The sequence below is a fragment of the Adiantum capillus-veneris genome, chromosome 9 (assembly GCF_014529385.1).
Source record: "Adiantum capillus-veneris isolate H3 chromosome 9, ASM1452938v2, whole genome shotgun sequence".
NCBI lineage: Eukaryota > Viridiplantae > Streptophyta > Polypodiopsida > Polypodiales > Pteridaceae > Adiantum > Adiantum capillus-veneris.
The window spans coordinates 56,601,252-56,673,340 of record NC_140939.1 but is presented as its reverse complement, the minus strand read 5'-3'; the positions used below and the strand labels follow the sequence as shown (position 1 = coordinate 56,673,340).

General features: G+C 40.3%; 2 pseudogenes; one reads left to right on the top strand and one right to left on the bottom strand.

The window, feature by feature from the left end:
• Window positions 1–55,024: 55,024 nt before the first annotated feature.
• On the bottom strand, window positions 55,025–61,468 carry LOC147450520 (uncharacterized; annotated as a pseudogene).
• On the top strand, window positions 56,288–58,509 carry LOC147450521 (uncharacterized; annotated as a pseudogene).
• Window positions 61,469–72,089: the final 10,621 nt, after the last annotated feature.

Genomic DNA, 72,089 nt, shown 5'->3' with positions numbered 1-72,089 from the left:
CCAGTGATGAGGGTGAAGTGTCATTCTTGTTGTTGGACGAGGAGAAGAGGAAAGTGGGTGAAATGTTCCAAGTGTCAGGGAATATAAATGTTTCAAGCCGTTCAGAGAAACTGAGGAGTTTATGCAGCCTAAACAAGAATTTCCAGTGAAGAAAGAGTTGATTCAAAGTATGTTGAGTGCTGATTTGACACAAGGAGAAAGAAGGGAGTACTTAACAATGTTGGACAGGTTTCCAAATCTTTTCATCGCTTCATATCAGGAAATAAGGGGTTTTGTTGGAGATCATGTGAGGATCAAACTAGTTGAAGGGGAAAATCCTATTCATTATGCTAGCAAAGTGAAGACTCCTCAAGAAAGAGATTACTCTAAAAATTAAACTGGTGATGACCAATATGGTTTGTACTTGCAGACAATTCAGACATTACTTGTTGCAAAAGTCGTTCACTTTTCTCACCATCTATTCATTTCTTCCTAAGCTGTTTAATAATTCAAATATATCAAAGACAGTGATGAAGTGGGTTATTGAACTTCAAGAGTTTCAGTTCACTTTTTTAGTGGAAGAGAGTACTCGAGCTACCCTGGCAGATTTACTCACTTATAAAGACACTCCTGTTTTGGTAAAGGAAGAGGTGGTGCAAAAGAAGAAAGTCGAAACTATTGCCATATATTATGCTTCACTGTTATATTTTGATGGCTCTTATCAAAGAATTCATGATGCTGCTTCGGGAGGCATTGTCATTTATGATGCACAAGGAAAACTTGTAGGAAAACAAGGGTTGAAACTTGATGCAAAAAGTAACAATGAAGTAGGTACATGGCTCTGGAAGGTGGTTTGCACATCTGTTTACAATTGGGAATTAGACGCTTACAGATCAAAGGAGATGCCTTGTTGATTGTGAAGCAAGTATTGGGAGTATACAAGAATAAGAATCTTAAACTGAAGAATTTATGCTTCAAGGTGAAATCCTTGCTCAAAAAGTTTGAAGCATGGAGTTTGCAACATGTTGAGAGGTCTCAAAATGAAGGAGCTTATGGTATTGCCCAAGAAATGATCACTTGTGTGTTTGTGTTGATGGAAAATACCCCTTTATATCATGGGAGGGAAGTGTTATCAAAGGAGATGGATTTCCTATTGACAGGTGTTTTATCTGAAGGTCTACCATCCTCCAAAAAGTATGCTCTTATAAGAAAAGCTAGAAAGTACAAAATGCTTGATGATGTGCTTTACATGAAAGAAAATGATTTAGTTTTGCATCGTGTGTCCTGGAAAACATAAATCTACAAGATTTTGGAAGAAAATCATGAAGGATCTTGTGGAGTCCATTTTGCCATGAAGTTCATGTTGCATAAAATTTTGCAACAAGGCTACATGTGGCCAAGTATTTAGCGAGATGATAACCATTCGTGCAAGTATTATTTGCCTTGCAAAAAAATGGGAAAGAGAATTTTAAAGCCTAAATTACAAAAGACAATTCTAGATTCTGATGTGTTTGAAAAATGGGGTCTTGATGCTATAGGACCCTTACCCATGACTAGTAAAAGGAATGCTTACATCTTATCATCAGCAGTGGATTATCTGTAACGTTGGGCAGAAGCCAAATTTGTCAAGCAGATCACTAGTAAGGAAATGGCAAAGTTTGTATATGAGCATATATGCTACAAATTTGGTGTTCCACTAATACTAATTTCTAATAGAGGACCGGGATTTAGAGGGGAGCTATTTGATTTCTTATGCAAGAAGCTCAATATACAACACAGGTACAATTCTCCTTATTAACTACAATGCAATGGTCTCAATGAGAGGTTCAATGGAGAGTTGGTTAAAAAATTGACAAAGATGACCCAGACACATGTGAAAACTTGGGATTTAGAGTTGCCTTGTGCATTATGGGCCTATAGAACTGTAGCACAAGGTTTTCTCCTTACCACTTGCAAAGAATCATTATTGCCAATTGAAGTGGAGATTCCTGCACTCAAATTGTTGTCATTGAGAGATGAAGAGCAAAGAGATACCTGGCAGAAAAGGCTATTGGATCTACAATGTTTCCAATTGGACACGATTTTGGCTTTGAACTACTATGAAGAAGTGTCAAAGAAAGCTCAAATAAAGGCCATTGAATGTGTGAAAGATAAGTGAATTGAAAAGAGTGATCTTGTGCTGCTCTGATACCTTTTAGAAAAAGTTTCAGATCAAGTGAAAAGGTCCTTTTACTGTTGTGAACAAGTTTGACAATGACACCTATCAATTGGTGGATTTGGGTGGTGCACATCATAAATACCGTGTTAATGGCTATAGATTGAAGAAATATTTGGCAAGTTTGATGACAATTGTAACATATGATATGTTGTCAATGGAGGAAGACAGTGTGAAGATATCTGAGAATGTGAGTGAGGTTTCAGGGAATGAGCTATAGCAGTTGTTTGCCCTAGAAACCTCTTTTTGTCATGAATGATCAAGCAAGCTAGGGGGGGTTGGCAAGCTATGTCAAGAATTTTTTGGATGAGCATAAAGCAATGACATCATGCCAAAAAGCTTGCTAACTAGCCTCATGTATATATGTATACATGGTTCTTCGAGTCTTGGAAGTAACCATGTAAAAATTCATGTACAAAGGTTTGGGATTTTTGGGCTTGGATGTAGGGGTTTTGGGTTGTTTGAGTCCCCAAAACATGGTTTTCAATAAGTATTTTCAGCCGTGCTTTTTAGCTTGTGAATTGGACTTGTACATCATGAGTTACATGCGTCCGAAATGGGCGGTCTCGACTTAGAAAGTGGTTGTAGATACATGCAACAAAGGCAGCTGGGCCAACTTGATGATCTAAAATTATAAATGCTGAGAATTTAAATTTTTGGAGATAGCCAAAGGAATGGGCTTTGAGCCATGCTTTACGACGTCACATTTGATGCCCGGAGCGGTGCACTATGCTCCGGTGAAGTTGGTCCTGAGAAGTGGTCAAGCGGAAATTTTTTGTGGGGAGAAAAGGGATTTGGGAAAGAGTGGGAGGAATGTTCCATGTGGCAATGGGATTATCCCACATGAGAAGAGAAAAGGGGGAAGTGGTAGGTATAAGGGGAGGATGGGGTGCCCATTAGGGTGTAAAACTTGAGAGGAGCTTGGGGAGAAGCTTGGCTATGGAGGGCTCGTGGACTCTTGAGGGAGATGGGGTGCTATTTTGTGTTACTATTCAGCTGGATAGGTGCTTGGCCACCTATTCTGGTCCACTGAACACTTGCCCCCACCTCCTCTCTTGACCAAAGAGTCACCGGCTAGCCATTTCATGCCCAAATTGAGCCCAAAAAAGGACCAATTAAATGGAGACTTGCAAGAAAGCCTTGTCGGCTGGGAAGAGAGAGAAAATATTTGGGGATAAAAGATAAGAAAGGCCCCATTTTAATAGCTGCAACACTTGCACACATTCCAGAAATCTCATTTTTTAGCAAGAGGGAGTACACCTCCAGTTTCAAGTGGCCATAACTCTCTCATTTCTCATCTGTTTTTTGCCTGTGGATACTCTATGGACATCTCCACAAGATGAGTTATTTCCTAATTTCCTTGGTTTCTCCTAATTCCAAGTGTGTTTCATGCTTGAAGGGTTTTTCATAAATCTGGACAGGTGCTTGTCACATATGCTTTCGCCAGTGCAATGGTTCTTCCTTCCGATGGTGTGAGTCATGCAAGGCTATAGAGGCACTCGTTTTACTTGTCGTTTTCACGCTAACACCGTTACAAGTGCAATGGGCATAGAACAAGAGAATCTCTCTCTCTCTCTCTCTCTCTCTCTCTCTCTCTCTCTCTCTCTCTCTCTCTCTCTCTCTCTCTCTCTCTCTCTCTCTCTCTCTCTCTCTCTTTTGCGGCATCGTGCAGCAAGCGTCCATCACCCTTGCTTTGGGAATCATTTAAAAAGTAGGGTGAAAAAAAAAACCCAAGGGAGGGTTTTAAAAAAACCCAAGCTCTATACATGCAAAGATAGTTTACTTATTGATTTTTGACATAATCGATAGATGGTCTATTTTCAACACTACAAGCATCAAAGCGGTGCAATTATGCGGCTAGGACGGGTTTTTATTACTAAGGTATTAAGTTTATAAAGCATCAAGGCACCTTGATGAAGGTTACAACTTTTTGTTTGGCCTCAACATTGTCTACTGGTGATTTATATTTGGCATTGCCAATCGAGGGAATTTCAAATTGCTATCATCCGACCACGTTGAAGATAAGTTATCTTCTATTATCTTCCTAGAACGACACACATTGCCATGGATTCAAACGTTAATATGGCTCATGCATTTGATTTTGAGCATTCTATACCAAATCCACCTAATGTTGCATTACGGTTGGATACTCTCATGGAGGGTACTCACGCGTCACCAGGGTTGGATGATGGCTACAAACTGCTTGATATACAAGAGTTTTGTGCCACGCAAACACGTATGTCTGTGATGCAAAAAAAAATTCTATCTTTGAATGATAATGTAAATAATAAATTATCCAACTTAGTATTACCATATATTCAATAGGAGGCATGCAAAGGGCTCTGTTGATACACATTTGTTAGAGCACAGCTCCAATCAGGAACAGGTCCCCCTCTGGATTCTCTACACTCTCTCACCCAAAAAGAGGTGGACGATCTGTCAAAAAATACAAAGCCTCCAAATTTTAAGGGAGAGGAAAGAGAACGCAATAAAGATGAGGTGAACATCTTTCTTACTAAGTGGGATGGGATTCACGAACTACGATGCACTTTAGAGGCAATCAAGGAACTACAAACAAGTATGACATTAGAAGGCAAGGCCTATAAACTGGTGGATGTTTCTCAAGGAGAAGGGCATCATACCACAGACTTGGGCAGCCTTTGAGGCTGTATTTAGAGAAGATTTTTTGTCACAAATTAAGTGGACAAAAATTGGTCTGCTTTGGATAAGTGTTCCATGCGACATTATAAAACACTATTGGAATATATCTCGTACTATTGGGATTTCATTATCAATCTATAAGTTTTAGATACCTTTCACCACGTGCGTGGGTTTATCCGCGTTCTGACACAAAGCTTAAGAAGCATGTCAAGACTCAGGATCTCAAGACACTTGATGAGGCGATAGTGCAAGCTCATATTCACAATGATCTCAACAAGAGACCACGACATAATACTCATGTGTATGCCACTACACATTGAAATGCATGCACACAACATGGACACAATAATAGAAAGTTTTTAGGAGCTGAATTGGAGGCCTCTAAAGAACCCAAGGGGTCTAGGGGTCCTCTCTCCACTGAAGAGTTTGAGAAGGCTAAAAAATAAAAGCTCTGGTTTAGCCAAAGAAAAAGAGAGAGCAGTGCACATGGTGTAATTGCTGCCTCTTGAGTCCTCCTCTTGTTTCTTCAATGTGGAGGTAACACACACCAAGGTGGTGCATGAATGTTGTGTCACAGCTTCCATGTGGCAGTCAATCTTTGGTCCACATGAGCTTGTGCATATGCATAGGTCCATCCTTGGGGGGTTCACTATTTGTAAAACTATCATATCACATGCATTTAAGACATGTTTGTAAAACATGTCTTAAAAAACCTCTTATTTGTGAATTTTTTAGGAATATAATGTACCCTTTTCTTTTAAAATCTGTAAGTTTTTTTTAAAATGTGAAAAACGCGTATGCTTATGTATATAAATTTATGTAAGTTTCAAGAGCTTTAAATACCCTTTTGTTGAACTCATGTGATAGGTTACATTTTTCTTAGGTGACCTTCTCGAGGCCATCCAAGGGCACAAGGTGCGGATCTTGGTGGACGATGGTGTTTTGCACAATTTCATTAACTATACATTAGTGAAGCGGCTCAAGTTCCCTCAGGCTCTAAGTTCCCACCATTACAAGGTAGGGATGATGAATGGCCATGATGTCAAGATGGGATTTAATATTCACATGATGTCAAGATGGGATTTAATATTCACAATCGAGTTCCTCACCATGGGCTTCTCCAATTTTATTGGTGAAGAAAAAAGATGATAGCATGCGCATGTGCATAGACTATCGAGAATTGAATGCATTAACTATTATAAACAAGTACCCTTTACCAAGACTGGATGAGTTATTTGATAAGCTTACTCACACCCATAACTTTACAAAGATAGACTTACGCGTAAATCAGGGTATCATCAAGTACGCATAAGGCTTGCGGATATACCCAAGAATGCATTCCAAACACGGTTTGGACACTATGAATTTTTTGTTATGCCTTTTGTGAACAATACACCAGCTTCTTTCATGACGGTTATGGATAGCATTTTGACACCATATCCAGACAACAACTTTGTGTATAGTGATTCTTCTAAAGAAGAGCATTTATTACACCTCAAGCAAGTGTTTGAGTTTTTGAGAGAACAAAACTTATATGCCAAGGAATCAAAGCACCATTCTCTTAAGGAGGAGATTCACTATTTAGGGCATGCTATTTCAACTGATGAGTTACACATGGATCGATCCAAAGTGGATGCCATATAGAGGTGGCCCTCTCCCAAAAATCAGAAGGAGCTTTAGATTTTCTTGGGCTTTGCCGGTTTTTATTGAAAGTTCATAAAAAACTATGCTCACATTGCAATTTGATGACAAACCAACTAAATTCCAAGGGAAAAACTTTTGAGTGGGGTCCATCTCAATAGAAAAGTTTTGATTCTCTCAAGGACGCACTAGCTCTACAGCTCCTATTCTAGCTATTGTGGATCCTTTGAAGCCATTTATCTTAGAAAAGGATGCCAATAACCATGCTATTAAAGCAGACCTTCTACAAGAGGGAAGGATAATTGCATTTGAAATCAAGAAAGTTGATTTCAGCCTAGCAAAATTATTATGCTTATGAAAGATAACTCTATGCAATAGTATCAGCCTTGAAGACTTGGTGACATTATTTGTATGGGACACAATTTGAAATTGTGTTTGACCATGAAAGCATTAAATGGTTTACACAACAATCAGATTTGAAGTATTGAAAGGCCACTCTTAGTTGAATACCTGAGATCAACTCCCTTATTTTCACTGAGATACAAAGCAAGGTTTTGGAATCTCTTAAGGGAAAATGTGAGCATGACTAGATATACTCCAAAGTTTGGATCCATGTACAAATGAGGGATCCTTTTCACTCCAATACTGGTAGTGTGTCTTTTAACTCCACACTCTTTTGTCCTCTATCACGTGATGAGCTACAAAGATGGAAGAATTTTTCCATCAATGATGGGTACCTACTCCACAAGGGGAGAGTCTCTGTACCAACGACACCAAATTCTTTATAAATGTTAGGACAATACAAGTGTAGGGCTTCTAGGTATTAAGAAAACTTATACTCTTGTACAACAACAATTTTACTGGAAAGGTTTATATGGTTATGTTCAAGATTATGTCTTGCATTGCCAGAAATGTCAAGTAATAAATCAAAGCGCTTGAAGACATGAGGATTCTTACATATGAAGTTCAAGCGGTGAAGGTGGAGCAAGTTCCCAATTTTGAGACAGAAGAGGTGGAAATGGATGATAACAGTTTTATGGATGCTAATACAACATGGAAAATAGATTCATCCTACTCAAGGTATGCGAAGGTTTATCTTCTACATGTGGATAAAGGTGTGAAAGGTGTGTTAGGGGAGTAAGAGAACATGAAAACCAATGTTCTTGATAAATTCCAAGTGGAGGAATCTAGGCCTACAAGTGGACATATAAATAAATATGTTATGTGGTCCCATGTTGGTGGCTATTCTTGTGAAAGTTGCAATGGAATGTGCTACAGTGGTGCAAGAGTTATGGAGTTTTTCTATGGAAGACAAATGTGAGAATAGAGGGGACTAGATCATGCAACTCTCCACCCAACCGTGCCATATATAGACTACTAGTCTCTAAATATAGCACCCCTTGACTGCATGTCCGTCATCAAGAGGCAGTATCTTAGCACGAGCTAGAATCCTTGCTTCACGTGTAACTAGCAAAGCTCTTTGCTTGCATAACTGACAATCCTTTCCAACGGAAATGCATAAGCATGAAAAATCAAGCAAATCTTAACATAGTCTAACCTAGTCTTCTGATTGTAACCCCCAAAGTTGTGTGCCAATGCCCTTGATGCCCAATCAAAAGGCAGTATCTTAGCACAAGTTAGAAGCCTTGCTTCACATGTAACTTGCAAAGATCTTTGTTTGCATAACTAGCAATCCTTTCCAACGAAAATGCAGAAGCATGAAAAATCAAGCAAATCTTAACATAGTCTAACCTGGTCTTCTGACCGTAAGCAGATGCCCTGAACTTTTGAAGGAGAAACTTGCTCGAATCCGACCTCATAGCCAATTTGAATGAGCAAGAGAGAGTTGTCATGTGTATCATATACACTCTCATATGGCATTCACGCCCATCTGGTACGTAATGAAAGATCCTGCAAGCGTAGTTCCAAATCCCTCTTGAGCTTGTATGCTCATAGCATATGCCAATCTTGGGAAGTCTTAATGCAAAATGCATAAATTGAAGCCGTGCTTCACATAAGTAATGTGTAGCCAACAAATGCTGCTATCGATCCACATGTATCTTGGCAAAATTGAATCGACCATGTCGAATATCTCATCCTTGACAATGTGCAGCTAATGAACAAGTAGATGGCCTTGCCGATCATGTGTGCCGTTGTCGGTTGTCCAAGACATGGGAAAGAGAGCTCTATCGAACAAACAAAGAGTCGGCCATGCCGAACAATTTGGCACTATTTATGAAGTCTAGGTACAGGCCTTGCCAAATGCCATGAGTTTTGGTTAGTCTTACCGTTTAATCTCCGATGAGCGTATGCTTGATACGATTTGGCAATCTAATTTGTGGGCGTTAACCAACAACGTATGCAACTAAGAAGCTGGAAATAAGAAGTTTGTCCCATATGCTAAAGGCATATGCATTGAATTCTATCCATGAATGATTAGTCATGTTAGTCAATTCTTCATGCCAAGCAATGGGAGTGATGAAATTCAATAGAGTCGTGCTGTAATGAAAATCAAGCCTTGCTCGATAAAGTACAACCTACCCCTTGGGCGGAAATCCGTGCACAAGTTGAACTCCTAATCAAAGGCAAATGATTGCAAAACAAACTTTAACAAAAATACCTAATTTTTTGCCAGAGTGTCCAAAATGCCTTGCAATATGCCAAAGGAGTTTCAACAGATACCAACGCGGCTTGAATCCTTGAACACTTTATCCCTTGGATAGCCGATGGTATCGGATACAATCGTCGAATCGATGTCAACTTAGACAGAGCGTTCCTTGATAATGTGTCAATTGTAGCTTGGTACACGAAGGTGATATTGATAATGGATCACACTCCTCACGCCAAATCAGCAATAGACAGGTGCCATCAAGCGGAAAACAGAAGGCTCATAGCCTGAGCATGCTTAAGCTCATATGGATTCACAATGGTGAGCTCGAAATGCCCCTTGGCTGACTGTACATGACTCCCTTTCAAGCCATGCATGCTGGCGGTCGGGCCGACATGTCTCTTGGGGCGAAAATGGCCCGGGGCCACCTGTCCTTCCATGTCCTTAGTCGTGCATGCCGCCTTACCTGTGGCGCTGCAAGGGGACGACCCCTTGGGAGACACCCTTTGTGTGCGGCCCCTTGGACGCCCACCTTGTGACAGAGCAAGAATAAAAGAAAAAAAATGAACCTTACCCTGCACATGGCCATGGTGATCTACGCCGAGTTGAAAACAGCAGGGGGGGATGATCGAGACATCAAGGGCCAAGGCAACAGAGATGAACCCTGCTCCTCTCCCTCCTACAAACTCAACGACACTAAGTAAAGCTAATTTGGTGCAGGTTCGCCACTAGTCCCCTTTATGTGCAGGCAGCCGCTCCCACCGTCCTGCATGCCAAGCTTCAGCCGCTCCCACGGCCCTGCATGCCGAGATTTCCAAGGGGCCTTGCCCACCTTGTGGTATCCTAGCGCCATGCAAAACCGGAGAAGCATAGAAAGCTTCCACAAGCAACATGCAGCCCCTCCATCTGAGAATTGATACACCTGAGAGAAAGAGATTGGAGAGAAACCATGCCAAGCCTTGCTCGCTCCTCCATGCCTCTCCTTATCCCCTGAGCTCTGATACCAATATGAGAATAGAGGGGACTGGATCATGCAACTCTCCACCCAACCATGCCATATATAGACTCCTAGTCTCTAAATATAGCACCCCTTGACCGCATGTCCGTCATGGCCCTTGGCCTGACAACAAAGCAGCTTGGCTTTGGAAGGAAACTAGGGCAATGTAGTGGAGAATGGTTCTCTATCTTCTTTGGCCAAGGATGAAGTGGACGAGCAGGCACATGAATCTGACATGGCAGTGGTGTTGGTCGACGTTGAAGGGCCCATCGATGATGAAGGGCTTGATGATGCTAGCATTGGGTTTGTTGCAAATGTGAAGGAAAGCATGGATCCCATGGTAGAAGATCTTCCAATGCAGGATGCATGTTCTATGGTGCAGAAAAGGAAATTCCAAGGTGGTGTTCAAGATTGCAAAGGAGGTACGTGATTCATGGTTGAAAGGCATGCTTGTAAGTTCAGCAGTGCAATGCATCATCTACCAAATACGGGATTCCTTTGAGGGGGTCTCCACTTTACATGGTTGGGAGAGAGGGTCAAAAGTGTTTATTGGATTAGATGGTGTGCTGGGAGAGCCAGGTATGTTAAAGAGGCAAGCTAATGCTCGAAGAGGTCCAAAGGTGCCATGGGCCTATTGTGTGCATGGATGGCTATGTGCTTGATTAAAGCACTATTGGAGGGTGTTTCTGATGGATGGAAGTAAACACAGCCAGGTGTTTGATCCAGGAGGACAGATTATGTAGGGGATGGGGAAACCCACTTGAGGTTTGGCAGTAGGAAGAGGAATAAGATTGTGTATATGTGGTTTTTTGGTTTGCTCATAGTGTTTGCCAGTGCAGTAGATTAGGGAAATAAAGACGTTTTGTGGTTGAACATGAATTTTCAACAAGGGGGTTAGGCAATGATGGTGCAACTGAAGTGTGTCAACCATAGAAAACGGCACAAGCAGGTATAGATAGGCAAGCAAGTGCAAACATGGGTAGTAAAAGTGGTATGAAGTGCAAGTTTGGAAAGGGAGGTCTTGAAATGTATGGCTGAAGAGTAGATCATGTCGGTATTTTTGGATCAACAAATGGAGTCCCCATTGCCAAGATACAGGGCTTTGAAGTTTCACAAGGAGCCAGTTTTGTGCCACTTTGGTTTCCTTGGTCGGTGTGTCATTTGAGGTTTTCGGAGCCTCACTAGGGTTTGTATGCAAAGTATATGCTATATGAAGACCATAGGAATCAACGGCTTGTCAAATGGAGTTTGGATTGGAAAAATACAAGCAACTGAAGTTGGTGATAGTTGCCAGCCGGCTCGACTTCTTTCACTTTTGATCGCCTTGGTTGACCGGCCCGGAAATGTAGAAATGGGGTGGTGTTTGCACAGACCAAAGTCGAGGAGCCGATTTGCAAGTGGGATTTTACGACTAGGCGATTGGAGTACCATGCAATAGTTGGCAAGCAATGGAAGTCAAGTTTTTTAAAAAAGAACATTTTTAATGTTTTGATGATCAAAATATTGGGGTTTTTTTTAGCTTGAGGGGAAATTGCCTCATGGCGTGCCACATCGCCTGGAGGCTATCCCACATGCCCAGTTGGGCCAAAAGGCCTTGGGATATTTACTATGGAGTTCTACCTCATTTGGGGGCATCGAGGAGAGTGGGGAGCTCTGTGAGCTACAACTATGGCAGGAGCGCGCTGAGGTGGTCCGGGGCGGGCAACAAGAGAAGCGACCTCTAAACACCCCTCAAGGCTCCCGTGCTGCTCAAATGGGGTTGGGGCAACCACAAGCAAGAAAAAACAGCAACAAATCCACAAAAAAACAAGTAAAGGGGCACCATCTAGTTTATGAGATGCAAACTAGGATGCAACAGAGCTTTTATTACAACCAAGAAGAGGTGCAACAAAACACACACAAGAAATCTCACACCAAGACACACACCAAATGGAGCATGAGAGCTATAGAAATGGAAGAGAAAGACGAATGGAACTTGCATAATACCTCGTTTGTGACTTGCAAATGGAGATGGTTCGTTATGATGATATCATAGAGTTTGCATTAAACTAACCCAATGCTTAATGAATGCTAAACATCACCAACACACACACACACACACACACACACACACACACAGAGTCTTAGGGTTGTGGGACACCTCTCACCACCATACCCTCTTGATCAAGAACTTGGCAATGAAAACACGCTAATCACTTTCTCAAACAAGCTCTAATGGCAGAACTTAAACAGTACAAGTCACCGTGCATTCGCCAAAGAACTTTACACAAGTGGAAGGACGAAGATTCTGAAACCAAGCACGCCTTTGAAGCACCAAGCCTCAATTTTTGATGTTGAAAGAGTATGTAGAATAGTGGTTTGCGATATGGCACTCACACTCTCTCACTTTGCAATGTGTAGCATCAAAGCTTCTCTTACACTAAGTGTGAAGCTCACAAGGTGATGACTGTCCCTAAATCTCTCCTCGCGTATAGAGTGTTGGGTTGTTTTGTGAGATATTGGAGATGCTTTACATGAAGGAGAGGGGTCTATTTACAGGTTGGAGACCCCTCATTAAGGTTATTGATACGTTATGGTTAATCGGTGGGGGGGGGGGGGGGGGGGGAAGCTCCAATACCCTCTAGTGACCTGGCCGCTCTCGCCATTGACTTCAACCTTTTCAAACATGGGAGTTGCACCACCGACGAAGTTGTTATAGTCAAAGCTTAGGAGAAGAAGCAGGAAAAATGAAGGCGTTCTCATAGTTTGGACCTTGGGGGATATTCGGTGTGAGGTTCTGTTTCTCCATAGGATTCCCCTATAGTTTGGAGTCCTCCTTGTCGCAAAGCATCGCCTCTTTTTCCTCCCCTTCTCTTGTCTCTTTGCTACACTTAAATTGTGCTTTCTCCCTTTCCCATATGATCCCTTGGAAGGGTTCTGATGTTTGCCTCCTGCACTGGAGTCTTACACTATGGGATCCGTATTTATTTTGATCTTCATGGGGCAAGCCCCAAAGTATGCCCCAAAATTGAGCGGAATGGTTATCAACCCTACTCCAACATTGATCACTATGCTCTTTTGTGGGGTCTTGGATACATTCCACCCTATGCACACTCGGTTAGAGGATCTTCCTAGACCTGTCTTGTTGGGGACAAATAGGGGGGTACCCAATTGATTGGCAAGTAACTTGATATTATCCCAAAGCCAACTAGGTAATCGTGCAAATATGACCTAGACTCGATGGATCCCTTGGAGGGATTCAATCGAATCAAATATTGGTTCCCAAGGTACTACACACACACTTGTCTTGTTAAATAAAAGAGGTCCTTTCTCCAGAATCTTTGAAACGTTGGAGTCCTCCTTGAATCTAAGTGAGTAGAAGCCCTTAGTGAGGTAAGAAGTATTTTCTAGTGCCTCTCCTCAAATATTGGCTCCCAAGGTTCTATACAGACAATTGTCATGTTAAATAAAAGAGGTGTAGAAGCCCCTAGTGAGGTAGGAAGTATTTTCTAGTGCTCCTCCATGGCTAATTATTTGTGGTCCTTGTATGCATTGAATCACATCGTACCTATCCCGAACTCTTTCGTTGCCAAACACAAGCATGAGCTTAGCTTGCAAGGCTAGCTCCATGCAAGCTGCTTTTTAATTAGTGCAGGTAGGATTGCAATAATGACCACCTCTGCCACCTTTACTTATTGCAGCAGCAACTTCTTTAGAGCACTATAGGCTCGATCGACAAACCCATCTTCGAGAAGCCCACTACAATCTGCATGTGAGCTAGTTCTTTTGTTTCCATTGGGGTCGATCTCTAATTGCTTGTTTACTTCTTTAAGTTTTTGTTTGAGCTGAGCCTTAATATTCTTCATCTTTTCTTGGCCTTTATCACTTTTTGCCTTAGTGATTTTGATGAAGTTGTTGTCCAAAGAGTTAGGATCCTTCAAAATAATAGCAAAAGAGATGCGTCGTCTGAGCGATGCAGCAACAGTAACCACCTTGTTACTAATCGTGCAGATCGAGCCCTAAGGCTCCCCTCCCTTGAGTGTCGTCACCTCGAAATTGATTCCTTTTGTTGACTGATCTATCAATGTTTCCTTATCTTTACCTGAGGGAGACTTCTCTACTGACCCTGCCTTATTATTCACTTGGTTCCGGCCTTTTCTCAAGATTTTTCCATGACTTTACATCACCTAGTGATGAGCGCGTTGCCGATCCTTCCCCTTCTTCCATCGGTACAACATCATCTTGAACTGGCAATTTCCTAGCCGAAGCATTTGCGAAAACTTTAGGGTGTCCTAGGTTTAAACATCTTACCTCATGCACATGCACTAAAATCTTGAAAGGCACTAGAAGTTAGAACGTATGCGAGGACTTGGTATAAAAATCAATTTACATCTAGCTATAATTTCATGTAAAAGTATAGTGAGAGGTAAAGTTTTTAGGTAGAAGCATATTTTGAGCCAAACCATACTCAATGTTTTGGATTGACTAACAGGAAACGATTTTGAGATTACCAAGAAAACTCCTCCCTTGGCTTTTGAGAACGTTCTTCGAATCCAAAAAAGAGAGGGCTTTTCCAAAAACTACCTTCTGTGTTTGCAAGAAATTTATAATCTTGAAAGATCTCAAGTCATGTGAAGGCTAACTTTTCAGCAACTAGACATCTTTTTCGACCACATTTTCTTCTCCTGAAAATTTCAGGAGAAAGGTTGTTTGGGGGAAAAAGGTTGTTTAGATGCTTCCATGACAGCTTTCTTCTTTTGCTAGTACAAACTGCAACACATGTGTTTCAGCTTTTCATAATCATTCACCTTTTCATAATAACCACCTTTAGCGTCTCACCCAAAGTTTTGAAGATTGGTTCCATCATACCTTTCTCTTTTTGAAGACTACTATTAGATGGTTCCATCAGACCTTCCTCTTTTTGTGATTTAAAATCACCACCATGTGCTTCAACTTTTCATAGTAACCTTTAGGGTGAAGTGAGACGCGACCGCCGATCACGTCTGAGTTGGCATACCATGGCCTAAGTGTCCATAGAAGAAAACCTGCATGCTTCGACATAGCCTGTCACACAAGGCGGCAGCTGTTGGAAGCTTTGCAATCGTATGCTGAGCCCTGATTGGCTGCTTGAAGCCATGGGCGAGGATGGGCGACGATGACCTCTCGAATGTTTTTCTCCCTCCTTGGCTGTGACTCAGCAGTCCAACATGGACCTTTTTCTCCTTGGCCACCGCTTAGTGTGACTTGCAAAGCTGAAGGCAACCAATTTTATTGGATGCTCTCCCTTTCATGCGATGACCGCCGACCTATTGTGACATGGGCCTTAGATTCTAGAATCTCATCTACGATGGAGGAGCCACGAAAAATCCAGGGGTTCTCTTCAAGGGCCAATCTCCCTCCATTGCTTCAATACAAATAGGCATCTATTGTAGTACACAAGCAACGCAAAATTGGTTGGTTTAATGCGGACACGCTAAAGTTTTATTAGCCATCACAGAGGTTCAATCCATGTTGGTGCTCACAGGCACCCATGTTTTTGTTACACAAGATTTTGAATTTGTTGTCACATTTGAGTTGTGGAGCACTACTACTCGCTCTACAATTGTTTAATGCGGATGCATAAGGTCATGAGAATGGCTATGTACAAATCAAGCTAGAGTGCCAAGGTTTTTGGCACCTCTAAACTTGCTCCTCTACCCTATATCAAGGTTTATGCATATTTACTCTTTCTGGTTTGGAACACCGGTGTTGGAATTAGCAATAATGCTATGATAAAAATGAAGAATGTCACTTTGAAGAGAAGGTAACAAAATATCTAGGAATTTTTGACACTAGCACTCTTTTGTCAATATCACGGTACTCCAATTGTGTTCCTTGAAGCTCGTCTAGAGTGGGCTTATGGAAAAAACTTTGATAGGTGCAAAACGTGAATGAATGTGTGTGTGCGCGAGAGAGAGAGAGAGGGAGAGAGAATTATGTTTTAGAGAGCCATATATAGATGCAATGATATATATGTTTGTGTCATTGGCTCAAAGCATTATTTGATATTATGTAACTAGGCGAAAGATATTGAAAGAGGGTACTTTGTTTTGAACATAGGATTGTGTGTACTACAAAAATGAACAAGGAGCTTTTAAAATGTGTAGAGGATTATACTTTTAGCTAGTTTTCATCTCTAGAGGGGGTCTGGGGAAGACTATGTTGCTACAGTCCAGAGAGTAGAGGTGCACGTATGTGTGTGTGAAGGCCCACGGGCTTGAGTTGAGGGTGTCTCTCCTCAACAAGAGGGCCATGACATGGGTCTGAAACTCGAAAACATTCTCCCCTATTCACATTTGTTGGTGATGAAAGTTGCACAAAGCAAAGCCCTCTTGGAGGTATGTGTGACTCTAGTTAGGTTTATTAGTAAAGGACTTTGTTACACATGTGAGAGAGGATTTCCGCCATCTCTCCGATCTCACTCCAGCTCGCAAGACACTACGCATGAGCTCCAGGGCTACCATCCCGAGGTGTGTACTAGCATGAAGATCAGCGTGCTCGCCTTCTCACCTACACAGCACTTGGCTTCCCTCCCTCCCTCCCCTTGCCACTTGCCTACGCTCGTCAGTACCTTCTTCTGCACACTGCCTAGCAATCGTCCGTCCTCCTTCGCGACTTCTCCCCAACCGTCTCGCGTGGAGTTCCTTCATTCTGTTTGTGCCCTCGTCACGAAGCAATTATTTTCCTGGCAATTAATCCCTAAGGGAATTTTCAAGCCCTCCAAGAGAGAGACTGACCGCCCTTCTTGCACGCGTCAAGAAGAGACAAATAAATTGTATTCCCTTGCAAAGGATTCTTTTTCTTATTTAATTTGGTTTAGCTTGCAAAGGATCTTCTTTGATTCGCCCTAATTCAACCGTTGGCACTACCTATTTTCTCGTATTCTCCATGCTCGTTTTTTCTTTTTCCTGTGATTATTATGATTTTCTCCATGAATCTAGTTTGGAATGGTAGCAGCTATTGAGCCCCACCTTGCTTATTTGAGTGTTACATCCACCTTTCAAATAGTATTGAAGACATTTTTGTAAAAACAAATGAGTAGACAATTTTCTCCAAGACACTCTTGGGATAGGTTTTTCTTAAAAATTCGACTTGCACAATCGGTTAGGTATGTATATATATATTATTCTTATAAGAAACCCTTTTCATTTTTTTGCGTCCCTTATCACTCGAAAAATAACTTACCGAGCCAACCTTGGAATACTCCTGTCATAACAACAGTGGCATCAACATCAATGTCATGGCAAACAAGAAGTACACAATATTCCATCAGATCAACTTAAACGTACACCCCTCACATTGATAACAACGCAGCATGATGGGCTTCATCTAACGTTGACAAGGAGGATTGAAAGTGTTTCACTTCTATAGTATTATAGCTTGCTTGCAGCTTGGAATGGACACTCACACACCCAAATGGGATAGGAAACTCACCAAAAAAGGTCCTTTCTTCACTCGAATCAAGAGGCAGCTCGTGGGGATTACAAGCTCCCACCAACCCAACAAGATGTGTGTAGAGAGCCGGTGCGATGAGGCTTGGGATCACAACAGACACCAACCAAGCTGATGTAAAGGTCCTCCAAAGATGATCAAAAGTTCAGCCAACAAACACACATACTCATATCCTCTCACACTCAGCTTGATTCCGAAATCTCTTTCACTCTTCATTACACACTTCGCCCTAATGGCGCACGCACACACGCAGACTATGTAGAAAACGCCTATATTATCTTCACCAAAACACCATGACCATGGAAATAAGTTGAATCACAGAGTACCCTAGATGCTCCCTAAACATCAAATTGATAAGATAAAGGTGTAATTCACTCTTCAAAGGTGGGGAAGAAGAGAAACAGCGAGACAAACGGTGCGGGACTGCACACACACGTCACCATGAATCCTCTTGGCTCTCTCTCTTAGAGTAATGAATTCTCTATTTTTTAACTTCAGCAAGTAGTCACTCCTTTTTTTTCCATGGCATGTGAGTTGATGTGTCGAAAATTGACCAATTTGGACCAAATTTGACGAGTTTTTGAACATTTTTTACTTATTTTTTGCTGTAATAAGCCATTTTTGATGGGGATTGGGGCAAACGGTTACCAAAAATCACCACGGTGATTCCTCAAAGTAATCCATTTCATAATCCATCACTTTTTATACACGATGCATGTGATCTGGATAAAATCTGCAACAAGGATATAGCTGAGGTGCACGAGCAACTACACAAATCACATTTTTGCGCATGAGAGAGCATTATCTATACTTCCGCTTGTTTTACTGAGACTCAAACTCATATTTACATCATGTACAAGGAATTATAAAAAACGATGATGCCATAAACAAGGGTCCAGTGGATACGTACATAACAGTGATCGTGATTGAGCACGCTTGGAGTATGTACATGGTATAAACATATGCGTCTTCTTCCAACAAGTTGACAAGAATCCATAAAATCCTTAGGTATTTTCTTAGTCACATAAAAAAACTTGTCATAACTTGACAACCTTGTAGTCTGCTAGATCATTCTTTCATGATCAGCAGCAGTAATGTCTAGGGCAAACAAAGAGCGCATATCATCCTCAGAAGTTGCCTCTGTATGTAAAGTGACATTTGACTTGTCATGCTCTTCAATAAGTATATCATCGTTTACGATTGTCATCATTATTGGCCCATATATCTTGAGCCTATATCCGTTAACTCTAGATGAGTGAATGGTTCCATCCAGATCAGTAAGCTGATAAGTGCCATTCTTGTACTTCTTGGCTACCATGAATGGACCTCCCATTTGAGTTGAAACTTTTTTTGAAAGGTGCTATCCAATATTCTATTGCATCTTAGTACTATTTCACCCTCCTCTATCTCTTTGTCCTTCACGGTTTCATTGAACCTTCTTTGTTGATCCTGTTGATTTTTTCATAATGCCCAAATGCAAGAGTATGATCAAGTTGTAAACATTGTAAATGCAAAAGTCTCTCTTTAAGCATGTTCGTTGCCTTTTCATTTAACTTTATGAGCATCTTTATAGATGGAATCTCAACTTCAATGGGCAACAACGCTTCCTTTCCAAACACCAAGTGAAATGGAGAAAATCTTGTTCCCAATTTCACAAATGTTCTATAAGCACGTGAAAGTTCAAGATCCCATGTTTTACTATGACTTTGAGTCATTTTGGTAAGTATCCTCATAAGCTCTCCATTGAATCTTTCATTCATTCCATTGCATTGCGGATATTATGGAGTAGTGTACCTACGTTGTACCTTCAACTTCTCACATAAATAGTCCACAAAAGGCCGGACCAGTATCAAAGAGCAATTTCAATGGTACACGAAACTTATAGCATATATCCTCATACACAAAATTTCCAACATCCTTGCTAGTGATCTTCTTTACTTCCTTTGTCTCTACCCATCTTGACAAATAGTCAACTATAATAAGAATATAGCATAGGCAATGGCCCTATTGTACCAAGTCCTCTTTTCTCAAACACATCATTAGCCTGTTAGGAAATAAGACGTAGCTAAATAGATAATTGAGTAGATTACTTAATGGAGAGAGACAGATTTATATACACGAGATTATAGAGTAGAGAGAGAGAGAGAGAGAGAGTACACACGATATACGTGGTTCACCCAATGTGGGCTACGTCCACGGGAAAGCAGCCACTCAATGGCTTTAGTACTTCAAAACAAGAAGTAGTTTACAAAGGGATTATATCCTTAATGGAGCTCCCGCCTTGCTTCACTCTCACCACCTCACACTCACCTTGTTGCATCAACTTCACACTATGAAATGTGTGTAGAAATGGCCTCCTTTTATAGGCCGAAAGGACTGTTCTCTCTTATGAGAGGCAGCCATGTGTAGCCGCCCTTGTGCGAATAAGTCCAAATCGGACCCTCCAATCCGCCCATGTGTGGCCGCCCTTGAGAAGACAAGTCCGCTTTTGAATTCGGCCACCGGCCACCAGCCATTGACTTCCGGCCACCGGCCACCGGCCATTGACTTCCGACCACCGGCCATTGGCCATTGACTACCGGCCAACCGACCGGTTGTTTTCCAACCACTTTCCGGCCGCCGTCGGCCATAATATTCCGGCAAAAAAAAAAGTCTCGGGGGCCTCCACCCCCGAGGCCTCTAAAGTTGCCCCTGATTCTTGTCCGTGAAAATTTTGGTTTCCGGTGAGTGATTTTCCTTCACGCACGATGGCTTCTCGTCATAATGGGGGCCTTACAAATGTGCACTTTTACCACAGAAAATTACAAGGGTAAATCAGGCTCCATACTTAACAATCTCCCACTTGGAGACTGATCTCCAAACCAAACCTGTGACTGCTTTCCATTCTGGCTTCTTATCCTTGAATGCCGATTGAAGATGAGCAAAAGCTCAACTTCTCCTTGTTGACCACCTTTGTAAACATGTCTACAGGATTTTCACTTGTATGCACCTTTCCTAGCTTTAGCTGTCCCTCTTCCAAAAGAGTGCGTATGAAGTGATATCTCACCTCAATGTGCTTTGGCCTTGAATGAAAGGCTGAGTTCTTTGCAAGATGGATAGCGCTTTGGCTATCACTGTACAAGACACAATTGTCTTGTTTGAATCCAAGCTCTTCTAAGAATCTGTGAAGCCACAGAATTTCTTTGCTTGCCTCCGTCATTGCTACATACTTTGTTTCCGTGGTAGAAAGTGAAACCACTTTCTGCAGCTTTGAAGCCGAGCTTACTGTTGTGCCTCCAACCGTGAACACATAGCCAGTAGTGCTCCTTTGAGTATCTTTGTCACCTGCCATATCTGCATCAGCATACCCTTCTAGAAAAATATCAGTTCCTCCAAAATACAAAGCATTTGTTGTTGTCCCTTTTAGATACCTAAGTATCCACTTCACAGCTTGCCAATTCTCTTTACCTGGGTTGTCCATGAACCTACTCACAACTCCCACTCCATGTGCAATGTCTGGCCTTGTCCAGACCATAGCATACATTAGAGAACCTACCGTTGCAGCATATGGAACTTTAGACATATAGGCTATCTCCTCTTGTGTCTTTGGACACATATCCTTCGTTAGTTTAAAATGACCAGCCGAAGGTGTAGAAACTGGTTTTTCATTTTGCATTGCAAACCTTTCTAGTACCTTCTTGATGTAATCTTCTTGAGATAGCTTTATTGTATTCTTCGTCCTGTCCCTTGATATTTTCATACCAAGTATCCTCTTTGCAGCACCTAAATCTTTCATTGAAAAAGATTTGGACAGCTCCTCTTTTAGGTCTTTGATGTCCTGCATGTTAGCACTTGCAATCAACATGTCATCAACATACAACATTAGGATGATGAATTTCCCATCTCCCAAATTCTCCGTGTAGACGCAGTGATCCGAGTTGCATCTTGTGAATCCATGATCCAACATCCATCGATCAAACTTCAAGTACCATTGTCTTGATGCTTGCTTTAAACCATACAAGCTCTTCTTTAATCTGCAAACCATTTTCTCCTTAGCTTTTACTTCATACCCCTTTGGTTGAAGCATGTAGATTTCCTCCTCTAAGTCACCGTGAGGGAATGCCGTATTTACATCCATTTGATCGAGATTTAGATCATGAGCAGCCACAAGGATTAAGACAAGCCTAATTGAGTTCATTTTTACAACAGGAGAAAATATTTCATTGAAGTCAATACCTTTCTTTTGAGAAAAACCTTTTACCACAAGCCTAGACTTGTACCTTTTCTTCCCCCCTTCTTCTTCCTTCAGCTTGTACACCCATTTGTTTTGAAGTGCCCGTTTACCTTTAGGCAACTCAACCAACTCCCATGTTTGGTTGCGATGTAGTGAGTCCATCTCCACTTGCATGCTCTTCGTCCATTCTTCTTTGGATTCATGTTGCATAGCTTCTTCATATGATTCTGGCTCTCCAGAATCTGAGATCAAGAGATGGTTGAAGGAAGGAACAAACCTTTCTGGAGGTCTACTTGCTCTTGTAGATCTTCGGGGAATAGGTTGAGGCTCCTCATTTGGTTGACGTTGTTGCACATTGTCACCGTTTGCAGTCCTTGAGTCTTCACCGTCCTCAAGCTCCATGTATTCATCACCTGTTTCTTTTGTTTGTTTTCTTTCCAAGTAATCTTTGTACATATTTTGTTCGTTAAAAATTACATCCCTACTCCTTAAGATTTTACCATCTTCAGGATTCCATAGGCGATACCCAAAGTCTCCTTCTCCATAGCCAATGAAGAAACACTTTTTGGACTTTGCATCTAACTTTGATCTTAGGCTTCTATCTATGTGCATGAAAGCCTCACACCCAAACACTTTGAGAAATGCATAGTTCACCGGTTTACCTATCCATGCCTCTTCTGGAACTCCCCCATCCAATGCCGTTGAGGGTGACCGATTGATTAAGTACACATACGTACTTACAGCTTCCGCCCAAAGCTCAAGCGGTAGGCCTGCATGTAGCCGCATGCTTCGTGCTCGTTCCATGATTGTCCTGTTCATCCTTTCCGAAATCCCATTTTGTTGAGGTGTCCTTGGGGTTGTCCTTTGCCTCTGAATGCCATTTTTAGCACAAAATCTTTCAAAAGCTTGGTTGCAATATTCGCCTCCATTGTCGGATCTGAGGCATTTAACCTTGGTACCTGTTTCATTCTCCACAAAGGCTTTCCACCTTTGAAATATGGAAAATACATCGGATTTATTCTTCATGACATAAACCCATGTTTTTCTACTTGCATCGTCTATGAATGTTACATAGTACAATGAGCCACCAAGTGATTATGTACTTGCAGGACCCCAAACATCAGAATGAACCAACTCAAGTTTTTTTTTTTTTCTTTCATTTCCTGAGTTTTGAAATTTTACCCTCTTTTGTTTACCATAAACACAATCTTCACAGAACTCTAAGTTCACTTCTTTCAAACCTGGTAGAAGCTTCTTTGTTTGAAGGATTTGCATTCCTTTGGCACTCATATGCCCAAGTCGGTAGTGCCACACCGCACTGTCAAGTTCTGTAGTTGCTGCACAAGCTGAAGGTTGCGTGCTAACAGTACACAAGTAAAGTGTACCGACTTTTTCTCCCTGGGCAACCACCAAAGATCCCTTTGAGATCTTCCACCATTTGTTTCCGAATGCAATGTTGTGACCTTCATCGTCCAATTGTCCTGTAGAGATCAAATTTTTGCAAAGATAAGGAACATGCCTAACATCTTTAAGCTTCCATTCATTTCCGTTAGCAGTTTTGACAGAAATTGTACCTTTGCCGACAATCTCACAAGCTTCATCATCTCCCAAGTATACATACCTAAAATTACCTTTGGTGTAGTCTTGGAAATGTTGCTTGTGTGGTGTCGCATGGAATGAAGCCCCGGAATCTACTATCCAGGAATTAGACACATTGTCTAATGAGAGAATTAGAGCATCTTGCTCTACTTTACCTGCCACATTGGCCTCCGATGTTGGCTTGTTGTCTTGAGACTCTGTCTCCTTCTTCTTCTTGGACCAGCAATCCTTCTTGACGTGGCCCTTCTTGCCGCAGTTCCAACATTCAAGAACTGACTTTGTGCGTGACTTGCTCCGCCTTGAGCGATCATGACCCTTTTGGTTTTTGAACCTCTCCTTAAGCCTTCCTCTTGTTTCCACTGATAGTGCAGCACTTGATGATTCTCCTGTGCTTCTCCTTCGCATTTCCTCGCTTAGGAGAACACCCACAACATCATCAAACTTAAGAGTATTTGTGCCAGAGATAGAATTACTTACAGCCATCACAAGGCTGTCCCAACTATTCGGTAGAGATGATAGTATAAGGAGAGCTCGCACTTCGTCATCGAAATTGATTTTCACTGATCGAAGTTGACTTATGTTTGTGTTAAAGTCATTTAGGTGTTCTGCAACTGAACCATTCTCTGCCATCTTTAGATTGAACAAGCGCTTCATAAGAAATACCTTATTAGATGCCGATGGTTTCTCGTAGAAGTCGTCAAGTGACTTCATCAAGTCCTCCGTGGTCTTCATCTCTGAAACATTGAAGGCCACCGTTGACGCCAAGCTTAACCGGATTGTTCCCAGTGCCTTTCGATCAAGGACAATCCATGCTTCATCTGCCATTGTTGCGGGCTTCTTCGCAAGACCGCCTAGTGGCAAATAGAGGTCCTTCTGGTAGAGATAGTCTTCAATCTGCATCTTCCAATGTTGGTAGTTTTTGCCATTGAACTTCTCAATCTTGAGCTTCCCTTCCTCCGCCATAACTCCCACTCAATTCAAGGAATCCTTTCCTTGAGATAATTTAGCTACGAGAAAACCTTGCTCTGATACCAGTTGTTAGGAAATAAGACGTAGCTAAATAGATAATTGAGTAGATTACTTAATGGAGAGAGACAGATTTATATACACGAGATTATAGAGTAGAGAGAGAGAGAGAGAGTACACACGATATACGTGGTTCACCCAATGTGGGCTACGTCCACGGGAAAGCAGCCACTCAATGGCTTTAGTACTTCAAAACAAGAAGTAGTTTCCAAAGGGATTATACCCTTAATGGAGCTCCTGCCTTGCTTCACTCTCACCACCTCACACTCACCTTGTTGCATCAACTTCACACTATGAAATGTGTGTAGAAATGGCCTCCTTTTATAGGCCAAAAGGACTGCCCTCTCTTATGAGAGGCAGCCATGTGTAGCCGCCCTTGTGAGAATAAGTCCAAATCGGACCCTCCAATCCGCCCATGTGTGGCCGCCCTTGAGAAGACAAGTCCGCTTTTGAATTCGGCCACCGGCCACCGGCCATTGACTTCCGACCACCGGCCACCGGCCAACCGACCGGTTGTTTTCCGACCACTTTCCGGCCGCCGTCCGGCCATAATATTCCGGCGGAAAAAAAAAGTCTCGGGGGCCTCCGCCCCCGAGGCCTTTAAAGTTTCCCTTGATTCTTGTCCGTGAAAATTTTGGTTTTCGATGAGTCATTTTCCTTCACACACGATGGCTTCTCCTCATAATGGGGGCCTTACAAATGTGCGCTTTTACCACAGAAAATTACAAGGGTAAATCAGGCTCCATACTTAACTCAACTTTGAGTACTCAGTTACCCATACGTTGGCATGGTAAACATGATTTGCACCAATGTTGGACATCCTTTTGTATTCTTGGCCACTCATACACTTCTTGTAAGATCTTTTGTAAAGTTACTTTCATTGGCAAAGTGTCCACCACAAGATCCCTCATTGTTCTCTTGTCTATAAATCTCTTCCTTCCAAGGTACACAACATAGCACCAAATCACTCCCTTCCATGAAAAGAACATCATCATGAAGCACATATTTACCAGTTTTCCTCATGAACACATACTTCTTTGATGCTAAATTTATTGAGGTAGAAGGCATGTCTGCAAAAATTCTTCTTCTTTTGACAAGGTTTCTCTTCCATGATACTTAGCCTCATCAGCTTTAATGACAAACACTTTAGTGGTCATCTCATGTGTAGCATTATGAGCTTCTTCATTTTTGGACCTATCAAAATGCATGATGCTCCAAGCTTCAAATTGTTTCAGCAATTGCTTGACTTGTAGACAAAGGCCCTTCAATTTTGGACTTTTGTTTTTCCACACTCCCAGAACTTGCTTAACCACTAGCAAGGCATCACCCCTTATGTATAAACAATAGATTCCAAGTTGCAAACACATATGTAACCACTTTGAAGAGCAATGTATTTAGTCTCATTGTTGTGTTTTGCATCCGAAGCTTTAGGCCTTGCTTCCTAATCAAAACTCCTTTGGGATCATAAATTACAATGCCTCTAAATGCTGCATCATGACTTTCCTATATGAGGCATCAAAATACATCAAGCATGCATTTTCAAGCTCTTGTATTCTCACCCATTCTTGCTTCACGGCTTCCTCTTTGATCAAAAGTGGGCTCTCTTTATCCATAAGAAGATCTACCAAAGTAGCTCTAGTGCTTTCTTTGACCATAAGTAAGAATTGAAACTCTTGAAGCTCAATTATCCATTTCATCATTGTCTTTGATATGTTTGATTTATTGAACAATTGAGTAAGTATGGAATAGCTTGTCAAGAAGGTAAAAGGCCGTGGTAGTAGATAATGCATGAATCTTATACAAGCATATACAACACTAACCATAACAAGATCCACTTCAGAATAACCTCTCTCAGTAGCATTCTTAACTCGGTTGGCACAATATAGGGACCTCATATATTGTGATCCTTTTACTTTTTGTAAAAGCATGGCACCATTAGCATCTTTTCCCACTAATGGGTTCACATAAAACTCTTTTTCCAAATTCGAAGCTTGCATAGTAGAAAGAGAATCCAAAATCTCCTTTACTTTCTCAAAAACCTCTTCACATTCAACAGTACAAATTAAGGGGTCAACCTTTGTTGCTTGATATAAAGGATAGAGAATCTATGATGATAGGGACTTGATCAATCTACTCATATATGTAATGGAAATGGCCTATGAACTTAGAGAATAGCAGAATTAATAGAATTAGAGTGAGCAACTTTGAGAGCATAGATGGTGAACTTAATTGGTAGTAGCAACTTAATCATAACACTTAATTAACTAGGCATGAGCAATACCTTTGCAAGAGAGAGAGAGAGAGAGAGAGAGAGAGAGAGAGAGAGAGAGAGAGAGAGAGAGAGAGAGAAAGAGAGATTTTAGAGAATATGACAACAGTTGAGGACCGGATTTATGTGGAGCCGGTCCCCCCTCCAAAAGCATTTGTATTATAGATTCCCTCATTAAGAGAGACTTGATACAATACAATCTTTGTGTTCCTTGAGACCTCTTTGGCAATATGAAGATGGAAGCTTCATACACCAAGCTTTTGCATAATATCAACAATCAATCTTAGCTTGAAAACAATTGAGAACTCGTGAACATCATTCGTCTTTGTGTTCCAATAAATCATTTGAGTTCATGAGGATGTATACTTTTATGCATCCGCTTGTGCCTAAAGCAACAATTAATCTACCTTGCAATACAATTAATCTACTTGCATTAAGTAACTAATCTACTTGCAATAAACCATAAGCCTTCTTGCAATAAGCATAACATGCACTTTGTAGAAAGCATTAACTATCCCAAGCCTCAGTCCCAAGACCTCAAACACCTTCGAAGGTGGAGAGAGCTAGCAGGGAATGAGGGTAGGGAAGAGGAAGAAGAAGTATTCCATAGGAGAAAGAAATAATTCCTCACTTATCATCACTCTTCTTGCTTAGCATACATAATAGCATAGTAATGAAGATAGAGAAGATGGAATATTAAGCATTGAAGCATCGCTCTTGGTTGGATTTGCATTCCATAGCCAAGAGTGTTGGTGTAGGCTCTCAACTTCTCAAGGAGCTTGGAGAAGGAGATGGAGCTCTTGCACCTTGCCTAGCACACAATGAGAGTGTTTGTGAGTGTGTGTGGGTGAGTATACCCCCTAAGAAACCCCCTAGCTTGCTTGGGTCGACCCCCCCTTGTAGCTCATGCTTGAAGCTCATTGGACCCCTCCAAGCCTAGCCAATCATAAGTAGGAGGCATTACAAGCAGCAAGGGTAGCATTGAGACAAGTGTCCCCCTTTTCCCTTTGAGAGAGAGGACTTGATAAATGAAAAATCAATTAATTAAATCCCCTAAATTATCATTGGACCCCTTGGGTGGCCAACCAATAGGCTTTAGGCACACCATGAGGGCAACATGAGGAGGAACTTGACAAGTGTCCCTTTTGCTTTCTTTGTACCATGCATGCCTTGTGTGAGTGTGTGGGTGTTCTCTCTCATTCCCCCTCATGTAGGGCTTGCCCCCTCCTTGTAGGGATTGAATCTTTGACTTTTTGACACCTCAACCCCTCATGCATAGGCCCAGTTCCCACCACAAGCTTGGCCCTTAAGCACTTTAAGCTTGGGCTGGGTTCTCACCTCAAGTGCAACCCTAACATCGCAAGCATGTCAAGCACCTCAAGCATCTCAATCATTAAGCACTTTAAGCATCTCAAGCACCTCAATCATCAAGCACCTCAAGCACCTTATTCATCAAGCATGATAAGCAGTACAAGCACCTCGAGCTGGGTCGGGTTCCCGCGCCTCAAGCTCAACCCTAGCTTACCTAAGGCCAAAGGACTTTTACACACATTATTGGAGGTCTTCAATGAAGCTAACCCTAAGGTCTTATGCTCCATTGGTTAGCCTTGATCTTTGATAGACCATCTCTCATTTGGGCTCCTTTACCACTGGCACCGTGTTGAGATAGATCTATAAGCACATGTCTACATCTTAACCCTTGTTTCCGTTTATTCTCCCACATTAAGTGATCAATTTAATATGAGAAAATCATTTGGGTTGGTTAGATATTAGTTTTTATGAAATTACCTCTCTCTTGAAATCATAGTCGTCCTTGGCTATGAGGTAGAGATGGTAAAGTCTCACCCGTTAGTCCATTGGTCTTAGCGGGTAGAGGATCCATTTTTACCCTACGACATCATTCCAGAGTGGATGACTAATCCACTTGGTGCTTGAGAGACATTGTCTGCCGCAAGCATGTCTGCTCTTTTTAGTCCATATCATACTTCCAAAGTAGAGTGACAAGTTCTACTGGGTGTTTGGGAGACGTAGTCACCACAAACATGATCCTAAGTATGCATACTTCTTAAAATTTGTGCACAAAACATAAAAAGAGAGTCTTATAAGACAAAAACATGGATCATTTAAAATGCATTTCTTTTACATTTGCTTATTCTTTTGTGTCATTGTAAGCATCATTAACAAGGTTCATATTATCCTTAAGCTATGTTCTTTGCATGCATTTAGCATCTTTGAAAGGATAATTCTTAACTTAAATAAGATACTATTAGTAGTCTTACCATTTCTTAATACCTTGTGCGCGTGTCAAAGGATGAACTTGGGTTGGAGCTCGTTTGCTTCATCCTCGACCTCTGGTGGGTCTTCATTTATAGCCTCTGTTGGTGGCTCTTCCTTAATAAGGCTCGAATAGGCTCTCATGAAAAATGATATATATGAGCCAGTAGTTGGGCAACTTTAATTGATAAGCCATCTAATGAATGGGCTTGAAATTTTAGAAGGGGCCATAGTATCTTTGTGTTGACCTAGCATAATAACTTTAATGGCCCGTAGTGTATAATTTGCCTTAGATGACCCTTGGGGACCTTTAGTAAGACCCAACTTTTTTTCTTTTTCTTTAAAGGATAAGGCTCTTTTGTGCCTAATGGCAGGAGCCTCTTTTGCCTAGCTAATAGATGGATATAGCCTGTTTAATCTTCTAAAAAGATTCATTTTGATCTTGGCTATACTCCTTTGCAATGAAGATCTTCCCAGGTACCTTAAGCTACAAGGGACTTTTGGATCTTCCGTCTGTATCCTCGAAAGGTACTTTCCCCTTAGAAGTATGTTCATGTTATTAGAGACATAATGTTGTTAGGGTAAGTACTTCTCCCATTTTGAGCATTGATCTACCTTGAATCACAAGCTTTTAGTAGATCAAGGATCATAAGTTTTGTGATTTTCCTTTTGGCCATCCGTTGGAATAGTAGGCCAACATAAGAGGGTTACTCTAGTTCTGATAGAGACTCTATCAAAAATTAGTGGTCATGGTAGGATTTCTATCCGACAAAATTAGATGTTGGCAAGCCATGGTCCTTCTATCATACTTCATCTTTTGGTATACCATACATTTTGAAACATACTCTTGTATGTTCTTGTTTCTTGGTAAGCCAATATAAGTATGCTTTTATTCCTAAAAGAATAAATTCAAATTTCCCTTTGCCCCGCATATGGGAGGAGCATGGGAAGTGAGGAAGATATAGCCTATTGAGGTATGGAAGATAACCATCCTCTGACGTGAGTGGTTCTTTTTCTTCCATTTGTAAAGGCTATTATTATATCCCTAAAGCCTGGGTTAGAAGCATATGTAACTATCATAAAACATAGCTCATTGTAAGTTGCTATTGATACCCTATCTACCCTTGGCCATCGGGAAAGTGCATCGGCTACATGTTTGTGCTTGCCAGCAATGTGAGCAATGTTAAATTTAAATTGCAAAAAGAAATTTTCCCACCTCATTTGATTGTCGAAGAGCTTGGTTTGTATCATGGATGGAGTCCGCAAGAAGTACTTCCATGTGTCAATGGCATGTAAAACAGCTCGTAGTTCCTTTTGTATATGTCCAGCATTCGCTCATTGTATTTGAGTCTTTGAATCTTGTATTCTATGGTATTCCCTTCTTGAAGCAAATTTTTGCTTGAAGGCATGCATCCAGGCATTACATTGGACCTCAAATAGCTTTGAGAGATCCCGTAGTGTAAACATAAGTTGAGAGATAAGTTTCTCTTTGAACTTTTCAAAAGTATTTTTCTCTCTTTGTAGTCCATGTACACTTAACGTTCTTTTTTGTTAAGTCATGTATTGGACCTCTAGTATGCACTCATACCTTTAGAGCTTCGAAACTCATGTAGACTCCTTGGAGTGCATAACTTTAGAGCTCTAAAGGTATGCACTCATACCTTTAGAGCTTCGCAACTCATGTAGACTCCTTGGATTAGGCCATCTTTTTATTACCTCTACCTTTTGTGGATCCATACAAATACCACCTTTAGAGATAATGTGACCTAATTATTGAATCTCTTTTATAAAAAAAAAAATCCACTTTTCTTTTGGTTAGAGGAAAGCATAATCTCTCTCAAAACTCACATGTTCATGCTATTGCCTTTTGAACTCCTCTTGTGGAGCTTATAAAGCTCAATAAGGAGGCTTATTAGGCAGTGAGCTTCGTGGTAAAAGCTCCATTGCATGGTCATTGTCCCCTCATTGTGGAGATAGCTCACGGGGGTATCATCAATAAAAACATTTTGGAATCCATTTAGGAATGTAGAAAATTCTAATTCCTCTTGATTCTCGTCTTTTTTTTATTAACATTGAATTCATTTACAGACTTTCTAACAAAAATCATGTATATGAATATATAGATTTTCATTAACTTGCGAAAAGCATGCATATTTACATGGGATAGGATGCTACCCGACTCATAAACATGTATGTACGTATCTCCTAGCTTAGGAAAAACAAAAGCCTTTTGCTATGAGAATCCTCTTTTGGAGTTTCCAGCATAGAAACTCAAGGCGGATTGTTGCGTGCATTTATTTGGGGACAAGCATGATAGACATGCTTGCTGTCTATCATGCTAGATAGACAGCAAGCATGTCTATCTAGCATGATAGACATGCCCTTGTTGTCCACACTTGTAGCATTTGTTATCCTTACGATAACACTCTAGCTCAATTGAGAGAGTCTATTCTTACCTTTGTAGACTCTTTTCTCCTTAGCTTTGTTATCGGTGTTGCTAGAGTTGCCTTTGGAGGAAGTTTGAGCATTATTCCTTCCTCTAGGCTCATTTTGATCCTTCACTTCCATGGGCTTAGAGTTTCTCTTAACCCCTTGTTGGAAATTGATTTGAGAGGCGACCATAATATGGTGTATGACCGTCGATATGGCATTAGGCCTTTGTGAGTTAATATACTCGGCCATCTCGTCAAAAAGACTGCAACAAATTGTTGCTTTTGCTCCTCAAAGCCTATCTTTTAGTAGACACTCTTTGAGAAGTAAATTATCTACATACTTCTAGATAGACTCGTAGGGAGAGAGTTTCAAGATTTGCCATTCTGTGAGGACATTGTCTTTAGTGTTGCTTGCCAGAAATTGTTTCATGATGGAGGCTCTTAAAGCCTTCCATGTCCTTGGAGCTTTCCTTTGGGCTCATAGGCTAGCCCACCATTGACGAGCAGAGCTCTGAAAATGCATAGATAGTTGACGCAGTTTAGAGGACTCCATGAAGTCCTCATCACCAAAGGCCACATCAAACTGTTGGATGAAGGCCAAGATCTTGTCCGTAGCACCAAAGGTGCCATCATAGGTAAGAAAAGTGGTGTCCTTTCCTCCCTCCTTGAACTTCTTCAGCTTCTTGGACCTTCTCCATACCGGATAGGACTTGAGATGGCCTTTCCTTTTGTACTCTTTGAGAGAAGAGCCGCTACCTTCATTGGAATATGAGGAAGGTGATGAAGATAGAGAAGAGGGTGACCTCTTTCTCTCCTTTTCCTTCTTTTGGTACCTCTCTTCCTTTTTGTGATAACGAGGAGGAGGACTTTCCGGTAATCTTTCTCTCTTGGGGGGAGTTGGAGATTGTTGAGGCTGCCGTCTTCTTGGAGCCACATCTTCAGAACTATTGGGAGACTCACTTCTTTCTCCTTCTCTTGGGAAAGGCTCTATAGTAGAGACTTCACCTTTCTTCTTGGATGGAGGTAAGCCCACTAGTAATTGTTTAAGTGCTTCATATGGGTTCTCGTCTTCTCTCACCGTAGAGAGCCCTCTCTTGGAAATCTCTTGAAGAGACTTCTCAGGTGCTCTCTCTTTTGGGGGATTTTGGAGAATCCCATAACTATGAAGTTGTTGGAAAACTTCACCTTGTAGGGCTTGGTTTCCCATAGCTTGTTGCAGCTTAGAAACAAGACACTTGATAAACATGGGAGCATCATCATTAGCACCTTCATGTGCAAAATCAAAGTTATCAATGCTCGTTCTACTCTCTTGATTATTGTCAGCCATGTTAACAAAATTTATGTATGTACTTAGTGTATGATTTGGCAATTCAAAACCTTAGTTGCCACTCCTCTTAGCCTTTGAAAATCGGCTCTTAAGTATCTACACCCATGGCTCAAAGTGGTTAATTACAGAGAGTAGAGGAGTAGGTCTAACATAGCAGAGTTGCCGAGGGTTAGCTCCTTTTGGACTTCTTATGGCTCAATAATGGTAAAGCCGTAGGCAAGTCTAAAAAGACTCCGTTATTAAGTCCAAAGCTCCCGAGGTGTGCACCATATCCCACATAGTGGGCTCAACAAAACTGATAATAGATCCCATTTCCACTTACCCTAATATAATTAACAACATCAACCATTTATAGGCTACTTAAGGACCTCTCTTCTTAAGCAAGAAAAGAGAAACCAAATGCTCTGATACCAATGTAATGGAAATGGCCTATGAACTTAGAGAATAGCGGAATTAATAGAATTAGAGTGAGCAACTTTGAGAGCATAGATGGTGAACTTAATTGGTAGTAGCAACTTAATCATAACACTTAATTAACTAGGCATGAGCAATCCCTTTGCAAGAGAGAGAGAGAGAGAGAGAGAGAGAGAGAGAGATTTTAGAGAATATGACAACAGTTGAGGACCGGATTTATGTGGAGCCGGTCCCCCCTCAAAAATGCATTTGTATTATAGGGAAGAGGAAGAAGAAGTATTCCATAGGAGAAAGAAATAATTCCTCACTTATCATCACTCTTCTTGCTTAGCATACATAATAGCATAATAATGAAGATGGAAAGCTTAAGCATTGAAGCATAGCTCTTGGTTGGATTTGCATTCCATAGCCAAGAGTGTTGGTGTAGGCTCTCAACTTCTCAAGGAGCTTGGAGAAGGAGATGGAGCTCTTGCACCTTGCCTAGTACACAATGAGAGTGTTTGTGAGTGTGTGTGGGTGAGTATACCCCCTAAGCAACCCCCTAGATTTCTTGGGTCGACCCCCCCTTGTAGCTCATGCTTGAAGCTCATTGGACCCCTCCAGGCCTAGCCAATCATAAGCAGGAGGCATTACAAGCAGCAAGGGTAGCCTTGAGACAAGTGTCCCCCTTTCCCCTTTGAGAGAGAGGACTTGATAAATGCAAAATCAATTAATTAAATCCCCTAAATTATCATTGGACCCCTTGAGTGGCCAACCAATAGGCTTTAGGCACACCATGAGGGCAACATGAGGAGGAACTTGACAAGTGTCCCTTTTGCTTTCTTTGTACCATGCATGCCTTGTGTGAGTGTGTGGGTGTTCTCTCTCATCCCCCTGCATGTAGGGCTCGCCCCCTCCTTGTAGGGATTGAATATTTGACTTTTTGACACCTCAACCCCTCATGCATAGGCCCAGTTCCCACCACAAGCTTGGCCTTTAAGCACTTTAAGCTTGGGTTGGGTTCTCACCTCAAGTGCAACCCTAACATCTCAAGCATGTCAAGCACCTCAAGCATCCAATCATTAAGCACCTCAAGCATCTCAAGCACCTCAATCATCAAGCACCTCAAGAACCTTAGTCATCAAGCATGACAAGCAGGACAAGCACCTTGAGTTGGGTCGGGTTCCCGCGCCTCAAGCTCAGCCCTAAGGTTAAAGGACTTTTACACACATTATTGGAGGTCTTCAATGAAGCTAACCCTAAGGTCTTATGCTCCATTGGTTATCCTTGCTCTTTGATAGAACATCTCTCATTTGGGCTCCTTTACCATTGGCCTCGTGTTGAGATAGATCTATAAGCACATGTCTACATCTTAACCCTTGTTTCCGTTTATTCTCCCACATTAAGTGATCAGTTTAATATGAGAAAATCATTTGGGTTGGTTAGATATTAGTTTTTATGACATATACCTAACTTTTTGGATAAAAGTGGCTAATTGCTTTGTATCCTTTGGGGATGGTAGAGACATTAATGCCTTGACCTTCTCAAAATCTGGATCTACTCCATTCTCTAATATCACATGTCCCAGAAGCTTGACTCTAGGTGGTGCCAAATGACATTTCTTTGGATTTAGTGTCCTCCATCGTCATCATATTGTTTAAATTCCATCTCAAGCTTCATACGATGGTCTAGTTGAGAACTATACACACAGAAATCAGTGATGAAACTTTTGACAAACTTCCCCAAGTATGGAGTGCATACCCATTAGCTCTTCTTTGTAAGGTCAAATTGTAGGACACAATAAAAAAAGCATCCCCATGGAGTTATGAAAGTATTCTTCTTTCGATCTTCAAGAGCAATAGACATTTAGAAATAACCTGAAAAACCATCTCACACATTATATCGTTTATGTCCTGCAATTGAGTCCAAAACCTCATCAATAAAAGGCAAAGGATAAGGATCATTCTTTGTGGCTACATTCATTGTCTTATAATCAACACAAACTCTCCATGTTCCATCCTTCTTGGGGGTCACTACAATAGGAATTACCTATTCTGCATTTTCAAGAGGGCATATGAAACGTCCTTCCAAAAGCTTATCCACCTCTTCTCTTAAAGCTACCATTTGTTCATGTCCAAGCCTTCTAAGCTTTTTCCTAATAGGTATCGCCCCATCCTTGAGTTCAATCTGCACATCCTTTCCTTTAAAACCCCTTATTTCTTTGTAGGAGGTGATAAAAAGATTTGGAAACTTCTTTAACATCTTTAAGAACTCATTTCTTTCACCTTCAAAAAGATATGAACATAGCATCTTCTGTAACATGTCTTCCTTCACCAAAGGATCCACTCTTGATTGCATAAGCTCTTCTAGTTTCTCATAATGGCTTGACATACCTCCATTATTTGACACTTGAAAGACACAAGCATGCTCATTCTTTTTGTCTTCAAGGATCAAATAAGAGACATCAACTTCACTGTCAGGGCTAGAATTTTAGTAATACTGCCCTCGTTAGTTGATTACTCTCCACTTGAAGTTGAATATTCTTTGTCCTCATCCTCTTCTGAATCATCAATTTCTTGTGGCAGCTTGCTGGTCATATTAAACTTCTTCTTACTTCCTTTCTTGTTATAGATAGTGATGGCTACATGTCCCCAATCTTGGATAGCTCCACTGCTCTCAACCAATTTCTCCCAAGAATAAGAGGAAAAGCTCCAAGGACCGCGGGCATGACATGACAATTGACAAGTGTCTTGACATCAAATGACTCTACTTCAAGGTTTTTGATAACTCCCAAACATTTGACTTTAGCATGATTATCCAACCGTATTCTAAACTTTGAGCCACCTAAAATGATAAGTCCCAACTTCTTCACACACAATTGTGTGATTACACATATCTTGGCACCACCATCAATATAAACCTCTCTCGATCCTTTCCCTTTATGCCAAGCATCCAGAACTGGGCAAATTTCTAGAAACTCACCAATATATAAGACCCATATAGATCCATGCCAAGGCTCCTTCTCAATTGGATTTACAAGCCCCTTCCATACGCTTTTGAGTTTAGGAACCATGTTCATGAGTTGCCCAAATGTGACCATTGCTTTCCTTCCAACAAGATCCTCCTAAAGGTTGTAAGCATGCTCGCCCTCTCACAATGGAAAATATGGAAAGCATGCTCGCCCTCGCCCTCTCCCAATGGAAAATATGCAAGTTGGAACCTCCTTCGTGGCTTTATTTTCCTCTTAGCATTGTCATCTTCACCTCTTTATCGTTTCCCTTTTTTCTACTAGGACCTGCAACACTACCTTGCCTCTCTCTTTTACCTTCTCTCGTTTGCCTAAGGGCATCACGTTAGCTTCTTTGTCCTCCACATGAGTGATTCCCACATGTCCACCACCACCAGGAGCTTGTGCTTCTTGGTCAACTTCATGAGCACCTTGATCCCCTCTTATGTCCAAAGAAAACTCATTGGCTCTATTCGGTAAGTTCTGGGAAAGATGGTACATATCACCTCACATCCTTGGTGGTCGATCATAGTGAGTGATAATATGTCCAAGATCTCCACAATTGTAGTATGTAGGAATAAATCTTCTACCATCATACACCCAAGATTTTCAATAGGTAGTAGAGCTTCATACTCTTGAGGACCCCCTCTTCTTTCCACTTGTGGTGGAGCATCTCTAGTGTGAGGTCCCCAAACCCGCCGACACCAAAAAGCGGAATGGGATCCTTGACAGGTCTCTAGGCCTAATAAAATTTGAGTCCCTAAACAAAAAGAATCCAGGGAATTCACCCTTACCATTAATAATGGTTTAGGTTTATAGCCCTAGAAGGAGACCTAGTCCTGTCTCGCACTGGAAACGGGACAACTTGTTGAAATTTTAAAAAAACTAATCCGGCCCTATAACTTCCATCATCTGGATTAAGGTTTCCTTAGCCAACGCTTTTTCCCCCCTAACATATGTGAGGGCACAGCCGCTGGTGGACTCCTCTTCCAAGTGGAGAAGTTTCTAGACGCTTTCAGTGGGCGGGAATGGATAGTTTCCTGACTAATGAGGTCCATCCGTCCATGATTGACAACCTTAGTCAATCCCTACTTACCACTCCGCACTCACACATGTTGCTTTGTTGTTTAATTATTATCACATTCTTGTCACAATTAAAACAATGATTTCTTGTAAGTTTCATAACTAAATTTCATTAAGACAACCCTTGAAAATAGTATTGAAAACATTCTTTTAGCAAACAAACATCTTTATACTTAAGACAAGGTACTGTCATTCTGGAGTATCTTTGACCAGTACTGGCTTGTCTCAAGACCACCTATACAAGGGTGAAAAAACAGCACCCATTCCTTATTTATAAAAATCGGGGTGGAAAAAACCATCACGCATAGTTCGGGCGCCCATACGCCAACCGGTTGCCCATACAACTAGGCGGTTCCTCTAGGATAAACTCGATATCCTAAGTAAAATCCACAAGCACAAACAAGCACGGGGTAAAGACTCCATGCGCACTAAGGAAACAGACTCATCCATGGCGGAACTTACTCATTACCTGGAGTAAAATATTCCAAGGTGTCAGAGGTGTCTTGAGACAACCTATCTTAAGGATGATCAAACATTTCTTTCCTAGGTCAACCATTCATAACCCAATCATTTCTTTCTTATTTATAGCCATTGCTTGTTGGTTTCTTGGAAGTCACCTTCCGTACGGCCAGTTAATCCTTCCTAATCCTTACATATGCAATGTTAATTTAAAAATGAACTTTAATCTAATTAACTACTTAAGTGAACAAAATGGAAATCCACCTGTGACTCGTCAGCCATGTGTTGTTGCACTGGTGCCTGCAGACTTTCCTCCGTAGGCCTATGACTAGGCCGAGTCTCATGGTCATGAGTTGCTTTATTTCTTTTTTTGTTAGTATCCTCTTCATCGAAAAGAGGATTTTCTCTAGTTCTTTTTGGAGCCATATTGGCAGCCTTTATAAAAGGACTTAATCAATTAGAGAATTAAATGAATATTCTCTTTTCTTCCTTTTTATCTAAAAATAAGGATTTTTGAAATAAATAGGTATCCTTGTTAATTATTGGATGAGATATTTCTTCTGTAACTTCCCTTTACTATTAGTATTCTCTCATAATTATCGTAAAATTATTGGAGCTATTTTACTGGATTTCTCCTTAGTTTATATTCCAAAAATATCATATTTTAGCCTTAGTAAATTATGTGTTACCTATCTCCTAGTGAGTTATTTACCCTAGATGGAATTTGATATGTTATATCTCAAGGAATTTTTTGGCTAACTCATAAAATTGATTTACAACTTTTCCCTTCTATATTTATGATCTAATTTAGGCAATATTAGCCGACGGTAATTTGTTATACTAATTATTTGGGCTAAAGTAATTTTTCCAATCTTCAAAAGTGATTTTTGACCTCTGGTAATTATTGGGTAATTATATAAATTCATTTACTAATTTTCTTTCCCCGATTTATACACAAAATCCATTACTTTTAGTGAAAATAAGTAGCTAAACTAATTATCTGAGGTTACAATATTTATCACGGGTTTCTCAAGATGTATTTTATCTCTGAGAATTATCTCAAAGATTTCTGGATTAATTTTCCATTTTTTCCCTTTTATTTTTTTTAAAAAACACTATTTTTATATTGATAATTAGTTAAACTAATTATTTGAGGTTAATATATTTATCATATATTTTTTAAGATGTATTTTACCTCTAATAATTATCTCAAAGCTATTTGAATTAGTTTGTCATTTTTCCTCTTTTTTTCTTTTAAAAATAGTATTTTGCTCCTGAGATAATTAGTTTAACTTATTATTTGAAGTTAACATAATTATCACGCGTTTTGTAAGATGTGTTTTTTCTCTCATAATTATCTCAAAGCTTTTGAGATTAGTTTGCAATTTTTCCCCTTGTATTTTCCCTTAAAAACAGTGTTTCTCTAATGAGATAATTAGTTAAACTAATTATTTGAGGTTAAAATAATTATTATGAGTTTCTTAAAATAAGTGTTATCTCTAATAATTATCTCAAAGCTTTTTGGATTAGTTTGCTATTTTCCCCCTTGTATTTTCTCTCAAAAACAATGTTTCTCTAATGAGATAATAAGTTAAACTAATTATTTGAGGCTAATATAATTATCACGGGTTTCTTAAGATGCATTTTATCTCTGATAATTATCTCAAAGCTTTTTGGATTAGTTTTCTATTTTCTCTTTTTTATTTTCCTTTAAAAATAGTGTTTTTCTCTTGAGGTAACTAGTTAAACTAAGTATCTAAGGTTAAGATAATTATCACGGGTTTTATAAGATGTTTTTTTTCCCTGATAGTTATCTCAAAATTTTTGGATTAGTTTGCTATTTTTTCCCTTTTATTTTCCCTTAAAAACAATTAGTTAAAGTAATTATTTGAGATTAACATAATTATCACGATTTTTTAAAAATAAATTTTACCTCTGATAATTATCTTAAAGCTTTTTGGATTAGTTTGCTATTTTTTTATTTTTATTTTTCTTAAAAATAGTGTTTCTCTGATGAGATAATTAGTTAAACTAATTATCTGAGGTTAAGATAATTATTACGGGTTTCTTAAGAGACCTTTTACTTCTGATATTTATCTCAAAGATTTTTGGATTAGTTTGCTATTTTTTTCTTTTTATTTTCCCTTGAAAACAGTGTTTTCCTGTTGAGATAACTAGTTAAACTAATTCTCTGACATTAAGATAATTATCATGGGTTTATAAGATGTGTTTTTCCTCTGATAATTATCTCAAAGTTTTTTGGACTAGTTTGTCAATTTTCCCCTTTTATTTTCCCTTAAAAACAATGTTTCTCTGATGAGATAATGAATTAAACTAATTATCCGAGGTTAAGATAATTATCACAGGTTTCTTAAGATGTATTTTATCTCCGATAATTATCTTAAAGCTTTTTGCATTAGTTTCCTATTTTCCCCCCTTTTATTTTTTCTTAAAAACAGTGTAATTCTGCTGAGATAATTAGTTAAACTAATTAAATGAGGTTAAAATAATTATCACGGGTTTATTACGATGTGTTTTATCTTTAATAATTATCTTAAATAGTGTAATTTTATAATAATTACAAAAATTACTCAAAAAACTAGAAGATAATTTTCCTAACATAATGACAGTCTAACACAGCTCTGATAATTATCTCATCTTAATCTAATTTTAATTAATATAATTATCATTAATTTATGGTTAAAATGAGTAATTTTAGCCCTAATATAATATAATAATTAATTAGATTAGTATTCATAAGCTTAATCTCAATAATCAGCAGAGAATTTTGAATTAAGAGAGAATTTTAGAATATAAATAGGTTTAATCTTCAATTAATTAAGAAAAATATAAATAGGTTAACCTAGTTCTACTAATTAAAAAAGGTTAGTGGTAATTATCGTTGATTAACCAACTAGAGCTTTGCTCTCTAGTGATTTCTACGTAGAGGTCCCTCTAGATGAGAGAAAATTTACCAAGGCTCCGAGTCTAATTTTTTGTGAAGGAAGGGGATCTTTTTATAGCTTTTCAAGGCCCCAAGGCTGTTTCTGGCAGGTTCTGGCACCTCAAGCAAGCCCCCAGCTTCCAACTAGCACCACCTACTGCTAAATTTGTCCCGGGTAGGTTCCACACAGCTCCACATAGACCCCCCCAGCTTCCAGAATCAATTTTTGCTATTTTCCCTGATTTTTAACGATAAAAATTGGAAATATTTGCAATTTCTAGAACCTTAGGATTAAAAAGCCTTTAGCAATGATAATTACTAAAACCATTCAATTTTGCTTAACTAGTTAAATTCCTAGTGTAACCTTTCAAAGCCCGTAGCTTTTCCAGATTTTATCAGAATTTGATTCTGAAAAATTCTAACCATAGTAAAGCTCTAGTTACGGTTTCAAAAATACCAATATAAGCCATAGTTGGATCATTCTACAATGTTTTCTCAATAACCAAGTTAATTTGAATAGGCTTTGTACAATTTCTAAGGTTTCAAAAACCGAAAACTTTACAATCACCCCAACTTAAGGAATTGAGATGTCCTCATCTCAACCGAATTTGGGAAAATCTTTGAGAAATGATACTTCGTCCTCCCATGTGGCGTCTTCAGTGGGGTAGTCCTTCCATTTTACTAAATGTTCTCTGATTACTCTGTTTCGCAGAGTTCTTTCCCTAGTATCGAGAATACAATATCGTTGGAGTTCAAGAATTTCTTGCTTCTGTATCACAATCTGTTCATCGTCTAGAGTGTGATTGGGATTTGGAATGTAGGGTTTTAGAAGACTGATATGGAATACATTATGGACCTTGAGGTATTCAGGTAGCTCTAATTTGTAAGCTTGATCACTCATTACTTTTATCACTTCATAAGGTCCACAATATATGGGGCTTAGTTTTTTTTATTTTCCCAAGGATAAATTGCTTCTCTTTGGCGGTACCCTAAGGAATACTTTATCCCCTTGTTTGAAAAACCGATCTGACCGTTTTTTATCAGCATAATGTTTTTGGCGGTCCTTAGCTGCTTGAATGTCATGTCGTATGGCTTTGGTTTGGGCATCCAATTCCTCCAACATTTGTTTTGAAGCTTCTACTCTTGTAGTAGGGTCAGAAAAGTTTAGGGGTGATATACATTCATGCCCATAAAGAGCATTAAATGGTGACATCCCCAATGCTTTTATGGAATGGGGAAATATAGGCGAACTCCACCAGAGAAAGAAATTGTATTCCGTCTGAGGGTGATAGGCTGTATTGAAACATAGCTGGGTACCTAAAGATTCAAATAAAGCATTCCAAAATTGTGAAGTAAATTTTGCATCTGTGTCACTGACTATTCTCTTAGGAAGTCCGTGTAATCTAAAGATCTCTTTGATAAATAAACGGCTTATGTCTGATGTAGTGTAAGTTGTTTTCACAAGCATCAAATGAGATACTTTAGTCAGCATGTCCCCTACCACCATAATGGAGTCATAACCCCCTTGAACGGTAGGAAGGCCTGTTACAAAGTCCATGCTAATGAATTCCCACTTCATTTGAGGAATGTCCAAAGCTTGAAGTCTTCCTGGCATCATTACTTGTTCAGCCTTAATTATTTGACAGGAAAGACATTGTTTGATGTAGCGAAGTATATATCCTTTCATTCCTAGCCAAAAATAGCTTTTCCTTATGGCATTAAGGATCTTTGCATAGCCAGGATGGCCGGCGACTGGAGCGTTGTGTCCTTGATAAAGGATTAACTCCTTTAATGTTGGATTCTTACCTCAATGTAAAGCCGATACTTATAATAGAGAAGCCCATCCTCAAGTGAATAATCCTTGATTCTGTCTTTCTCTTTCTCTTTTAGGTCCTGCTGATTGATAGCTTGTAGGAGTTTTTGATAATCCTCATCTTCCAAGGAGGCTTCCTTAACCTTGTTTAGGATTGGCTTGTCGACTGTGGAAATGGACCCAAGAAAAACCTTACAGTTAAGGGCATCAGCAACCACATTCTCTTTTCCTGGTTTATATTTTATTTCAAAATCATATTCCTGAAAGAGTTCTATCCATCTTCTCTGTCTCATATTGAGTGTTGCTTGTGAAAAATTCAATTTTATACTTTGATGATCAGTGATTAACTGAAACTTTCCTCCTAGAAGATAGTGCCTCCAGAGCTTAAGAGCATGGATGACGGTTAGGAGTTCCAGATCATGAGTTGGATAATTCAGCTCGTGGATTCTTCATTTTTGAGAAGTAAAGGCGACTGGTCTACCTTCTTGGTTTAAGACTCCTCCTACAGCAAGACCGTTGGCATCGATCACTACTTCAAACTAAGCCGAGAAGTTTGAGTACAGGGGCTAATTTGAGATTTTGTTTTAGTTTGAGGAAACAATCCTCCTGTTCTTTTTCCCATGTAAGTTTGGATGTCTTTTTGAGTAGCTGCATCAAAGGTACGGTGATGACTGCATAATCTTTGATGAAGATTCTATACCATCTTGTAATGCCAAGAATCCTCGAATCTCACTGACCGTCTTGGGTTGTGGCCAATCTATTATGTCCTTAATCTTTGCGGGGTCTACAAAGATTCCTTCGGGGTTTATTATAAATCCAAGATAGCTAACTTCACGCATGAAGAACACACATTTACTCATCTTGGCATACAACTGATGTTGGCGTAGAAGATGAAGTACTTTACGTACATGGCCTTCATGCTCTTTTTCATCTTTGGAATATACCAAGATATCGTCGAAAAATACCAACACAAAATCATCCAAATATTCTCTAAATATATCTTGCATGAGACGGTTAAAAGTAGCCGGAGCATTCGTAAGACCGAAAGGCATCACAATGAACTCATAATGCCCATATCAGGTGTTGAATCCAATTTTGTAAATATCTGCTTCCTTTATCCGGATTTTATGGTAATTACCTGATCTGAGATCAATTTTTGTGAATACCTTGGCTCCATGTTTTCTATCAAGTAATCTGTCGATGAGAGGAATAGGATACTTATTCTCTATTGATACCTGGTTAAGTCCCCTATAATCGATGCAGAGACGTAAAGATCCATCCTTCTTCTTTTGGAATAGAACAGGTGCTCCCCAAGTTGAAATGCTTGGTCTTATGAATCCTTGTTCAATAAGCTGACGAAGTCAATAGCTTCAGGGAGGGACATTTTGTAGGGTCTTTTTGAAATTGGTTCACTCCCTAGAAAGGTTTCTATTCGTGGTCTATGTCCCTTGGAGGAGGTAAATTTGAGAGATCTTCCGAAAATACATCCGAAAATTCCTTAAGTCATTGTGGAGTTGTGTTGTCCCTTGAATCATCATCCTTACTAAGTTTTACTACAAAGATCGATTGCCCCTTGCGTAACCCCTTCAGAAGTTGACTAGCCTTAACTAAATGAGTCTTATGCTTCCCATTTGATCCTTATACTAACGTTTCTTCACCTAAGTGATTTTTGAAGGATAGGTTCCCATGAGCATAGTGAATATGGGCTTGATTTTTTATTAACCAATCCATTCCTAGAATATCGTCATAGATTCCTACTTGTAGAGTCCGAAAGTAAGATGAAGTAAGAGTTCCTCCCAGTTTAAACTCAACTTCCCTGGCTGTAAATTGAGATAGAACCTCTTTCCCATTTGCTAGTTCTACCACTAATTTCTTGGTGGGATATTGGTTTAATTTGAGTTTCCTTAAACATTTAGGGGAGAGAAAAGAGTGTGTGCTGCCACAATCTATAAGTAGTTCATATTTTTCACCTTCTCTGTTTGCAGTGGTTTGGATGATAGCATACTTTTGCCGAGCTCCAGGGTTATCAATGGTGGCAAAAAGACTAGCTCTTTCGTCTTCTTCCTCCATCAAGGTTGGCTCTCCTACTGCAGCTTAAGCTATGGCTCCTCTACCTCTTCCTCTGCCTCGTCCTCTATTTCCTCCACCTCTTAGATTATTTCCTTGGCCTATCTGAGTCTGAGGAGTGGTTCAAACAACAACTCGGGGATTTTGCCCCTCAAGGCATTGGCTCCTGTAGTGCCCCATTCGATTGCATCCATAACATCTGATATTTGGAAAAGTATGCTCTATAGTGGCTGCAGTTGTCACTACCCTTCGTTGATTTCCTTGGTTGAAATTTCCCCTTGTTCTTCCTCTAAAGTTATTGTAGTTATAATAGTTCCTTGCAGGGGGGTTTCCTTCAGCCGCAAGCGGTTTAGCTATGAGAAGAGCATCTTGAATAGATGTGGGTCTCATAGCTTCTAAACGGGTACTTAAAGGTTTGTTTAGACCCTAGCAGAAACAAGAAATCTGTTGTTCTGTTGTCATTGGTGGTGCCTAACATCGTAAAGACACATATTTGGTGTAGTATTCTTCCAAAGTAATCCCTAACTGTCTGAGGGCGAAAAAATCATTCATTTTGATAGCTTGATGAGCCGAAGGAATATATCTTTCTTTCACTGCCTATTTCAATCTTTCCTAGGATGGACTAATGGAAGGATTATCTCTACAATATTGTTTCCACCACAGTTTAGCATCTCCAGTGAGTTGAAACATTCCTAGCATTGCTTGATTTTCTGAAGCAGTTCCTGCTGCCAAGAAATAATCATCCATGGTGTTGAGCCAGGCTTTGGCATCACGTTCTAAGTTGGCTCCCTCTCCCTTGAAAGTTGGGAGTTGAACCTGTTTTAGTAGTAGTTTCTTCTCCTGGGTGGGAGTGTAAAGGCTTTTTGCATTACCCTGGGTTTTTAATTAATGAATATCTTTTAACAAGTAATTTTGTGTTGTCATGCAATTTTTCTAATCTATATACTTTCAAAACTTTGAATGAAAAGAGAAATCTGACAATTACTACAACCATCCCATTTAAACTACACAAAGCATGTCATTTTCATAAAACCATGGTATATACAAGAGTTAATACAATCACTGACTCGTACTATGTACAAGATATACTCATACTATATACAAGATGGACTTATGCTATATACAAAATGGACTCATACTATATACAAAATGGACTCATACTATATACAAGATGTAACTCTCTATACCAAAATCTTCTTAACCACTGATGGGTCTGACAGGGGATCAAAAAATATAACATCTTTTGGTCCTCTAAATTTAGGGCCTACCCTCATGGGTCTGATCCTACCTTGGTATATTCCTTTAGCTACCTGATCATATACCCATTGATTTTGTGACACTTCTACCCCATCTATTGTAATGGTATGATCTTGATCTTCAGTCCCACTGAAAAAGAAAACTTCAATGGTCCGAAGTGCTTTTGCCCACTTCAGTCTCTTCAAATTGAGTGCCAAACCTTCTATCTGTCCAGCATCAATCAAGAAAATTCCACCAAACTGTGACTTAGCTGATTCCCCATGTAGGAGGAGGGAAAAACATTTCATCTAATAATTACATGATGCTCTTGCAAAATAATAATTTACTGGAGTTGCAAGCAGTCTCGAACATGATGTTGAAGATCATAAACTTTTGTTAAGCTTGGCAGACATTTTCCTGTATTGATAGGGAACTTCTCATCTCACAATATACTATAATAAAAAATGAAATATAACTTATTATGCCTATTTTCTCAACTTTGCATCCTAGGGTCAGGACCTTGTTAAACCATGTTGTGATACCACTTGTGAGGTCCCCAAACCCGCTGACACCAAAAAGCGGAATGGGATCCTTGACAGGTCTCTAGGCCTAATAAAATTTGAGTTCCTAAACAAAAAGAATCCAAGGAATTCACCCTTACCATTAATAATGATTTAGGTTTATAGCCTTAGAAGGAGACCTAGTCCTGTCTCGCAATTGAAATAAAAAAAACTATTCCGGCCCTATAACTTCCATCATTTGGATTAAGGTTTCCTTAGCCAACGCTTTTTTCTCCCTAATATATGTGAGGGCACAACCACTGGTGGACTCCTCTTCCAAGCGGAGAAGTTTCTAAACGCTTTCAGTGCGCTGGAATGGATAGTTACCTGACTAATCAAGTCCATCGGTCCATAATTGACAACCTTAGTCAATCCCCACTTACCACCCCGCACTCACACATGTTGCTTTGTTGTTTAATTACTACCACATTCTTGTCACAATTAAAACAATGATTTGTTTTAACTTTCATAACTGAATTTCATTAAGACAGCCCTTGAAGACAGTATTGAAAACATTCTTTTAGCAAACAAACATCTTTAGACTTAAGACAAGGTACTGTCATTCTGGAGTATCTCTGACCAGTACTGGCTTGTCTCAAGACCACCTATACAGGGGTGAAAAACCGGCACCCATTCCTTATTTATAAAAACCGGGGTGGAAAAAAAAATCACCCATAGTCCGAGCGCCCATACGCTAACCAGTTGCCCTAGGATATACTCGATATCCTAAGTAATATCCACAAGCACAAACAAGAACGGGTTAAAGACTCCACACACACTGAGGAAACCGACTCATCCATGGCGGAATCGCCGTCATTACTCATTACCTGGAGTAAAATATTCCAAGCAATCAGAGGTGTCTTGAGACAAGCTACCTTCAGGATGATCAAACATTTCTTTCCTAGGTCAACTAGTCGTAACCCAATTATTTCTTTCCTATTAACAACCATTGCTCGTTGGTTTCTTGGAAGTCACCTTCTGTTTACGGCCAGTTAATCCTTCCTAATCCTTATGTATGCAATGTTAAATTTAGAAATGAACTTTAATCTAATTAAAGACTTAAGTGAACAAAATGAAAATCCACCTGTGACTCGTCAGCCATGTGCTCCTGCGCTGGTGCCTGCAGACTTTCCTCCGTAGGCCTATGACTAGGCCCAGCCTCATGGTCATGAGTTGCTTTATTTCTTTTGTTGATAGTGTCCTCTTCATCGGAAAGATAATTTCCTCTAGTTCTTTTTGAGCCATATTGGCAACCTTTATAAAAGGAGTTAATCGATTAGAGAATTAATAAATAATCTCTTTTCTTTTTTTTTAATCCAAAAATAAGGATTTTTGGAATAAACTAATTATCTGAGGTTACAATATTTATCATGTGTTCCTCAAGATGTACTTAACTCTGATAATTATCTCAAAGTTTTTTGGATTAATTTTTCATTTTTCCCCTTTTATTTTTTCTTAAAAATAGTGTTTTTCTACTAAGATAACTAGTTAAACTAATTATATAAGGTTAAGATATTTATCACGAGTTTCTTAGGATGTGTGTTACCTTTAATAACTATCTCAAAGCTTTTTGAATTAGTTTGACATTTCTTTCTTTTTTTTCCTTAAAAAACAATGTTTTTTTGCTGAGATAATTAGTTAAACTAAGAGGTTAACATAATTATCATAGGTTTTTTAAGATGTATTTTTCTCTAATAATTATCTCGAATCTTTTTGGATTAGTTTGCTATTTTTTCCCTTGTATTTTCTCTTAAAAATAAAGATGAAATAATTAGTTAAACTAATTATTTGAGGTTAAGATAATTATCATGGGTTTTTTAAAATAAGTTCTATCTCTGAGAATTATCTTAAAGCTTTTGAATTAGTTTGCTATTTTTCTCCTTGTATTTTCCCTTAAAAACAATGTTTCTTTGATGAGATAATTAGTTAAACTAATTATTTGAGGTTAAGATAATTATCACGGGTTTATTAAGATGCATTTTATCTCCAATAATTATTTATTTTCCTTTGAAAATAGTGTTTTTTTGTTGAGGTAACTAGTTAAACTAATTATTTGAAGTTAAGATAATTATCACAGGTTCTATAAAAAAAAATTTCCTCTTATAATTATCTCAAAGTTTTTTGGATTATTTTGTCATTTTTCTCCTTTTATTTTTCCTTAAAAACAGCGTAATTCTATTGAGATAATTAATTAAACTAACTATTTGAGGTTAAGATAATTATCACAGGTTTATTAAGATGTATTTTACTTCTGGTAATTATGTCAAAGTTGTCTGCATTAGTTTTCTATTTTCCCCCTTTTATTTTTTCTTAAAAATAGTGTAATTATGTTGTGATAATTAGTTAAACTAACTATTTGAGGTTAAGATAATTATCACACGTTTATTAAGATGTATTTACCTCTGATAGTTATCTCAAAGCTTTTTGAATTAATTTGATTATTTTCTCCTTTAAGTTTTTCTTAAAAATAGTGTAATTCTGGTTAAATAATTACAAAAATTACTCAAAAAATTAGAAGATAATTTTCCTAGCATATTGACAGTCTAACACAGCTCTGGTAATTATCTCATCTTAATCTAATTTTAATTAGTATAATTATCATTAATTTATGATTAAAATGAGTAATTTTAGCCCTAATATAATATAATAATTACCTAGCTTAGTATTCCTAAGCTTAATCTCAATAATCAGCAGAGAATTTTGAATTAGGAGATAATTTTATAATATAAATAGGTTTAATCCTTAATTAATTAAGAAAAATATAAATAGGTTAACATAGTTCTACTAATTAAAAAGGTTAGTGCTAATTATCGTTGATTAACCAACTAGAGATTTGCACTCTAGTGATTTCTGCATAGAGGCCCCTGTAGATGAGAGAGAATTTACCAATGCTCCGAGTCTAAATTTTTGTAAAGGAAGGGAGTCTGTTTATAGCTTTTCAGATCCCTGGGCTGTTTCTGGCAGGTTTTGGCACCTCAAGCAAGCCCCCAGCTTCCAACTAGCGCCACCTACTGCTAAATTTGTCCTGGGCAAGTTCCACACAGTCCCCCCAGCTTTCAAAATCGGTTTCTACTATTTTCCCTGATTTTTAATGATTAAAATTGGAAATATCTGCAATTTCTAGAACCTTAGGTTAAAAAAGTCTTTAGCAATGATAATTACTGAAACCATTCAATTTTACTTAACTATTTAAATTCCTAGTATAACCTTTTAGAGCCCGTAACTTTTCCAGATTTTATCGAAATTTGATTCTGAAAAATTCTAACCATAGTAAAGCTCTACTTACGGTTCCAAAAATACCAATATAAGCCATAGTTGGATCATTCTACAATATTTTCTCAATAACCAAGTTAATTTGAATAGGCTTTGTACAATTTCTAAGGTTTCAAAAACTGGAAACCTTACATATAGCATAACCACCTCCAATGATATTTAGGTGCAATCTTGCATCATATTCATTATGTTTTCCATATTGTGTTGAATTTTTTCCGTATCCATTTGCCTATGGGCTCCGTGTTCACCCTAGCCTCCATTCGCTTGAACTTCTCTCTCATCTCCCCCTTCTTTCCACAATTATTCCATATTCACTTAATCATTGTGTCTTCCACTCCTTTTGCTTGGCTATGGTTATTACTCTTCAAAAGTGGATGGTCTCCTTAACTCCACTACTTTGAGCTTTAAATTCCCTTTGAGGTTGGCAATAAAATAGTTCTTCTTGAACATGGTTGCTGGAGTCTCATCTCCAAGAGATACACACCAACAATCCCAAACACGTGTAAATTGCTTCAGGTAATCATCAAAACTTTGATTCTACTTCTGCACATGATTTAAAATCTCATGCCAAACACTATCTGGCTCCTCTCCTTCTCTAAAGCGATTCAAAAAAGCATGCTTAACTAGTTTGTAATCAAGCACAACTAGTGGATTTTGGGCTTGAGCTTGTGCCTCAAACTATTGCAACCACCCCCTTGCATCACCTTGCAAGGTGTAACCAAAAAGATGCATCATAACAACAAGATCCTATATGCCACGTAGTAAACATTCCACCTCAATATTTTCCACAAATGCATTAGCATCTTCATGTGGCAATCCATGAAATTTAGGAAATCTTTGCGCCATCCTTTTCCACCACAAAACCGCTTACATGTGATGTCAATAGGGTAAGGGATGTGGATGGATCACTCCATTACCTATCCCACTCACACTAGGTAGCCCAGGCCCCAAGTGCTTGGCTTCACAAAACCTTATGACCCTCAACAAAGGCTGCAATTCAATTCAACTACTACCTCAGTTGTTGCCCACAATTTTCACATACATAGGCAATTTTCCCAAAGGATCCACAATCATATACATCATCAACTGCAAGAATTGCAATCCAAAAGTATGCATAGAGTTCTTGCCCTCCTCAATAGGAGGCACCAAAAACTGATAAGGAGGGTTAAAAGCGTTTCACCTCCATAGCATAGACTACTTGCATCTTGGAATGGTCACTCACACACCCAAATGGTATAGTAAACTCACCCAAATAGACCCTTCTTCACTCAAATTAAGAGGCAACTCGTGGGATTACAAGCTCTGCCAACCCAAGATGTGTGTAGAGAGTTGGCAACAATGAGGCTTGGTATCACAGTAGACACCAACCAAGCCAATGTGAAAGTCCTTTCAATATGATGAAAAGTGGGTGAAAAGTTCAGCCAACAAACACACATGCTCATATCCTCTCACACTCAACTAGATTCCCAAATCACTCTCACTCTTCCTTACACACTCAGCCCCAACCACACACACACACACACATGTAAACTATGTAGAAAACACCTCTATCTTCTTCACCAAAACACCATGACCATAGAAAACGCTCAATCATAGAGCACCCAAGATGATACCTAAATAGAAAATTGATAAGAAAAAGGTGGGGAAGAAGAGAAACAGCACGGCAAAAAACAAGTGCAAGACTGCACACACACACCACCATGAATCCTCTTGGATCCCTCTCTTAGAGTAATCAATTCTCTATTTTTTAACTTCAGCAAGAAGTCCCCGCTTTTTTTTCCATAGCATGTGAGCTGATGTGTCAAAAATTGGCCAATTTGGACCAAATTTGACTAGTTTTGACCTATTTTTGCCTATAAAAAACCGGGAAAAACGGTTACCAAAAATCACCAAATTGTCATGATGATTCCTCAAAGAATTTCAAAGAACTCCATTTTAGAATCCATCACTTTCTATACATGATGCACATGATTTGGATAAAATTTGCAAAGATATAGCTGAGCTGCACGGGCGACTACACAGACCACGTTTTTGCACATGAGAGAGCATTCTCTATACTTCCACCTTTTTTATTGAGGCTCAAAAGGATATTTACATCAGGTACAAGGAATTCTAGAAAACCATGATGCCACAAACAAGGGTCCAATCCCTCCAGGGGATATGTACATAACGGTGACCTTGATTGAGCACTCTTGATTATGTACATGGCATATACATATGCGACTTCTTCCAACAAGTTGGAAAGCATCCATAAAATCCTTAGGTGTTTTACTAGTCATTTAAAATTTGTCAATACCACGAGTTGGAAAGCATCCATAAAATCCTTAGGTGTTTCTTAGTCGCTTTAAAAGAACTTGTCAACGCCACGATAATTTCCACCTTATATCAATTCTACAAGGTAGAGAGTCTAAGAGAAACCGTACCAAAAGGTTTGGTAAACATTATTTCCTATTCAATCAATTGGTCCCAAACATTGCTTTCATAGTACAACCAAATGTGTCCAAGGATAAACTCTATGTTTCGATTTGTGCTCTTCTTAAGATGGGTTTTTTTATTGATTCTATAGGGCCATGTATGCAATGTATGCATAGCTTGAATCGCATTCTTGACCCATGCAACATCCACTTTAGGTATAGTTAGTATCACCTCTTAGTGCTCTAGGGGTACTGCCAAGTTGCTGGGATTGGCCTCATGATCATTCATCACTTGATCTTAGACTCTTTTGCAAGGCGCCATAGCTACTACACTTAGATTAAATTATTTGTCTCTTTTATTATCTAAGAGTATCTAAGAATGCACTAAGGCTAATAAATGCACTCTCATAAGCCTTAGGTAGTTTTATTTATTTAATTCCTTAATTAATTTTATATGTAGTTTTAGCATAAATGCCTACCTTATAGATTCTTGTGCATTAAATAGGCTCTCTAATAATAACCATAGGTAGTAGCTAAGAATTATCTACCATAATTATCTCATAATTAAGTAAAATAAACTTGTAATTCTACTATTCAATTTATGTGGAAGAAAAAATAATTTTGATAAAAATAACAAGCAAAATCATGGTTTCAAAGCTTGCTTAAATATCACAGTTTATTCTAATAGATCAATATCAGATCTAAATTGTTGGTATTTCTTCTAGCTACTTTTCTAAATTTTAAGCTTAATTTTTGCATTATTTCATTTTAAAAATGGCCAAAATTGATAATTAAAAACCTTTAAAATTTTATAAACACTACAAAATCTTTCTAAGGTCAAAATACACCTTTAGTTATAAGGGTTGCATCTTTAAAGGTCATATGAATAATTAATGCAATTTTCTATATTGCAAGAATTTTGAAAGTAGCTAAAATATACAAAAAGTGAAAAAATCGAGCAGTATTAGGGTACCATTGCCCTTCTCAATATCCTAAATGTTTAGGGAAACTAAATTCGGCTCAATTTTTCTACAAAATAAACTTGCCACTTTTATAATAGGCCAAATTTTAGGCGTGTGTAGCTAAAAATTGACCCAAAAAATCATAATATAGGTCTCTTAACCATGCAATAGAGAATCCAATTCTAACTTTAGTTTTCCTAATTGGGCCATAGTTTTGTTGATTTTTACTAATGAAAATTAATGTGGTCAAAACTTTTTCTAATTATACGTACATATGATACTTAATTAATAAATTAACAATGTTTTTTTCTTAAAAAGAGCATAATCATCATTCCTAATTACTTAATTGAACCAAATCATGCATAATATACTAGCATGATTACCATAATCAATATTGTTTAGGAAAACAAGGTGAGTAATAAATAGAAATTGTAGCATAGATAAAGGCTTGGCATGATTGGATAGAGCTTCTAACAAAAAACTTAGCATAATAACGCTTAATTACCTTGAAAATCCACTTAATTTTTTGATCTCAAAGTGGCTTGTGAATATCCTTCTCTTGGGAGAAATAAACACCTCTAGTGTCACTGTAAAGTATTCCCAACACCAGTGCCTATTTATAGCTTTTTTCAAGCAAGGGGCCTGTTATAAGCTACCCCCTACTACATAACCAAGCCCCTATCTTGATAGGTTTCCTAGCATGCTAATTTAGGCCTAGTGAGGTTGTGGAGGCCACCAAGTGCTTCTACATTTCCTAGTTGGTCAAGTTATGGGGGACTTGCAGTAGCTTCCTGTAGACCCCAAGATATTTTCACATTTTGTACCAAACTTGGGATAAATCGGGATCTGCATGGGCATTCTAGAGCATATGCATGTCTAACTAGCTACATTATGATTGTGTTTAATCTATTTTTATTAGTTTAATTTTGCTTTGATAATATCTGTCAATACCATTCGAAAACACGTTCGTAGCGAATGTTTTCCTAAATTGTGGCCATAGTACTAGATTAGGCATCATGTCATTTTCGTGACTGATTTGGCAAATAAGATGTGAGAGAGAGTGAAAGAGGGTTATCCTGTGTCGAGCCCAAGTAGAAAATAGCGAGATAGAGAGAGGTATGTTATCTATAGTATCAAGGACAAAGCAAGGAATGTCTCTCACTGGCATAGATCTTAGAGGTCCTTTATGATTGTCTGTACGACGTTAAAACATCTGTTCCATAGGGTTTGTGTAAGGTAGAGGGAGAGATTTGTAATCTGAAGCATAAAGGGAAGCGCGATAGGTTTTGAGTTTAAGACTAGTCAGAGTAGGTCTTTAAGTCATTAAGGATTGTCCTTACAACATTAAAAATGTGAGTTCTGTGAGTGTGTGGAGGGACTTTACGAAAAACAATTTGAAAATGTTTTTTTAATCTTAGTTGATGCCATGTTGGATCCGTGGCAAATATGTACAAGAAAGTAGAGAGAGAGGACTTAAGTTCAATTGACTCTTTCCATTTGAGGTCTCACAGGATTGCCACTATGAAATTTAAAACAAAACCTTTTGAAAGGTGGGAGCGAGGTCTTAAAAGAACACAGGCTTGATAGTGTTTTAAAAAATAAAGAAAACAAAAAGAAATACGTTTTGGCCTGTCCAAAGAGCTAAGGCCATAGTGGTGGTTTTCCTTTTTTCTTAGGGAAAAATGTGATATGTATTTTAAAAAATAAAATAAAGAATGAAATTGTTTGATTGGTGAGTGTTGTAGTTAACACTCATGAGAAAGTTAGGAGTGACAGTGAGTGAGTGACAATCTCATGTTTTCTCTCAAAAGATATCGAGAGAAGATTTTTTCAAAGATTATATTATTGAATATGCTTGAAATTACACTCTGGCTCTTCTTTTTGGCCTGCCCAAACGGCAAGGCCATAGTGATGTGTTCCCTTTTTTCTTAGTGAAAAATGTCATATGTAATTTTAATTGTACAATTTTTTGATTGGTAGAAAATTTATTTATTGATGGATAAATTGGTGTTAGGCACTCATTGTGGCAGACACTTTGTCAAGAAATGATTATGTACCGATCTGAAATCTAGTAAAAAAGCTTGAGATTTGTGGGGACATGACTAAATTAAAGTCCATAGGCCTAGTCTCCGTCTTTTCCTCCACTCATCTACTCCTGGAAGTTGGTGCCACTAGTCAGGCGCCCTCAGTCTCACAAAAATCCGAAAACTGTGAGCCCATAGGGTAGGGTACCAGTTAAAAGGCGGGGGCCTTTTTAGGGCCAAGACTTAGAAACATGATGGGGCCCAAAAAAAAAACTTCTTGTTTCAATATTAAGGCTTTTACAAGACGTGTCTTAAAAATACAAAATGAACGTCTCCTCTTCCTGAGAAGGCTCCATGCCCTCTTTAATCTGGCGCCACCTCTCTCCAACGCAGGCTCCACACCTACACACAATCAAAGACAGTATACCTCAGCAATCATGAATCATCCATGTAGAAATCCAATCACTACAAGTTCCAAGTGATGATAAAAAAAACATTTATAGCCACTACGTTCAGATTACAGTTACGCCCAGTCACGATTTACACCTCCATGCAAATATGCGGTGTCTGCCACTGTTTTTAACTTGTCTTGCATCCCACGAACACTCTCTTTTCTGCCTTGCAATTGTCTCCAGCACTCTTACCTGGCTCTCACTTTGGTTTCCATGACTCCACTATGTTAGCCTCAACCCATTCAAACTACAACCAATTCTATCTTTAAATCTTACTCCATGCTACAACCATTTAGAAATCCCAGCAAGAGCAGACAAATTTGCAAGTGTGCACTACAACCATTTAGAAATCCTAGCAAGAACATACAAACTTGGTTTGCAGAACAATTTCAGAACCAGTTTTGATCAGATATGCAATTCTACACAGATGGGTTCAAAGGCTCCATGTGAGTGCAAGACATGTTTGCTAGAAAGACACCCTGTTTTGGCTGACTTCTTGTGTACTTCTCAACTAGTGCATAGACATGGTGGCCGAGCTTGTTGCTGTGGACGTGTGCATGTAAAGCCATCCTTCATGTGCAGCGTCCCAAGAAAGAAAGCTCCTTTCATCAATCCCAAGGAGTCCTCTTGAACAACAGAAGTTGCAAAGCGAGCTGCCAGCCCAGAGAAGACTGCTCCCCCTCCCCCGAAGAAAAAAATTTCTTTAAAGGAATACTCTCACCTACTTGAGAGCGTCAGTGACTAAGTTCCAACAATACAAGTAAGATTGTTAGGAATCTGCATAATCATTTAAAGTCTAAGTATTTCACATATGTTGTCCACCACGGTTACTTTAAACCGACTGCATAGTTTATTAGCTAATAATCAGTTTTATATTTGCATTTAGGCTATGGTCAGAGGTACAAGGGCAACGAGAAAGAACAAAGGCAGTGCATCAGCAAGCCAAACTTCACCTGTTTCACCGTTTTTTAGGCAAGCTCATGACATCAAGAAGAGATGAATCAATGGACAACAAAAAACTAAGAAGCCTCCTCTTGCGCTCCAAGCCAAGGCAACATTTCCGAGACCAAGCACAGTTATACAACGTCAAGAACCAATATTTCAACCAGAGGGATCCACTCCAAAACCAGCCATCAAAAAACAAACGCGTGCAAAGCTATCTTGGACGGAGGAGGACATGGCAAAAGCTCTTTCAGCGCGGGAACAAGGACTTTCTTTGCAAAAATGCTCCATGCAATTTGGCATGAGCAAATCTGCAATAACAAATTGGGAAGAAGGACGATCACAAAAGAGGAGGAGAGGTCCGGAAACCACACTCACCTTCACTGAAGAAGAAGCACTACAAAAATGGATATTTCAAAAGTGCGAATCAGGACATGGTGTCTCTGTCTTGGATGTCAAGCTAAAGGTGGCAGAGATTTGTCAGACAAGACACACACTCTTCACAAATGGCATTCCCGGAAGGAGTTGGTGGGAAGGGTTCCGTCGATGGCACCCTCAGCTTGTTTTTCGTGTCTCTGAGGACCTAGATCAGTCAAGAGCAATAAGGTTCAGACCGGAAATTGTCAAGACTCTTCACAAGAATCTTTGGATGTTGTCTGATGAAAATAAGTACCCACCTTCTAATATCTGGAATGCAGACGAGACTGGATTTCAAGGGTCAAGGGACAGTCATGAAGATCCTTGCAAAGAAGGGAACTAAATCAGTGTATGGTATTACATGTGATTCTAGAGAATGGATGACAGTATTATGCTGTGTTAATGCAGCTGGCCATGCAATCCCTTCATACTATATATTCAAGGGAAGTAGAATGAGTGACAACTACATCTAAGACTGTGAAGCAGGGGCTGCAATGGCCATGCAAAAGAAAGCATGGATGACAGGCGAGCTCTTCCAAGCTTGGCTAGAGCACTTACGAAAGTTCATCATACAAGACATTGGATTTGACAGCAGACACCTTTTAGTTCTTGATGGTCATGGAAGTCATGTTTCCCTCAAAGTGGTGGCAAGAGCACATGAAGCTGGCATAGATATTATCACTTTACCTGCCCATACATCACACAAGCTACAACCCTTGGATGTCTCAGTCTTCAAATCATTAAAGACGAATTTTCGCAAAGAGAGAGCAATGTGGCAGCAGCGGACAGCATCCAGCCAAGCAAGCAAGAGAGAGCTCGCAACCATTGTGGCGAGTGCCCTAAAACTATCTTTAACGGAGTCAAACATTAAGGCAGGTTTTCGGGCAACAGGAATTTGGCCGCTTGATGCTTCAGCGGTAAAATTCGATGGCATGCCATGCAATAATATACAGATCAGAAATGAACCAGCAAATCAAGATGATGAAAGCATCTCACAGGTACCCAGCACTCCACCTAGTGCAGGAATAGAGAATGAGGCTGTCCTGGCATTACGCTCAATGGCAAGTCACACGCAAAATGAGCAGATTGGGATAACTAACCTGTCAACTTCACATGATCAGATTAAATCAGCACATCAAATCAGTTTTATGAGATTGCTACAAGGAGATTATTTTCAAGATGATACTAATTTGCCACCTGTAGAAGGGTATGCTGACATCAATTCAGAATTTCCATCAGCAAACAACCAGCATGAAATACCTTGGCAAGGAGAAGATAGCACAAACATACAATCAAATCTTCGATTGGCTTGGAAAATAGTGGAGTCTGACAAGGAGAACAATCCCAGCTCTTCAAGCAAGCAGCCGATGCAAAGAAACCAATCTCCACGCGAAAACACTCGTGTAATTGATCTTTTACGAGTACCAATGTCAGAGGTATCAGTAAGACAAGCACCTCGAGAGGCATTTGTGGACTATACAAACAGTTTAATTCTCACTTCATCCCAATATATTGCGAGCATGAAGGCTAAAAACGCTAAGAAAGACGAGATTGCAAAAGCAAGAGAGCAGAAGAAAGTGGAGAAAGAGCAACAACGACTTGAATCACTTGTAGAACTAGATGCATGTAGACAACGACAAGAAGAGGCAGCTCAAGCAAAGAGGTCTAAGAAAGCTTGGGAAGCACAACAACTCGCTTTTGAAAATAGAATGCGAGCTATTCTTTGGGAGGGTGGTTCCTCAGAAGGTCTAATTCTAAGGCCTTTGCATGTTGATCATCCATTCCATGCCAATGCACGAAGAAGACAAATGGAGAAATTGCGAAGGTCTCGCCAACAGGCCGCTAGAAGTATTCGAGGCATTACTACAAGTATGCGGGTTTAGTGTTTGGCCTCTTACCTAGTAGCCCTTTAAAACTACTTTTCAGCCGAGTGTTTACTTATTTTGGACCTCAAGTTTTTGAAGGTTTTGTGTTTGACCTCTTTCATATTAGAACTTTAAAACTACTTTTCAGCCAGTTGTATAATCATTTTGGACCTCAAATTTTTGGTGCTCTTTTTGGAGCTCAAGTTTTTGTTGAGTCTTTAGAATATAAATGCAATTATGTAGCCTTCAAAGCATGTAGCAATGTCACTCCTTTATTCTGATTTCAAAGCAGATGTAAAGTTCAGAAAAATAGTAGAATAGTAGACAATCATGCCATGAATCACGCTGATACACCTCACATTATAGGGATGCTCAAGAAACCCCTGAAAGAAAAAAATCCCACCACATGAATCATAATTGCTGAGTGAGCAACTGCAGCTCACCTTGGAGGAGCAAGCATTTGCTCTGAGTACTTGCACAAGATTGCTTTTGACATCCGCAGGAGCCTCTGCTGTGATGACCTCAAACCGTTTTCGCGATGATGTTAGCATCTAAAAACATACACAAGCTTGTAAGATCGATAAGCTATCTGTCTAGCAAGCTTGTGCACACAAAAAACACATGCAGACATGTAAATAGACATGCACATGCATACAAATAGGTGGATATTTACAAACAAAGGCAGTTCGATTAAAGAGTTAGCTTTTTGATGGTCACTAGAGACAAACAAAGTGAAATTTTTCTTTGTTCTACCTAAGCAAATGTATATGCTAATGCAGAGTACATTCCTGCTCCCCGTTCTCGATAAAAGACGGTTCTTTCAATAGCGACAACTGGCTGGACAATATTTGCATTTTGATAGCACATGAACATAGAGATTGAATACATAGCCCCAAAGATGTTAAACAAGTCAGAGGTTGTGCTCCTGTAGGCACACATTAAGAGTCAGCGAAGCTTATATGGTGACATACCTTAGCTTGTACAGAGTGTTGTACACTAAAACTTACGTTTTTTGACCTAGTCTCCAGTAGATGGTTCCAAAGATGAGCCCAACAGCTGTTGTGAACAGAAGTCGCACAGCATTGTAATGAGGATTGCGTCAATATGACTGTGATTCCTCGGGTCTCAGAAGTTGAAGAAACCAGCAGAAGCCAGTATCAGCGCAGCCTCTTAATTTGACTCCAGTGCTCAGCTTGCGAGCCAGCTCTACTTGCCAAAGCTGGATTCTCCTTCCCCCGCACCTCAGAGATCTTGGGATGGTCTGGAAAGTCTAGCAATTGCACGGTCCTCTGCTTTTTTGCTGAGGCAGCACAAGAATGTTAACTAAAAAAAGTCCCTTTATCCATCCCCTAACCAAATGCTAATGCTAAAAGAAGTAACAAAATCCGGAGACATACACTCACCATTTTCAGCTTGCTGATACCCTTGATGTAGCTTGCTTTTGGCAATCTCAAGCTTCTGCTCTACCTGACTTTTATCCGACAGCCATAAGGAGAGACCAACAGGTTGGCACAGCAAGACCTGGCCACTGGCGCACCAAGAATTCGTAGCGTGTACCTACACACACAGGGCATGCATTGAGAGGGCGCACGTCTCTGAAGTGGCACAGTCAGGGGCCTTTATGGAGGAGCACCATTCGTGGTACTGGTAACTGCCAAAACTTTTCTTGGGCAGTTACCACGCACGTGCAAGGGCGGGCTCATACCTCCACTCACCCTCAAAAAAATTACACACAATTTGTTCCAATGTTCCCCAACGCCACATCAGTAAGCGCCACATCACCAACTTAGTGCCACGTGTAGAGCTCCACGTAGCGCTCCGGATCAAGCACCTAACATTTACATTTGGGCACTTATTGGGCCCACACCAGCATTCATTCCCAATCTATTCGTCTCTAAATAGGGACTTCTACCCTAGGAACTCAAAGTTCACACGCACTTCATGACAACAACAACCAGGCTGGAAGCCAGAGGGAATGCATCTGGACAGCCTATTGAAGGATAGGTCGAGGGTGGCTAGGCGGGGCAAGGTTGCGAGGAAGGCGGAGACGATGCCTGTGAACAAGTTATGGCTAGGACCCAGATGCCAGAGGCAGGTGAGGCGGGACAGGGTGGTGGGAATGGAGCTACCGATCATGCCGGGCGCTAGGCTGAGCTGCACCAAGGTTGTCAGCAGGCCAAGTTCTAAATTCAGGTGGCCGAGAAGACCAGCAGAGCTGCCGCTTGCAATGCTAAGGTTGATCAGAGCCGCCACGCATGCTTGTCCGGACGCGAAGTCGCAAAGCATGCCCTCGTTGCTGCAGGGGTCTCTCTCTCTCTCTCTCTCTCTCTCTCTCTCTCTCTCTCTCTTAACCTTTGCCTCTGCACAGAACAGAGCTCCCTCCACCTCCTTCTCGTCGCCTCCCTAGGGCAAGGGGCAGCCCTACGAGAGTGCTCTTAATTATAGCCACAGTTCCGCCCCTGTCCCCCGGCCCTTCTCCAAGTCAACCCATGTCCGAGACAGTACTCTTGCTTAGTGGCTTGCAGCTTGGCTTCTGCATCTCGCAACTTCGCATGAGAGATGCTCCGACTCAGTGGCTTGTGACTAGCTTCTACATCTCGGTTCTCAGCTCGCGACCCTCTAGCTGTTGATGCTGCATACCGATTGCTGTGAGGATGCCACACGGTAACTCCTGACTGAGAGCATTGCAATATAAGCGGGCTGGTATTAGCATGAGGTGGAACACTGGGATACACACTTAATGGATAAGTGGCGCGCATAGCAGGGCAAGACAGGTGGTACATGATGAGGAGAGCGCAGGAGGGACTGATGGGAAAAGCTGGGCACTTGCATAGCGCCCGGTCACCATGGCTGTGAACGACATCCGCCCATAGCCCGCTTGACAATTAACTCATGCACATGTTGGATGCAGATGGCAACACTCGGCTTAGCTTTGAAGAGTATTGCGCCCTCTTCTGCCTCTCCATGCCCTTGAGAAAATGCGATTCTTGCGACCACCTTATCAAGAACTAGGTCTTCCTCACCTGCGCAGTGCCCCTGTCCTGCTGGTTTGTTGACCAATCATCACAATCTCTGCGTGCTGCAGCAGCCCGTGGAAGCAAGCCCAACCCCTTGGTGCTCCTAGCCTACCTGTACCCTAACCCTTCTCATGTTGGCCTTGACAAGCATGTTCTACATAAATTCGATAGCTATCATAGGTTCTGCAGGCACATGTTCTGCCTCGCCCTCAAAAATCTAGCTACAACTTCACGCAACAGAACCTTTGCCCTTACCTATGACGTCAAGCAGCAGAGAAATCTTTAGGTCGCACATATTGTGTGTGTGTGTGTGTGTGTGTGTGTGTGTGAGAGAGAGAGAGAGAGAGAGAGAGAGAGAGAGAGAGAGAGTGTGTGTGGACCGCTAGTGCCCACTTGAGAGCTCGTTGTGCTAGCCAAGCTGAATTTGCTCCAGGAATCAAATCGCCCAAGAGCAGCTAATGGAGAGTGAAACGCCCAATGAGATTGCAGGCTTTTATGTGGATGTTTTCATTGTGCTTGCAGTTGCTGCTGCTCCACGGGTGGACCTATATATTGCTTAAAGTCAACGGGGAAGCCTCAAACTGTGCCTAGTGTGGTGGTTTGAGGAGGGTGCATTCTGTCAAATGCAAAGGCCGGGGGGAGAGCTACCAGATTGGACTCTAGAGCAGCGTGGAATAGAAAACAATTGCATAGCAGTGCTGGAAATTGCAACCCTTCCCCATAGGTTTAACCCTGCACATGACTGGCACTTTTTGGGTAGGCCTTCCCTGCGAAGGCCAAGTTGATCAGAGTCTCCTTCCAACTGGATGGGCACTTCTCAAATCACCCTTCTTTGTGAAGGACAAGATTTTAAAACGCCCTTCACAGACAAGTTATGTGCAATAAGCAAAGAAAGAGGCTGATGACTATGTAGTATGATGGGGAGTTAAAAATTGAAGTGTGACTCGAGAGTCGGGAGTGTGGGACTCTTCCCTTGGCTATTATAACTTAATAAAAATTCACAATGCAAACTTGTATTTTTTAGATGGTTCTGAATCAAAACATAGGAGCGCTGTCGTTGCGTGATTCGTGAATCGTGAGTCAGGGCTCCGAGCCTCCGACTGGTGAGTCGTGAGTCGCGACTGGTCACTGTTTCGCCCACTTGGATGGGCAGATAGCCTCATGAGTCGCGGTGTCCCTCCACAACGATCTCATCTCTGCAGCCCGCCATATCCCGCTACATGAGTACGTGAGTGAAGCTTTCTATAAGAACGCGAGGGCAGCATCATGCAGGAAAGAGCCATCATCCATGTGAAGATTATGAACGTGGGCACTGCTGCAGACTCCACACACACACACACACACACAGAGTGGAACTCTTTACACGTACTCTAGCATATCTTTTGCTGCCATAGTCATGGTAGAACCCTTACTCTACTCTTGCCAGACGGTATGCATAATGCAAGGGAACATTGGCAAAGGTCGATCAATGAGCATGTGAGGGCAACAAGCAGCTGCTCAAGCAACATTAGGTGCATGCGGTCATCTCAGCCTGTGACTTGAGGTGAGTCGTGACTCGTGAGCGTTGCCTTGTATTTTATGCACTGAGACCTGTACCCGGTCACCTTCCTCTGCGATTCGCATGCTTAGGGGCTTGGAACTTGGAAGTTGGGATTCGGGAAGTGTGTGTATGGTCACACACACACACACACACACACACACACACACACAGAGAGAGAGAGAGAGAGAGAGAGAGAGAGAGAGATTCCCCATGGAGTTGTGTGCTAATAAATTTTTGTTTTGAATGCTAGCCTCCTCAAAGCTCTAAGTATGGGATCCGGAAAAGCAAACCAAAAGCGCAAGCACAAGCAGGTCAATATCTCAAGCTTTTACAAAGTTGTTGATGATAAAAACAAGAAGAGGAAGAAAGAGCTACAACAACAACATGCTCAAGTGATGGAGGAGATCTTCGGAGATGGACCCACAATAAACCCGAATGATGGCAACGAAGTCGAAGAAAACCAAGCAACAACGAGCTCAGTTAAACCTCCAAAAAGGAAAAGCAAAGGAAATGGAGGCCAGCATGGAAGTATGAGCATAAATGGGCTTATCCCGTAGTCATTGAGAGGAAGTTAAGAATCAAATGCGAGTGGTGCATTTATGCAAAGAACCAAAACAAGTTTGCAACAAAAGGATCTTCCACAATCCAATTCCCTGCTTTGAATGAGCATAGCAACTCCAACGAGCATAAAATGGCAGTCTTGAAGTGAGAAAATGGCAAAAACAAAGCTTGTGTTCCTCTTACAGAGTATGTAGCTGCTTTTGAGGATAAAGAGTAAACTAGAGTGATCACCGTTATGTGGCAAATGTATTTTGTTGTCCGGTGTAGTGCGCCAATGGAGCTCTTTGAGAAGCTTTGTCTTCATCAAATTGAGCAAGGGCTACCTAATATGCCTAGTCATGTTGACTATGGAACATATTTGAATCGAAAATACGGTATGGAGTTTGTGCAATGCGTCAAAGATGTACTTTGGGATGCATTATGTATGGAAATCCAAGCGAGTCCTTGGTATTCTTTGATGGCAGATGATAGTACTGATCGAGGAAAAGAAGGTCATTTGATTGTTTATATGCATTATTTGAAAAATGGAGGAAAGGGTGAAAACCATGTAGTCTTTGTGAGGCTCTTAAAAACCGAGGATGGTGGAGCAGATGCAAAGTATGATGCAATTATTAATCTGCTGAGAGAGATGAAACTATCTCTTCAAAGGCTTGTGGCTTTTGCAACAGATGGATGCTTAGTCATGTTGGGTTGTCGAGGTGGGCTCATAGCCAAAATTGAATCAGATGTTCAGCACCTTCTATCTGTGCATTGCCTTGCGCATAGAGAAAATATTGCGGCAAGTCAAGCTGTTGCCTCTTTACCTGAATTTGTGTACTTGGGTAAATTATGCAGAAGTATTTATGCTTGGTTGCATGCTTCGCGAAAAAGAATGGATGAGTTAAATCTTTTTGAGGGGGCTTTAGATTTACCAGAGCTGGCTATGTTGCAAACCCACTCTGTGAGATGGCTTTCACTATGTAATGGAATTTGCCTATTCAATTTGAGAATAGCGGAATTTAATGAGAGTACTTTCAAGAAATGATTTTGTGAGCATAGCGGGTAGACATAATTGAAGATAGCAACATAATCATAGCAATTAGTTAACTTGGCATAGACAATACTTTTACAAGAGAGAGAGTTTAGAGAACATGACAACAATTGAGGATCGGATTTATGTGGAGCCGGTCCCCCCTCCAATAGGCATTTGTATTATGATTTCTCCCTTAAAGAGAGACTTGTTACAATACAGTCTTTGTGTTCCTTGTGACCTAGGTGATGCCATGAAGATGGAAGGCTTCATGCACCACAAACATAACATAAACTTGAAGAAAGCTTTAACTATCCCAAGCCTCAGTCCCAAGACCTCAAACACCTTCGAAGGTGGAGAGAGCTAGCAGGGAATGAGGGTAGGGAAGAGGAAGAAGAAACATTTCGTAGGAGAAAGAATTAGTTCCTCACTTATCATACTCTTGTTGCTAGCATACATAATAGCATAGTAATGAAGAAGAAGGAGATGGCAAGCTTAAGCATTGAAGCATGGCTCTTGGTTGGATTTGCACTCCATAGCCAAGAGTGTTGGTGTAGGCTCTCAACCTCTACTTGCTTGGAGAGGGAGCTCTTGCACTTTGCATATCACACAATGAGAGTGCTTGTGAGTGTGTGTGGGTGAGTATACCCCCTAGGCACCCCCCTAGCTTGCTTGGGTCGACCCCCCCTTGTAGCTCATGCCTGAAGCTCATTGGACCCCTCCAGGCCTAGCCAATCACAAGCAGGAGCCATTACAAGCAACATGGGTAGCCTTGGGACAAGTGTCCCCCTTTCCCCTTTGAGAGAGAGAGGACTTGATAAATGCTAAAACAATTAGATAATTCATGTAATTTATCATTGGACCCCTTTGAAGCCTAGCCAATAGGCTTCAAGCAACACATGAAGGTAACATGGGTAGGGGCCTGACATGTGTCCTTGCTGCCTCTTTAAGTTGGGCTTCCCTTGTGTGTGTGAGTGGGTGTTCTCTCTCTAGCCCCTAGGAAAAGGGCTCGCCCCCCCTCTTGCAGGAATGCTTTTGACTTTTAGGTGATCAAGCACCTTACTCACCAAGCATGACAAAGCACTTGAACTAGGGGGTGTTCCCACAAGCATCTCAGGCAAGCTTCTCAAGGCACCTTAAGTACTTTAATCATGCAGCAAGTCAAGCACCTCAAGCATGGAACCAGTCAAGCACCTCAAGCATCTTAATCAAGCACCTCAAGCATGAAAAACACCTCAAGCATGACAAGCACCTCAAGCAGGACAAGCACCTCGAGCTTGGGCCGGGTTCCCACCTCAAGCTCAGCCCTAGCTTACTTAAGGTCAAAGGACTTTTACACACATTTATTGGAGGTCTTTAATGAAGCTAACCCTAAGGTCTTATGCTCCATTGGTTAGCCTTGCTCTTTGATAGACCATCTCCCTTTTTGGGCCCCTTTACCATTGGCCCCGTGTTGAGATAGATCTATAAGCACATACCTATATCTTAACACTTGTTCCCGTTTATTCTCCCACATTAAGTGATCAATTTAATATGAGAAAATCATTTGGGTTAGTTAGATATTAGATTTTATGACATTACCTCTCTCTTGAAATCATAGTCGTCCTCGACTATGAGGTAGAAGAGATAAAGTCTTAGTCATTAGTCAATCGTACTTAGCGGGTAAAGGATCCCTTTTTACCCTACGACATCTTTCCAAGATGGATGACTAATCCATTTGGTGCTTGGGAGACATAGCTGCCGCAAGCATGTCTGCTCTTTAGTCCATTTCATTCTCCCAAAGTAGAGTGACAAATTCTACTTGGTGTTTGAGAGACGTCGTCATCACAAACATGATTCTAAGCATGCATACTAGTTAAATTTGTGCACAATTAAAAAGAGGACTAGTCATATAAGACAAAAACATGAGTTATTTAAAAGAAATTTGTACATTTGCTTACTCTAATGTAGCATTGTAAGCATTGACAAGGTTCATACTATCCTTAAGTTGTACTCCTTGCATCCATTTAGCATCTTCAAAAGGATAATTTTTGAACTTAATAAGATACCGTCGGATAATCTTACCATGTCGTAGTACCTTGTCTTCATGCCGAAGGATAGCTTCGGGTTGTAGCACCTCTTTTTGGTCTTCAACTTCGGGAGGGTCTTCAATAATTGGTTCAATTGGTGGCTCTCCTTTGTAGGGCTTAAGTAAGCTTACATGAAAGGCATTGTGTATAAGCCAATGGTTGGGCAACTTGAGTTGATAAGCCGTCTCATTGATAGGCTTCAAGATTTGGAAAGGACCATAGTATCTTTTTGCTAGTTTAGCATAATACTTTTGATGGCCCGTAGGATTTTTGCCCGTCGTTTGCCTTAATCGAGCCTTAGGAAACTTGAGTAAGACCCAATCATTTTCTTTGAACATTAAGGCTCTTTTGTGCTTATCAGCAGCAGCTTTTTGCCTTTGTTGAGAGATGGCTATAGCCTCCCTAATCTTTTGAAAAGATTCTTGTAGGTCACGGCTATACTCATCGGCGGCGAAGATCTTCCCATGTACTTTCAGTAGCAAGGGACTTTTAGGTCTTCCTTCTATGATCTCGAAAGGTGCTTTGCCCGTAGAAGTATGTACAGTATTATTGTAGGCATACTCTACTAGCGGTAAATACTTTTCCCATTGTGAGCGTTGATCTACTTCGGTAACATAAGTCTTGAGTAGATCGAGTATCGTAAGATTGGCTATCTCACTTTGGCCATCCGTTTGTGGGTGATAGGCCGAAGAGAAATTCAATCTTGTTCCTAGATTTTCAAAGAGACCTTTCCAGAAATTACTCGTCATTCTAGGATCTCTATCTGACACGATGGATGTGGGTAATCCATGGTGTTTGAAAATCTGAGATATGAAGAGAGTTGCCATTTGATGTGCCTTAATAGTCTTTTTGACAGGAATAAAATGTGCTTGCTTGCTAAACCTGTTGACTATTGTCCATATTCCTGTATTCCCATGGATAGACTTGGGTAATCCAAAGATGAAATCCATGGATATACTCTCCCATGGTGAATTTGGAATAGGCAATGGCTGGAGTAATCCAGGTTGCTTCCCTCTATCATACTTGGTCTTTTGGCATACTACACATTTTGAAACATACTCTTGTATGTCCACTTTCATGGTAGGCCATTAGAAATACGTCTCTACTCCTCGGAGAGTAGGTTGAATACCTCTATGCCCTGCATATGGGGGAGCATGGGATTCATACATAACCTTTTCACGAAGGGAATGGGTAACACATAGCCTATTGCCGTGGAGAAGATAACCATCCTGCAAGGTGAATGGTTCCTCTTTCTTCCCCAAAGCAAGGGCTGACATTATGTCTCTAAAATCAGGGTCAGTAGCATACTCATCTATCATAGAGGATAGATCATTGTGAGTAGCTATAGACACCGCATTAACTTTTGGTCGTCGTGAAAGTGCATCGGCAACTTGATTGTGCTTACCAGCTATGTGAGCAATATGGAAATTAAATTGCGAAAGAAAATTTGCCCACCTCATTTGTTTGTCGGAAAGCTTGGTTTGTGTCATGAAATACTTGAGACTTTGGTGGTCGGTTCGTAGGATAAATGGAGTCCCCAATAGGTAGTGCTTCCATGTGTCTAGGGCATGTAGGACAGCTAAAAGCTCTTTCTCATAAATGCCCAAGACTCGTTCATCACCATTGAGCCTTCGGCTCTCATATGCTATGGCATGCCCTTCTTGAAGCAAAACCGCTCCAAGGCAATTACCACAAGCATCACATTGGACCTCAAATGGCTTTGAGAGATCCGGAAGCATGAGGACTGGTTGGGAAGTAAGCTTCTCTTTGAGTTTTTCAAAAGCATTTTGCTCCTTAGCAGTCCATACAAACTTAACGTTCTTTTTGGTTAATTCGTGTAGTGGTCGTGCTACTTCAGAGAATTTTGCTATGAAGCGTCTATAGTATGCACACATACCAATAAAGCTTCTTAGCTCATGTAGATTCCTTGGGTTAGGCCATGATTTTATTACCTCTAACTTTGATGGATCCATACGAATACCATCGTGAGAGATAATATGGCCTAGATATTGAATCTCTTGAAGGAAGAATTCACTTTTCTTTTGGTTGAGAAAAAGTTTGTTCTCCCTCAAGGCTTGAAAAATCACTTAGAGATGTTGCTTATGTTCCTCCAAAGACTTGGAGTAGATGATGATATCATCGAAGAACACTCCAGTGAATTTTCGATATGGTCTAAAAATTTTCTCCATCAAACGATTGAATGTAGCTGGTGCATTAGTCAAGCCAAAAGGCATGACTAGATATTCATAAAGACCAAATGTTGTGCGAAACGCGGTCTTTAAGATATCCTCATCCACTATCCTTATTTGATGATAGCCACTCTTAAGGTCAATCCTACTGAAGTAGGTAGAGCCTTGTAGCTTATCAAACAGATCTTCTACCCGAGGTACGGGAAATCTGTTTTTGATAGTGATATGGTTTAGTGCTCGATAGTCCACACACATACGGTATGTACCATCTTTCTTTTGCACTAGAAGGACTGGAGAACAAAAGGGAGAGGAACTAGGCCTCACCATCCCTTTGTCTACCAGCTCTTGTACTTGCCTCATGATCTCCTCTTGTTGAGCTTGTGAGACTCGATAAGGAGGTTTGTTAGGCGGTGAGCTTCCTGGAAGGAGCTCAATACGATGGTCATCATCCCCTCGTTTTGGAGGTAGGTCCATAGGGATATCATCGATGAACACATCTTGGAATCCTTTTAGAAAAGTAGACAATTCTAACTCTTCTTGATTCCTATCATTTTCATTTGATGAAACATTATTAGCTTTTAGAGACTCTTTGACATAAATCATGTACGCAGAAACTGAGCTCTTCATTGATTTATCAAAAGAAAGAGGATTTACAAGTGGAATAGTGCGACCACGCTCACTAGCATCTATATACATGTTCTTTCCCCTGTAGGTGAAGTAAATTCTCCTTTCAGGGAACTTCATGTTGGCAGCCATGCGATCAAACCATGGTGCCCCTAGGATAACATCCTGATGTTGGAGGGGAGAGATGAAGAAGTCTTCTTTGTCGACATAGCTTTGGACATGAAGCCTCAACTTCCCAATCAAGGGAGTAACGGAGGCTTGTTGTCCCTTGAAAGCTGCATCAGCTGTTACTATATCTCCCATCTCAAAATCTTGAATGCCCAACTTGGTGGCCAACTCTATTGATATGAAGTTGAGAGTAGAGCCAGGGTCAAACAAGATGAAGGCATCATGCTCTCTTACCTTTCCCCAAGCATAGGAGAGTGATGATCCTTTGCAATGAGCATCCTCTTTTGGAGCTTCGATGGTGGAAGCCCTAGGAGTCTCATTGCGAGTATTCTTCTTGGGGCAAGAACGATAGCCATGTCCTTGCTCCCCACACTTGAAACACTTATGGTCCTTGCGAAAAGCTTCAAGCTCTTCAGGAGAGAGTTTGTTTTTACCTTTGTAAACTCCCTTCTCCTTGGACCGATTGTTGTTGTTTTTGTTGTTGTTGGAAGTACCTTGGGAATTATTTTGAGCATTGGATTTCCCCTTTGCATCATTTTTATCTTTGTTTTCCATGGGCTTGACATTACGTCTAGCCCCTTGATGGAAATTGATGCGTGAAGCAACCATGGTGTGGTGGATTACTTCGGTAATAGTACCGGGCCGTTGAGAGTTGATATATTCGGCCATCTCTTCAGGTAATCCCGCACAGAATTGCTGTCTTTGCTCGGCAAAGTCTATCTTTTGAAAGACAGTAGCTTTGAGATGTAAATCCCAAAACTTATCTACATACTTGTTGATAGACTCATGAGAGAGGAGCTTCAAGCCGCGCCATTCGGTAAGAACTTTATCTTTAGTATCGCTTGGAAGAAATTGCTTCATGATGGAAACTCGTAGAGTTTTCCATGTCTTTGGGGCTTCTCCATTGCCACGAAGGCTAGCCCACCATTGACGAGCTGATTTTTGGAAGTGCATAGCTACATGGCGTAGCTTGGAGGACTCTATGAAGCCCTCGTTCCCAAAGGCCGCATCAAATTGCTGGATGAAGGCCAACACTTTGTCGGTAGCACCAAAGGTGCCATCGTAGGTGAGAAAAGAGATACTCTTTCCTCCCTCCTTGAACTTCTTTAGCTTTTGTGACCTTCGCCATGCAGGAAATGATTTGCGATGTCCTCCCCTCTTGTATTCTCTAGGAGAATAGCCATAACTTTCATCGGAAGAGAAGGAAGGTGAAGAAGAAGGAGAAGAGGGTGACCTCTTCCTCGCCCTTTTCTTCCTTTGTTTCCTCTCTTGCCTTTGAGAGTGATGAGGAGAAGGACTATGGTTTTCTCTTTTCCTCTTGGGAGGAGTAGGCGATCGTCTAGACCGCCTTCTTCGTGGAGCCACATCTTCAGAAGAACTTAGACTTTCATTGCTTTCTTTCTCTTTGGATTCCTCCTCTCGAATGGGAGAGAGTCTTCTTTTGGGGGTCTCTTCAAGAGGCCTCCTAAGCTCTCTCTCCTCTTGGAGAGGAAGGGAAATTCCATAGGCACGAAGTTGTTGAGTAACTTCGGCTTGCAAGGTAGGGTTGCCCATAGCTTGTTGCAACCTAGTCACAAGATAATTCACAAACATGGGAGCATCATCATTAGCACCTTCATGTGCAAAGTCAAAGCTATCAATGTTCATTCTACTCTCTTGATTATTGTCAGCCATGTTAACAAAATTTTATGTATGTACTTAGTGTATGCTTTGGCAATTCAAAACCTTAGTTGCCACTCCTCTTAGCCTTTGAAAATCGGCTCTTAAGTATCTACACCCACGGCTCAAAGTGGTTAATTATAGAGAGTAGAGGAGTAGGTCTAGCATAGCAGAGTTGCCAAGGGCTAGCTCCTTTCGGACTTCTTATGGCTCAATAATGGTAAAGCCGTAGGCAAGTCTAAAAAGGCTCCATTATTAAGTCCAAAGCTCCCGAGGTGTGCACCATCCCCCACATAGTGGGCTTAACAAAACCGGTATTAGATCCCAGTTCCACTTACTCTATTATAATTAACAACATCAACCATTTATAGGCTACTTAAGGACCTCTCTTCTTAAGCAAGAAAAGAGAAACCAAATGCTCTGATACCAATGTAATGGAATTTGCCTATTCAATTTGAGAATAGCGGAATTTAATGAGAGTACTTTCAAGAAATGATTTTGTGAGCATAGCGGGTAGACATAATTGAAGATAGCAACATAATCATAGCAATTAGTTAACTTGGCATAGACAATACTTTTACAAGAGAGAGAGTTTAGAGAACATGACAACAATTGAGGACCGGATTTATGT